General features: G+C 42.1%; 4 protein-coding genes and 2 non-coding genes across 6 annotated transcripts in view; 3 read left to right on the top strand and 3 right to left on the bottom strand.

Moving 5' to 3' along the window:
* Positions 1-5021, top strand: part of LOC131260425 (uncharacterized) — a 10617-nt gene extending 5596 nt beyond the window's left edge. Inside the window, exon 3 of the mRNA XM_058262139.1 lies at positions 1-5021. This exon is cut by the window's left edge and continues 1961 nt beyond it. Within this exon, the coding sequence (XP_058118122.1) occupies positions 1-1869 (1869 nt within the window). The 3' untranslated portion in view covers positions 1870-5021.
* A 2990-nt stretch (positions 5022-8011) lies between these two features.
* Positions 8012-9166, bottom strand: LOC131267976 (caspase-3-like). Its single transcript, XM_058270785.1, has 4 exons — positions 8944-9166; positions 8575-8877; positions 8186-8321; positions 8012-8114 (listed from the first exon to the last, which is right to left on the bottom strand). The coding sequence occupies exons 1-4, from the start codon at positions 9164-9166 to the stop codon at positions 8012-8014; spliced, it is 765 nt and encodes a 254-aa protein (XP_058126768.1).
* A 21764-nt stretch (positions 9167-30930) lies between these two features.
* On the bottom strand, positions 30931-31002 carry Trnah-gug (transfer RNA histidin (anticodon GUG)). Its single transcript has one exon. It is a non-coding gene; the product is annotated as a tRNA-His (tRNA).
* Positions 31003-31466: 464 nt separating this feature from the next.
* On the bottom strand, positions 31467-31539 carry Trnav-aac (transfer RNA valine (anticodon AAC)). The gene has a single exon. It is a non-coding gene; the product is annotated as a tRNA-Val (tRNA).
* Positions 31540-38567: 7028 nt separating this feature from the next.
* LOC131267959 (zinc finger protein 501-like) lies at positions 38568-48439 on the top strand. The gene is made up of 4 exons (XM_058270784.1): positions 38568-38587; positions 39512-39709; positions 47286-47376; positions 47453-48439. The coding sequence occupies exons 1-4, from the start codon at positions 38568-38570 to the stop codon at positions 48437-48439; spliced, it is 1296 nt and encodes a 431-aa protein (XP_058126767.1).
* A 7551-nt stretch (positions 48440-55990) lies between these two features.
* LOC131267943 (polyamine-transporting ATPase 13A3) lies at positions 55991-71676 on the top strand. The gene is made up of 3 exons (XM_058270783.1): positions 55991-55996; positions 56038-56429; positions 65455-71676. The coding sequence occupies exons 1-3, from the start codon at positions 55991-55993 to the stop codon at positions 68948-68950; spliced, it is 3894 nt and encodes a 1297-aa protein (XP_058126766.1). The 3' UTR covers positions 68951-71676.
* The last annotated feature ends 413 nt before the right edge of the window (positions 71677-72089 follow it).

The raw sequence follows: 72089 nt of genomic DNA, 5'->3' as shown, positions 1-72089 counted from the left end.
TCGGCCAAGAAGACGCTCTGGGCGTCCCATATCGAGATCGATTGGTTCCAGTGGGGCTACCAGTTCAGTTTGCGGTTCATCGAGATCGTCATCATCGCGCTACTGTCGTGGGTGACTGGTTTGAAGACGGGTCCGTCGAAGGTGATCCAGCGGGAGAAGGATATGGAGCAACCGAACGCCAGTGGGTTCGCGCTGTTCCCGTGCACCTCGTCGTCGAGCCAGGAGAACTTCGAAACGGACTATCCGGCCGTGTGCAATACCAACCGTAACCTCCACACCTACACGATGCGCACTGGGAAACCGATCTACGATGATAACTTTGCGCTGAATTCGCTCAACCTCGAGCAGAACAGCCAGCAGGATCTGCAACTCGGTGGCGTTGGTGGACCGCCGGGTGTCGTAGGGGTCGGTGGGGTGGTCGGTGGAAACGACTTCCAACGATCGCTCGAAACGAACAGTATGCGCTCATCGTCGCACAACTACAGCAACAACTACAACGGTAGCAACAACGACCACATGCCGGAACAGGGTGACGATTTCCTCAACGACACGGAAACGATGCCGGATCACTACGAGAATCCGAACTTTGAGCTGAAACACCACAACAACCAGCCGCATCATCATCATCAGCAGCAACAGCAGCTCAGTGGCAGTGGTAGTGCGAACCAGTACCACGACATCATGGACAACTGCTACTCGGAGCCGATCAATGCGCCGCAGTACGATACGAAGTCACTTCGCGGGCAACCAGGCCACCCGATGGCACAGCATCGTAACTACGACTTCCAGAACTTCGAGCGACCCAACTTTGACCCGACGGGACATCCAACCCAGCAGCAGCAGCAGCAGCATGGGCTACCCGGTGCGATTCCGCCGGCCGCCGCAGCCTCGATATCGCGCGGTGAATTCCGGGCGTCGAAAAACCTCAAAACCCTCAAGAGCGGCCAGATGCAGAACGATCTCGGCGGTGGTGCGAACACGATGGGCCACCATCACTACAACCACCACAACAACATGGGCGGCCCGGTGCCACCCGGTGGCGGCAACTACGGTGATTCGTTCGATCGACGGATTGGCGTGCGGAAGAGCGGCACACTGAACAACATCGGTGCGATGCACTTCAACCAGCACGTCGGTGGTGGCAGTGGACGCGGTAATAACAACTCCAACTCGTCCGCCTCGTCGTCGGCCTCGTCGAACAATCGGGCCGCATTGCAGCAGCAGCAGCAACAGCAGCAACGTGGCCGTGGTCCCATGTCCGGTGCGCAAACGTTAAGCTCGTCGCGCTCGTCGAACGATCACCATCACCACCATCACCACCATCATCAACCGCCACCACCGCCTCAGCCACCGGCTGGCCATAACTTTGCCATCCCGGGAAGCTTCAACGATCGGCTACTGAACGGTGGCGGTGTCGGAGGTGGTGATTCGCTCGAACGAAACCCACATCCACATCAACAGGCACTTTCCTCGCAGGACAACGTGAGCGGCAACAACTTCGACGAGGGACTGCCGAATGGACCGAGTGCGTACTACCACAGCAAGAAGCGATCGCGGGAGTCGTCCAGCTCGAGCTACACCGGTGGCGGTGGGCCGGGTGGAGCCGTGCCATACCCGGGCAACGGTAGCAACGATCATCAGACGGAATCGTCCTCATCGCCGACGGCCAGCATCGGTGGTAGCATCGGAACGCCGACGACGGGTGTGCTGCCGGGTAAGCTAGGTGGTCCGCAGCAACAGGAAAATGGTAGCATGCTGGTGGCGGAGCAAGGCTTCGTCCGGTTCCGGGCACTCGAGGAACCGACGCTCGGTTCGCGGACAAACCTCCGCAACCCGGAGAACAAGGGCAAGCTGTTCATGAACTCGTAAATAAGCCCCCCGGAGCGACACGAACGGACAGGGAATGTGGTGAACAAGCGCGCGTGTGTGTGAGTGTGTTGTGACGGGCAAACGTGTGAGACAAACTGCACCAGGATGAACGTTCTCGGAAAAAGTGGACAGATTTCATGTCATCCTGGTCGATGTTTACCCCGGGAACGAAAATGATCACGTCTCTCGGGAAAAAATGTCATCAGTTATCTTTTACATCGTTCCAACAGGAACGCAACAGCTTGCGTGATGTTGTGTGCTGCGCATGTAAATAGTTTAGTAGGTCAAAACAAATATAAAGCAAGGACTGATCCTGTAGCGGCACACCATCATCACCACCGGAACAAAATACATTTAATCGGAGGAATGTGAGGTTTATTTCACCTTTCCTTCGCTTTTCCTCTACAGATTGCTGCATGGGATGATGCAAACATTTACACTGTGATGATCTTAATTTCAACTTCAACGGTTGCAAAGTGTTCTACGATCTGTTGGTTCTGGGTTTATGCATGGTTTTTAGTTTTATCAAAGTGACACTTGATTTTTTGGTCACTCCATTGCGGTAGACGAAACATTATGAAGGTCATTTAAAAGGTCGCCAATATTTTTTTATTTTATTTTTCACAAAAATTGTGTTTTGGGGAATCATGTTCGATGGTCCAATAGTTATCAGTAGTAAGATTTAAAGTTGACGACTAGTTTTTATTTATTTTTAAAAGAAATGTTCCATATTTCAAGCGTTTCACACACCGTATTGTTTTTCGTGAAGCATAAACCGTGTTTAACCCACCATTGAACCTCTAGACCTTACACTGTCGAAACCGTTGGAAAAAAGCACAAAACGAACACGTCAAAAATGCAGAAAACATGCACACTCGGTGCAACCGAACCGCTGTAGAAAGTTAAAGAAACCGTTAACTCATTGTGATGATTTAATCCGTCGTCTACGAAAAACATAAGCATATTTCAATTGAAATAGAAAGCATATAGAACACCACGGTCCCTTTACACAACCCCGAACAGTTATTTAATGTAAAGCTAGATCCTTGTACATTATCATCGATAGGAATCATGAGATTTTGGGGGGTAACTCCATGCCGGCAGTGCATTTGTCAGCAACATTGGTGGGTACTTGCCAGCTGGTGTTTTGTGTTTTCCCAGCCTTTATTCATTTTTCTTTTCCGCTGAAATCCGAAAGGATCCTGCACGCGCTTCCCTTCGGTCGTTCAGAACCCCAAACAGGGAGTTGGAAAGTTGGCCAAATGTCAAGCACCAAGTGTTAAAACCGATAGAAAGTTTTATGTTGAGAACAGAAAAATGTAAAGAAAAATTACTACTTTGTCTGCACGTGCGCGCACACACACACACGAATAGCCCCTGGAAATTCCCACTCCGCCTGTTCTTTCCGCCCGTGCTCCGTTCGTTAGAGAAGAGGGAAATGTGTTGTGGAAACAAGAAAAACGCTAGTCTGTTTTATAAATCTATATATGTAAATGGAAAACTGTATCTATATGTGAATATCGTTTTTTTAATTATTATTATTATTATTAAACTTAGCCGGTTGATAGTGCGGTTTACTTTTTTTTAACTATAATCTAAGCTAAGTTAAACGGTACGAAAATTTTTATTCGATCTTAATTTTTATCACCGTGTGCATCGTCCAGGAGGAAGAAGTCGCATCGAGAGTGGCTGCGCGTGTAAGAAAACTGAAAGTGCAACAAAGTAGAAAGCGAGAGTAAGGCAGAACGAAAGTAGGAAAGAAAAATGCATTTAACAGCATACAACTTTTAACGAGCTGAACAGAAAAATTAATAGAAAATAAAAATACGTTCCCACACTCACGAGTTGCGGGTTTGTGGATGCTTGGGTTTTGAATTTTCCACCCCAAAATGCGGTTTGTTTTTACAGTTGAAGCATTTTCCACGTTGCATGTGTGATAGTTCGGGTGCACCGAAGGCACTCGTCCAATGCTACTTAACAATTGGCCACGGAAGTGGATGGAAATATAACAAAACACGAAATGCCACGGAAAATTGCTCGATTGCCAAACTACTGATTTTATGTCGGATGTTTGGTCTGTGTTGTTTCATCTTTTATTTTCCAATTTGTTGCGGAGAATTCGTAGTTCAACCAAACTAAAGCATGGTGCATAGAACAACCCGTGGACAGGAAACTGGAAAGTATAAAATCGTGTGATCGCACAGAACATAAAAAAGAACACATTTAAATTATAACACTTACGAAACACAGACTAACAGATAAAAACAGATTTCCCGTTTCCCGGTGTGCTGCGGTACGATTGTGACTGTTTTATGTTGAAACGTGCTTTATTTCCGAATTCAAAGCTGTGCATATAGTCGTTAAAATAGACGGAAAACCCATGCTAAACACGAATAGAATAATAAAAGAAATCAAGAAAAAAATAAAGTACACTCAAAAAAACAAACACACGAATAAATCCCCAACAAATGTGTTAACTGTTCATCCACTCACGTAAACTACAAAACGAAAGTAGAAATGTGAGTTTAACAGAAAACACACACACACGAAAACCCGAATGAAAACACACTTTTCTTCTAGCTGGTAAGGTGATACTGATGGAAATAGTTGCCCATAGCCAGTATCGCAGTCATGAACCGCACACGCAATGGGTTTTTGAAATACATGTTGATGCAAAAAAGAAAGAAAGAGAAAACTGAAGAACAAACGCAAATTCCGGCAGAAGAATATATATATAAATATATAAATATAAATATAATTCATTAGATCGTGGTTAGGGAGTGTATTACGATAGATCGTAAAACGGGAAAAGAAGATAAAAGAGGAAAGGAGAGAAAATAAAAATGATATGTCGGACGGAAGTGAAAAAAAGGGAAGAAAACGAAAATGGAAAGCGAAACGAAAAGCGCCAGCCTGATGGACGAGTAAAGAAAATTATGAATATTTAAAGTAATTGAATTCAGTAAATTAAGTATTACGTAAAATAAAGATGCAAAATTCAACAAAAATTGAAAAATCCGACGTTTTGACTTATTCTGCTGTAAAAAGTTTATTGGGAAATGTAAAAAAAACTGTTGAATGAAAAGTACGCAAATGGTTCTGCTCAAAATCAACAGATTTGCGCACGCCGGAAGTAAAAGGCACATACAGCATGCAAGTGGTGATCTGCAGCAGGTAAAATATTTTCCGATGTTGTGTCCCTGCGTCCTGTCCCTCTGTGAAACGAAACAGTCCGATGGTGGATGGTATTGTGAAAGTGGAGGAATAAAATGGACGATTCAAATGAAGTAATTTTCTGTAAAAAGTAATAGATCTAAAATGTAGGAGAAACGGAAAGAAATGAACATACAATTCAATTTAAAATTTGAGATAACACATAGAACAACTGATTTCAACAGTTGCAGCAAAGGAACAGAAGAACAATACAAACAGGAAACGAATATAGAACGCAGCTTGCCCAATGCATATGTTGTTGTACTGTCCTTTCTCTATAAGCCGCATTAGCTAATGAAACTACATTCTTCATCCACCGTCTTTTCATACCCAAACACAAACAACACACTCGCATACAAATACACACAAACACAACCAAACAATCAACCATCCCATAGCACATTCAAGACGAATTGTGGAGTTGTTTGATTTATTTCATACAATTTTTCTGTTAACTTCTGAAATATAGCGACCGTGAGCACCCATGTTCTTGTTCATAAAAAATAAAACGCAACAAGAAAGAAAGTTATAAGATAATAGGAAAATTGTGATGATCGTACATAAATGACAAACAAAAGGAACCCTTAGAAAATCATATGACTCAAAGTGAAAAGTAAACGATGCAAAAAACATAAAAAAGAAGAGAGAAATCAGCAAAAAAGTAAACCACATGGAAACATTGAAACGCTGAACAGGAATGTAATAAATGGTGTGTCGCTCGCGAAAGCAAAATGCAAGCAAAATGCGTACCCGAAGCAACACGAAACATTATTGCAACAACTCTATATACTCAGTCCAGAGCAGAAAAATAAAGCGAGCGGAAGGAAGGTCGTGAAAAAATGTCAAAATATAACAAAAAAATCTAAGTTTGTTTACATCGACTTTTACTTCATTTTGAAAGAAACCAATGTACGACTTTTACCACCGTTACGTTTTCAGTATAAATTAGTTGCGATATAACACGCTACTGCATCATTTTATTGTGGTGAAAGATATTCCATGTTACTGCAACTTTTTGTCTGTTTTAGTTTTGTTTACTTTTTGTTATCTACTACATATTTTTGCTTTTTTTATGTATGGAGTTCTGTGTACACTAAAAACTCGACCAATGAACCGTCGCTTCTGAAACTTTTCACACATTAAGTTTAAGTACTGCAGATGTTGTTGAAGGTTTGTTTGATCACTATTTTTTTATAAAATCATCTAAATTTTACTATTTTAACTCAGATTTGCTAATACAAACAAAACAAGCATGAAGTCAAATGTCAAAGTGTATCCTACATAGTTACCCTAAGGTTTATACATTACGATGAAATATCAAACATTTTAAATATGTCGTTATTGTTGCTATTAAATTCAAACATATCTTTCAAGTATTAGCTAAAACCATAATTCTTTTCCCAATCCCTTCGTCACCGAGCAACGCCGGGGCGTCAAGCTAGTATTTTATATTCATACTCGATGATTCAACGAACCATTCTGCAAACTCCAACGAACATCTTATAATATGTTTTAATCGCCTTCAACACGTTTCACTTCCACTGTTTGTTGAATTGCATTACTCCAAACGCAGATGGGCAAGTATCAAGGGTTTTGTTAGAGTCTCTATTACCGAAGGGACCGAAGTGTGCCTGAAAGAGAAGATGAATCTGTGGTTCGATCTTTTCGTTTTTTATCGTTTGTTTTATTTCCGCATTTTCAAGATGATATCAGGAAAAATTATTACCCTTCATCCTTGGCACGCTTAATGAGCAGTCTGTTTAATTCGGGCACATCAAATGAGTCGTTTTCGCGCAGCACATCGAAAAACGAGGTTAGGAAGAAGTTTCCTTGCGGGTTGGCTTCTGGAATAGTTGATAGCAGATTTAGGATAGGTAAAGAACTTTTAAAAATGTATCCATTATTGATTGAATGGAACTTTGTGCCCTCTTTACCGTCAAACAATGTGCCAAAAATGTCCATTTGTTCTTGACCTACCTTCGTAGCCGCTCTGGAAAATGACAGTATCAACCTTGTTGCTTGCGTACGTTGGATAGCATGAGTCTGTTTCAATCGTATCCTGGTTGGCGGTGTCCACGATGAATATCTTCGGTTTGCCTTTCAGCGTCTTGTTTGCGGTCACGTTTTCCACTACAGTTTTGCGGAGCGAATAGTGTTTTCCGTCGTACGCCATGATAGAATCCTTCTCGCCGTCGGCGCTGATGATAATGAACATAAGGCAGCTGTACGCGCTATAATCTGCCTGGCGCACTTTGGGGGTCGAAAGCAAAGAACAAATTTATTCACATTAGCTAACGATTGAGAATGTTGACGGTGGGTAGGAAACATTGCAAGAGATAACTTACGGTCGTTCATGGACTTATTTAAGTTTTCATACGTAACTTTGCCCTCCACCACGGCGTTTGTTCGATACGAGTTGAGAAATTGTTCAACCAGCTCCATCTTCCTTGCTCCGGGACGAACGTTCTCTGGTTCAAGGACCTTGCGGTGATCCAGCACATAGACATAGGCTGGCTTAGATAAATCATAACTATCCTGTTGCTCCATATTGGCACATGCACTTAACTTCTCAACACAAAACAAGTTAATTCTTGGTCACTCTCTAAACGGCACTGCGCCGGTCGCTCAACCATTTCACTTAGCTGCACTCACGAACACGCACCAAGCTCACAAAAAGGTCCGCTTTTGATAAGATATGACGCACATGGGCTGCGTACTATAATCGGCAGTTTTCGAAGAAAAATTGTTTTAATCTGTTGGTCACTTAGCGCCGGCTTCCTAATTTTATTTGATTCAATTCATGCTGAATGTTGTGCAATGCTATTTAAAACACTTCAAAGTGCACCTAGCTCACTGAAAAACCTTTAATGAATGTTTAATAATAAAAAATCATGATAATAATTGCTAGCACGCGTCCTCTTTACAATTATTAATCGGAAAGTAAATCATAATCAGGTAGATTCTGCTTCCGTAGATCCGCAAATATCAGACGTTTCGTCAGAGTATTGCTCATCGTGGGATTCTGTATGTAACTAAAAGTTAAAAAAAAAAACATGGAGTTATAAAGGCAAGTGGACATTTTACTTTGTAACCAAATGATTACTTTTTTTTGCCGGTCTGTGATGCGTTGAGCTTTCTGTTAAGATCATAAATATCAAGATTTTCGTTCTTCCGAAGCTCCTCAAAAAACCGTTTCACAAAAAAGGAACCAGTGTCCGTATTGCGGTACGAAACGTGACCTGAGGAATGATACGAAGTGTAGTAGAGAAATGTTGCTCCAATTTGAAAACATTTGATTAACTCCTTCACAGTGTTGCCCACGATTCTAAGTACACCTGCTTCAAAAACTTGTCATTACATGTTTGTGCATTTTAACTCATTTATGCGATACTAATCGATGAAATTGAATAATATTTAACACAGTGCTGATCAAAATCACAAAAAATAAAAAAATAAACACTGAGACTGTGAAGGGGTTAAACATGTGAGTACCTTCGAAGGTGCTTTGGAAACGGATGATATCGCTGTTATTATATCTATCTCTCCTAACAGCCGAGTCTACCTCCACCCGGTCATTGCCCCGGCAAGCGTTGACGATGAATATCTTCGGTTTGCCGTCCAGCGTCCGATTCATGGCCACCTTTTCCACCACATCCTCGTCCAAAAAGTAGACGTCTCTCACAAGCTCATTTTTGCTGTTGTAGTAGATGTCCGCCTGAATGGTGTCGTTCTCTGCGCCGTGACTCATGATGATGACGATCAGGCAACTGTAGGCGCTAAAATCTTTCTGATATACTGTTGCAAAGATGCATATCAACCGGTCTGATGACAACTACTCTTCTATAATTGTGGAATACCTACTACCATCCATCAGCAACCGAACCTTGAGCAGCGAAAGGTTCTCGTGTATATCCAGGCCGTCAGGTTCGGTTCGGTAGGCACGAAAGAAGTCTTTGATTACTTCCAGATCTACCGTACTGCCCTTGCGATCCGCCAAGGAATGGGTGTACTGATGATGGTGAAGCACAAGGACGTAGGCTTTTTTAGAAAGATCGTACTTTTCAGCAGCACTACTAGCAGCCATGGTAACCGAGCAATGTGGATCAATACTTGACCGGGTGCGAAATTGTACTGCCCGTGCTGGCGGTTTTAAAGTAAATCTAATTTTGCCAGGTATCACATCTTTTGTTTTGCGATAAGATATGGGTTAAAATCGCCACAAGTCGATAACCCAGTTTTTGATTGGGAATATTCGGCGAAAAATCACCAAACAGCATTTGCTATCTTATCTGGCAGTTATCATTCCTGTTAGATCATACTCGCGAATGATCCCCCTTGAAATGAAACTTCGACATCCATTTATATAACACGGTGTCCAATACAATCAAACAAGAAAGTATCCGTACAGTCACCAATTTAAGCTTTAAGTCTGGGTATCTCAGGGAGTACATAACCTAGGGCAAGACATTAAATATTAGGTCTGCAACTAAGTTCTCGGTGTTTGTCAAAAAGTATCGCTTGTAATGACAGTTGGCCGATTTTGACGTATCTGAATCGTCATAAGTTTAGCTTAGACATATAGTAAACAAACTTTATCGTCAGATTGGTGATTTCATTGTTGCATAATATAGTTATATTATGTGGGAAATGTCGAATTCTGAACCGAATTATCACCATTTGCGGGAAGTTCTTCTTTTCTTCTTCAATTCGAAGAAAACAGCTGTTGCAGCGTTTCGGGAGCTTCAACAAGTTTACGGAGACGATACTCTCAGTTAAATTACGTGCGGTGGTTGGTTTGGGTGCATTAAAAATGGCGCTTTCGATGTCAACGACCGTACGCGTCAAGGAAGATCGCCAAGCATCAGTGACGATCAATTGGTGGCATTAATCGACGAGGATGGAAAGCCAAACACAAGAAGGGCTTAGTTCAGAGTTAACAGTTACCCTCCAGGCTATTTATAAGCGCCTACATACGTTTTGGATGAGCACAATACGCGGAGAGGCACGACAAGGCCATTCTCCTGCACGACAACGCTCGGCGTCACGTTGCGAGATCAATGAAAACTTATCTGGAAACGCTGAAATGGGATGTTTGACTCCATCCGTTGTATTCACAAGACCTTTCCCCATCAAATTTTCACCAGTTCCGGTCCATGGCACTTGATCTGAGTGAACAAGAATTCAGATCACGCGAGGCAACTCAAAAATGACTCGATACCCGGATAGTATCCAAGGAGCAACAGTTATTTTGGGACGGTATTCAAGCTCTGCCCAAAAGATGGGCAAAAGATTTGGCAACTTTGAATTTTGCTTCAAAGAAATTTACTTTGAATGAGTAATCTTTTACAATTATTTTTTAAATAAACAAACATTTTTATAAAAAAAACAGCGAGAACTTAGTTGCAGACCTAATAGATACACTGCTATTCTATGCAATTGGTGATCAACATTTCAAAAAAGTTACTTGAAGGTCACTTTGATTTGAAGAAACCCACAAAAACGATAAAAACCTAGGTAAATCAAAATATCCATACATGATTAATATTTTGCTACTCAATGTGCCAAAATAATGCATTCAATGGCCAAAATCCAATGGCTAATGCATCCAAAATAGGCCTATTAAGGTCTACTAAAATCAAGATAATGTCCCGTTGATGGCAATTCTAAGCATCTCTCAACAAACGTGGTATACGGTTCGATTCTGGAGACTTTGGGAGTATCGTCAAAATTTGTACGGCCTCATACAGTGGCTACTCTTGGACAATGTGTGACCTACTCTTGGGATCGTTATTTTACTCAGAGAGATTATTATTGAACAGCTAAAGTTTTACCTAGGCATGGCTTGTCCAAGTAATAAAATTGGTCAAGTAGGCCATCGGAACAATGTTGTCCGTGTTGATGATTGAGTTTGATTTCTGAACTATATTGTTTGTCGGCTTTTGGGCCACAATTGTTTAGTTTTGCCTCAACAATGTATAGAAAACAGTACCAACACTAATTGGTATCCAAATACAGTGATTTAAAATTTCCCATTCTCATTTGGTATATTCACGACTTTCGAAAAATCCTACAGCTATCAATAATTTTTAATAACTTTAGGGTACTGAATTCACCAAATTTATTGAAGAAAAATATGAAGATTGGAGAATTTTGTGTAAAGTAGCATCATTCACGAGAGAATTAACATTTTAACAACATTTTTTACCGTTCAAAAAACATTCAGTAATGAATAGCATAATCCACGAGGAGGGCTTAAACAAAGCAGCACATTTGCCAATCATGATCGTGAACCTTATAGCCTCTATAGATTCTCATTCGTTGGCATAAGTTAACCACAAACTCAGAATCTGCCAGATGTATGCCAGCATTCCGTGAGCACTTCAGCTATTAAAGGATCAAGAGGCCGAGCTGACCTTTCCTCACATCCAAGGATAAAAGAAAAAAAGAACTCCCAACGGTCAGGAACGAGTTCCTGTTGGCCCGTAATTGAATATCTTTTTGGGGTTGCCAGGACTGCGGCGCGAATTGCACCGGAAACAAACGCTCCGAGCGACGATTGCGTTTTATGACATGGACTTTTTTCCTCTATTCTCAAGCTTTTATTTTCTTTACCAACGCAACGTTCTTCGTTCCAGTCAACCTCACGTGGCGTCGGTCAAAGCGTGTGTCCCTTTAGGTTGAGGCCCTTTGGCGAACGGATCACCTCACCTATCCACCGGTCACCTGCGACGAGTGTGGAAAAATGATGTCCCGAAACGTTGCCATCCGGAACGCAACGTCTGCTTCGAATCGAGCGAGCTGATTTGATTTGGTGTTCGGAGTCCGGAGCCTTTGAACGTGCCCGAGCTAACGCCGGCATAGGCCGCGCCGTTTGCCAGTCAGTTGCAGAGTGAGATAAATTAGTTGAAATAAGCCAACCCCGCCGCACAGTGGAACAAGCCGTAAAAAATGGTTCGGAATCAAATCTAAATAGTATCACAGTTTTGGATCTCTCTGAATCTCAAAAAATCTCAACAAATCATCAATCTAACAAAAGCACTAACTAGTTCAATATGTTTTTTATGTTTTTTGTTATTTCACTGCCATGAATATTTTATTTTACCACTTTGTGAGACTATGAATGAATAGTAAATCTCAAACATTATTCAAATAAAATTGACATTGAATATCTTAACTGGCTTGGAGAATATTAATGAATTTTTATGTTGTTGTTTAATAGAGCTTGTTTCTCATTATTTCGTACTTGTGTCCTTTATAGTTTTCTTAATATCTATCTTTCATCAACTTTAAAAGCTATCACCTCATTTCATTATTTTCTTTTCTTAGCAACTGTAAAGATTGTACTTATACGTCATCATGCTGTTTTTTTATGATAACATATAAATAATGGTTACATTTAGCACCTTTTTCACGAAATACGGTTTGTAAATGTATGCTAGATTTGTTCGAACTTTTTTCTTGTTTCCTTGGAAACTTTTGTTCAATTAAGTGTATTCTTGCAATGAATTTTGTTTTTTATTTATTTTACTTCACAATAAATAGCTGTACTTTGTTTATTACTCTGCATTTTTTCCATTTTATGAGGAATTTATTTATTGTTTTGTTGTACTTCGAAACACATACTTTCTCATTTTTAATCCCACTGTGTGGCCGGCCTGTTTGTTCTTTCCTCCAGAAGCCAGCCGTTTCGCAGCGGCACATGTTCACTTTTTATTCCATGTTCGATTCCGTTGCCCCGCTTCGTCACGCGGGTTTGAATGTTGCCATCGTTGAGCTTTTCCCGCCCCAGGTTCCCGGTCCATTTGATTCAATTGGTTTCACCCACTTTCACGCACCGACAACGAGCCGTCGGTTGTTTGTCGCGGAGGCGGTTCGTGCTTTGTTTTTTAGCCTTCAGCTTTTCATCCGGTACCTGCACCAATATTGTTTTAAGGCGTCGCGGCGGCCGGCCCTACACCGGTGCACCTTGCAATCGGGGAAAATCGGTACGTTTATCCACGGCTCGGCTTCTGGAAAGCCGTCATCTATCGTTTTTTTCCAAAACAACGCCGCTAAAACACCGGACCACCTTTCGCGTCGTGAAGGGAGCGAGGAAAAAAATGTGGCCTCATCTAATCGCGATCGTTCTACCGAATACCGGTGGCAAACACACACGCAGACATACGTGCTTTACCCGGAAGGACACCTTTTATGGTACCACTTCCGCACTTCTTCGCACGCTTCGCAGGAGTTTTCCACCTTGTGTGACGTGGTGTTCCAATCGAATTAGTTTACCAATCTGCTGTCCCCAATTAGTCCCCCTCTATCTCCGGACCTCCCATGGACCTCCGTCGAAGGCGTTCGCTTGCATTCCTCCCCTTGCGCGAAAAGGACGAAACCGAAAACTGGTTTGAAATACATTTGACGGTTCATTAGCTCGGTCCTGGCCATCCTGGCTTCCGGTCCCGGTTCGGTCTGGGCGTGCATTAGAGGGCCAAAAGTCGGCGATATTTCGGTTTCAATAATTCCTCAACCGTTCCACTCGAGCCCATGGCGTCTGGTGGCCAAATCGACCGGATGGAAACCGCCATCGAATCGAATGATGCGGGCTGCGGTTGCAGAGGCAGGGAGACAGCGAGAGGGAGGAAGCGGGTGGGTAGAGTGGGAAGCTAATTAATTTGTGCCGGGACCGGGCGATGTATTCCGGTCCGCCCCCGTTCCCGGGAGTTCGGGAGGAACGCCAAAGCCGACGGTCGGGAAAAGCTGCCGGCTGAAAATGTTCGATGCCCGGGGATGGCGCATGTGGAAAAGGTATCAATTTTCACATTGACTTGATTTTCCCCAGTCATTGTTTTCATTGGCAGCGTTCGGCATTTGTAATTAAATGTTCGACTTCGAGGGCTGGCCCATTCGTACCGGCGTTTTGATCAACACATTGTGCCCGGTCTTGATCAAGCTGGTCTTATTTGAAGTGAGTCAAATTTCGCCTAAAATGCTTATTACGAATGTGGATGGTAAATAAAATTAATTCGGAAAACTTTACATGCAGCTTTGAGAGTAAATAATAAAATAACTTTCGTTCGGAAAGTGTTTTTAAATACAATCAATTGTAAATTTAATGAGCACAACATGACAGTTGTAAATGTAGTAAATAAATATGAGCAAGAATGGAATGAACGTGAACTTGTAGACAACATATGTATGACAAAGTACAGTTTGTGTTTTTATTCGACTGAATCAATTAATAATAATCAATTTGAGTAAATTAAAGATTACAGCTATGGTTAGCTAGGAAGTAATGCCAAGCTACAATTAGTTTTAAGCAATAGGTTAAGAAAACTGTAACATTTTGGTACATCAAATACACTACGGTCTGGCCGTCCAAATGTATATATAGAAAAAAATTGAGTAAATTTCATAACAAAAGTTTTCTTAAACATAAATGTTGAAATACGCACTGAAATATTGCAATAACTGTCAGGTTTGGTATAAATGTAAAATTTTATTTTATTTCATTCAAAGATTGCATCTGTCTATGAGCAGATTTAGAAAAGATTTTTTCAGGAATAGAATTTTAATTTGAATTTAATGGTACAATTTTCTAGGGATTTAAATGAAAAACTGTTAAAGTGGAAACTTTTGCACCAATTATTCACAGAAGGCTGGAAAATATGCACAAGTATTACATAAAAACACAAAATTGCAATTTGTAATATAGGAAAAGTAGACAATGTTTTTGTGTGTAATAAAAATTATCAAAGACCTTTCTTTAGAAAAACTATCAAATAAGAGAGAAGATTAAGCGTCAATTCTATTTAACTTTCCACGCTACAAAGATCAGTAATGGTATTGATCCGAATTGAAAGCTGAACGATAGTTCGGGCTCCCCTTTCAACCTTGTGCCCAAGAATATCCGAACAGATCACTTTCGAAAAGGTACAAAAATTGAAACATTCCATCAAACTTCACCGAGTGTGAAGCTTGATTTTTGTTTTTTCCCTTCAAAGTGGATACAGACGAAATTCATCCTTCATCTCATCTTCCTCTCGGCGCCGACAGTGATCGATGACTCGATGGCGGGCATTCGTCAGAATCGCTTTCGCGTGCGCTCGTTCCGGGATCAGTTGCCTCCGGGCGCACACCGATGCGATGCACTGCGATGATTGAGCAGAAATTATCAAATTTTACGCGAAATCGGTCCTTATTTTTGCAACCTTACCTCGCCCCTTCTTTCCCCTTGGTTTGCGTCCCACGGCCAATTCGGTACAGAATGTGTTCCACTTTCATCGACACGAAATGGATCATCCGAGGGCGTTTCCAGGAAAACAGTTCGCTAATTAAATGATGCCGATGCGTTGCGTTCGTTGGGTTTTCACTTTTTCTTACTTGTGTTCGTTTACCCTTCACCTGCTAGGCGTCCGATCTCCGTGAAGGGATGCACTTTTATCCTTTGTTCACATGAACCACGGTTGTTTCAATGTGTTCGGTTGTATTGGTAAATATTTTCAATAATTTGTGTAAGCAAACCATGCTTTGGTATCCAAGGTAACATGAACTGACGAAAGTAATTAATTATCCAAGGTAGCATGAACTGACGAAAGTTCAATTATTTTGAATTTAGTTTTAATTTATGAAAGTTATTTGATTTTAAATTTAATGTCATTTATTTTGAATTATTTTGAGTGCAACGAAAAGATTGAAACCTAGTGTTAACTAGATTCATATTTAACTTTTCTTAAGAACCACAAAGTCCACTTGATTTTGTACATTTTTAAATGTGAATGAATCTTTTGTAATGGGTTTATGTTAAAATTACAGTATGAATTCTATACAAAGGATCCTAAATATTGTGTCTTGGAGAGAGCCATCCTTTTTGTTTTTTTGAATTGGTTTTTCGCCCTTCTTATCCAAATTTGGGAACGAAATTTCTCAACAGTTACTGTGCCGTTTTCCAAGGTTAGACGATTCAAAAGATTCCATCGTCTAGGTGTCGAAGGAATCCGAAGGAACAAAGTGGTACGCCCCGTTTCGCTCAATCGAGACGGAAACTTCCCATCGTTTCGAAGGGGGTACGCTTTTTCCCCCTAATTTACCCGCCGATTTACCGTCCTTCAGCTTCAGACGCATCGATGCACACGACTCCATCATAATAATCCCATCAGATGTTGGTCTGGTCTGATGGACGTCGGTAGGAAAACCACCGATAAAGCGGACCGTGAACTCATCCGAAACCCCCAAAAACGCACCGGTTTGGAAGCGTTGCATCCGACATTCCTGAAATTACTTCCGCACGGTGCGCTTCACCCGAAGGCCGATAGTGAGTCGCTCCTAATCATCGACGGAACGTCAACTGTCGCCGGCAGACCGATGGGAAAGTAATCGACCCCACCGGGGGAAGGTCATCCACACTCGAGAGGTTCCTTTGTCCACTGCTCCAGGGGTTACGAGTTCTAGAAGGCCGGAGAGCCATACGGGAATGCCTTAATAGGTTCAGAGAATGTCGGGAACCGGGCAAGAGATACCCGAGACGATGGTATGGTCGAAATTCGTCACACCCGTCGAGCGGTCGCTCGGAGTCTGGACCGAACCGAAGGTTACGTTTTGTCGCCCGGCGACGAGAGATGCCGTTTCTTTCCAGTCCATTAAAAAATTACCACTTATTAGCCGCAACGGTCCGCTTTTCGCCACATGGCGCTTGAGGCCGTTCCTCTCGACAGTCCTTCCGCGTGCTGTGGTCTTGCTCATCCTTTCGGGGGTTTATTTTTTCCCTCGGCATGCGGACAAGGCCACCACCGAGCCTAGGACACAAGTAATGCCGCCGACTTACTCGATGGTGGTGGAAGCGCTGCTTCCCTTGCGCTGTCCATCGCATTGATTAATGAAGCCGAGGATCGAGTAGAACTTCGCTGAGCTTCTAGCTACCGACCGATGACGGTGTGGATATGGACGCTCCTCTTAAATGGTAGGCGTTCTACGACGGGCCGGATGAAGGTAGTCGGAACGGGCGGCATTTTCTTTATGGTTGTGTCGGTTGTGGCCGAAACGGGTGAGAGTGAAGGTAATTTTTCAAAATGCTGTTTCCACAGGTTTACTCCTCTCCAACGTAAGGACAATATTTCAATCGTTTGGGAGTGAGCTTAAGAGAACTAATGGAAGTGTAACTTGTTCTTGTAAATATTGTTACCAACTTTTATATTTTTATGTTGTCAAAATGGCAAGAAATATTAGTTCAACATACTAATAAAAATGGAAAAAAAACTGAGGAGAAAATATACGAGAATCAATTAAATGTATGAAACCCGTTAATATGAAGAGATACTATAAAACAAACTAGAATTTTTGCTTCGACTTCTTTCGGTGACTAAATTGAAAAGACTTTTTCTTATTTTCAGCAAGTATCAAAACTGCTATATTCATCAGAATGCATGCAATGCCCCGAATTCTTTATCCCTTTCATGTCCCGAATTTCTTATATTTAACATGTGATTAATGGAACTATGAAGTATTGTATCAACAATATTTTTAAGAAATGAGGTTCAACAAGATTAGAACAAATTTGGTTGAAGAGATATCCTTGAAGTCATTTTGGAGTTTTTAAACACTACAATTTCCATGATACCGACAACGCATAATTCTTATTTATAACACAAACTAACTGATTTACTCAATTTCATCCGGGAAGAAAATATATTTAGTGGAACATGAGTAGAAAAACAGGAAGTTTACTATCCTTTTGCCAAATTTGTTGCGAGTTGGGACGGTAGGTTTAGTGTGATCAGCTTTCAATTTTAATGAGCTGACGTTTTCAGATCATCCCGCAATCGAAATTGTAAATTTAGTGACAATCCTATCAATTTATTGTCAATAACAATTACGGAAATAATAAACTCATTTTTTTTCTTCCGTAATTGTCGAGGTTTCAATTACTTCATGTGGGATGAAATACTATCAACCAACGCGTTTGTCTTAAGCAAAATTAGCTTCAAGTTTAATTAATTTCCTTTTGTTGGTCACTGAGAAATGATATGATTTCTGGATTGCGGAAGTGGTACGAAGTTAGCTGATATCAGGGGAAAGGGTCCAATAATTTTATATATATTATTAAAGTCAAATTTAAGTAGAAGAGATAGTCTGCTGCTAGTGAATACCTCGTTAAATGGATTCATGGTTTTTAGTTTTAGGAAAAGAACAATTGTAGCATCGTGAACAAATCAGAACAAAATTGAGATATTTTTGTGTTTTTTGTATGTAACACTACCATTTTCGTACGGACCGAATCAAATTAAATGGCGGGTTGGACCTTGGGCGACCTCTGCGAGCACATACAAATATACATACAGACAACATTGACTTTTATTAATATAGAAGATGTTACGTATTAAAACTTAATTTATTACCAAAGATATTTATATTCTCAAAAGCGTGGTTTATTCTTTCGCATCAAATTTTAAAGTTTCTCACAATATTAAATAAATGACCACTCTACATTTCACCACAAAAGGATAATTTTGTATTCTGTTCACAAACATTTTCAACGAAAAATTATCTCTCAAATTGAGATATACATGTAGTTCGGGTGTAGCTTCACGAATTAGCAAATCAATGTGGCCTAGGAATAGAGGTCGTTGTGAAACGGCCGAGAAGCAGTTCGTCCATTAGAATCCCTCCTCCGCCCGATAAACGCCTGATAAAACAGGGCCGCTTGCGGTTAAACAAAAGTCCACCGCGAAAAAGACATTCGTAACCGAGCCTTCCGGTGCGATAGTTTTGATATTTCATCCGAGCGAGCCTCTAATGAATCTTCTAATTTATCTTATCGCACCAGAGTGGCCGCGAAGCGGAACATTATATTCCTTTTGCTTCCTCGTCGCTGGCGACCCCGTCGGAGAGGCGGTCCGCCGATGTGACGGGAAAGAAAGTGACTCGCGATGGATTACCCCCCGATAACCGGATGGACGGAAGATGATGGAGGGTGCCCGGGACTGGGATGGGAAAACATTCTTCCCTGGGCGGGTTCGAGGCCGCGGCGACAAGTGGATATGCAGCTGAAAAATGAGCGATCAATCAACCGCAATTAGGCCGGCGTTCTGCCGCGTGTAGCCGTGGCTCCATTTGGCGAATGACTTGCCACAACGCTCGCTGGACGGCGAGGCGGCTCCGGGCGGCCAACCGTACTGCGGGGACAATGTTGCAAACATAATGAGCTGAAGCGCTTTAAATTGATTACATCAGAGAGTGGGCTCGCGGAACATTTTCCGTTCGGTTCCGGCCGGCGGACTTTTATGATGGACAGGTCAGTCCCTTTCGACGTGGGAAGTCGGTCATCGATGGTTTCGTGATTTGATGGATAGATGAGCGTGCGTTCTTGTGCTGCAGCCCGCGGTCAGTTTGCAAATGAAGTGCAGCTGATGCATTGGAAGAGAGCCGCTTACATCCTTACTGAGAAAATTGCTATTCGCTGACATCAAATAAGACCTAGGAAGGTAATCGATTGAACTTATTTAAAAATATAAAATTGTATTTAAGTTTGAAAAGATTTTTGGCATCTTTTACCACTTTAGCTAAAGCCCATTAGTTGTAGGCATATGGTCAGCGGGTCAAAACTCAGTCAATTAAATAAATATCTTCAGTGAAAGCCAAGATCCGCATTGACTTGTCGTTTGCTGGCTGACATGCAACGTTGTTCACTTGGTGGTTGAACAAGTTTGGTTTTTCTCGGCAAACGGCCTCTGTTGAGGCTTGACCCCTTGAACCTCACAAAATTGTAAACTCAGTCTACTAAGCCAAATGTTATTGCCAACAGTACGTACGAATTAACTTAAATTAATATACTAAAACATCGCACACTTAATTTAATTTATACAAATTTTTGCCACCCTCTTATAGTTTGTAAACTGTTATGTTATTTTAAACATAACATATTTTAAACATATTTTTTTTTTTAAACATATTTAAACATATTTTAAACATATTTTTCGGTTACCCGAAGGATTCCACATAATGACGATAGAGAGAGCTTTATATGGCTTATCAGCGACATCTGTTGGATTAATCTAGAAAAATGACTACCTACACCTTGGTTTAGATAGCACATCTCTGCACTGGCGATCGTGCTTTAGCACACCTTGGTCGGTGCGGCATATCTTTCTGCAACACCTTGGTCGTCAGCCTCAAACGGAGTGCCGTGATTACATCGAACGAAACGAAAAATTTGATATTGGTATTTCATTGGAGTTTGCGATAGAGATCATCAAAACGGTGTACGATTGACCGATTGTCATGTTTCGAAGTAGCTGAAATTAGAATTTTAAATCAAATGTTTCGATTTAGTTTAACGGTTTCCTTTGTTTCGTATTGTTTGCGACTTCCCGATTGAGATGAATTTAAATTTCAAAAAAGCGAAATTCTAATTTCAGACAGACTGTATCAATGACCGGCACAATAAATTTCTTCAAATTTTTTGTTAAAGTCGAAGCAAATGCGATGCGCTAATTTTTCGTATCTTATTTTGCATGTTTTTTATAAGACTCTACTACATGAGAATCAGTGTTAAAAAAAAGTTTTAAAAATAGTTCTACATTAACCGTCCGATCACTAACCAAAGTTTCACCCTTCGTCTCATAACCGGGTACCCGGGTACCCACCAGATGCGCGCTACAAAGTTGAGCGATTTTTGTGTAAACATCGTCGAATTTCAACCGGAAATCGAATTTGGTATTGAATGCTAAGAATGCTATAGTACTAGATAGTTTCACATGACTAAATTTGTTTACTATATCCACTTTGATTTCTCATTCCGTAATTTGTAATGCAAGAACAGAAAGGTGGGAAAAATAAGACTTCACTGATCTACTTCACTGGTTCTATGTCAAACGGGAACAAAAAGGTGGGAAAAAATAAGAGTTTAATAAATTTGTAGTCCATCAAAACGTTAAACAAGTATTTTTTGAGTAATGGCTAAGAACTAAAGCACAACAGATTGTTGGTTCTACCCTACTATATAATACATCACATAGCTGCAAACGGTAAGGCGTTATTGCCTAGCTGTTTTCGAGGAAGGCATCTACTCATCCCAAAAGTTGAAAAAGATGATCAATTATTAATAAAAAATAACATTTTACAACAGAATCACCCGTTCACAAAGAGTGCATGTGAATGAAGAATTTGTTTTTGATTCAGAACAATCTGATGAGTGTCGCAAAAAAGTAGACCTTCGAAGATTACGGAAATGCTATCAATTCTCGATACCTTCAAATTATTTTTCACTCCACAAATGATCGATATCATAATACGACACTCACTTGATTTGGAAGAAATGTATGCTTTCCTGGCTATTCTTCTAGAATAAGAAATGTATGGTTTCCTGGCCCTCCCCCCCCCCCCCCCCCCCCCCCCCCCCACGGAAGCCGTGGTCATATCCAACAAATCGTGCAGTAATATGCATCAATCAGTTTACTAACATAATGCGTTTTATGCGATTCGATGATGAAAATACTCATGCCCAGCGCATTGAAGATGGCAAAGCTGCTCCGATACGCGATATATGGGGTATGCTAAATAGTAATTTGGCAAAAAATTATAAACCATCGGAGTACTTAGCAGTCGGCGAGCAGCTTTTCCCGTACCGTGAACGAACCAGGTTTACACAATACATACTTTACAAACCAGCCAAATATGGGATTAAAGTCTGGTGGAATTCGTATCTTCTCACTGACTAGATTTACACTGGGAAATCGAAAGCTGGCCGTGGGAAGAACGTTGGGAAGATAATCGTTAAGGATTTAGTCGCTTCTTATAAAGGATCTGGCAGAAACGTAACAATGGATTTTTTTTCACTTCGTTGCCATTAACCAAATGTTTATTGTCCTGGACCTTAACAATTGTTGGTACTTAAACACATAAAAAAAATAAACCATTTATACCACCTGCAATGATAGGTTTGAAACAACGTGAAGAATTATCTAGATTGTTCGGCTTAGTATGAAAAATTAACCATGTGCAGCTATCTTCAATGCATCTGGAAGCGAAAATTGGTGCGAACCAGCGCTTAACTGGTCAAAAGCTGGATTGGACACCATGGACAGTATGCTTGGTAGATATACTACAAAAAGATCTACTCGAAGATGGCCTTTATCATTTTTTTTTTAATCTCTTAGATGTCGCTTGTCTGGCATCTTATATGTTATATTATATTATTAAAACTACAAATCAACAAAGCAGTACATATGAGCAGTGCACAATTTTATTTGCGAATACGTATATGTGGAATAAAATGTTTTATAGTATAAAAAATATATTCTATCTACTTCTGCATTGTTTATAATTAAAATTACTAAAAGTCCTGAAAAACAATACAATGTATTATATTTGATGTATTCAGAAGACAAATTACAGGGATTCCTGGATAAACGGTATATTATTGTCCATAAACCTAGCATTCATACCTAAGTGATGTAATGGGTACCCGGGTACCCGGTTATTGTATGAAGGAAGTTTTGTTTAATCACTTATAACTTTTATTGAGTTATTAAATGCTATGCACGTAGAAGCAAATTTGGTGCAAAAAGCCTTCATTTCTGGGGATCTAAAGTGGCGTAAAACGATTCGGAAGAAAAGTTGCAAAATTCTGCCGTGGAAACTGAAATGGGTACCCGGGTACCCGGTTATTGATCGGACGGTTAAAGACCAAAGTTGGACTTACTTATTTTATTAGAGCTTGTAATCCATTGTACATGTTTATAGTTCTATCTAATTATTTTTGCTATCTCGGATACATGTTTTATAACAAATGTGAATGGTTCTACATGGCAAACATCAGGACAAGAATTAAAAAAAAAGTACCGTTTTAAGTCGCTTGCTTGATGATTTCGTTTATTCTTTTTTCCAAAATTGTACTGTTTCTTATCTCCTAGTTCAAAAGTGATTCTATTAAAGAAAAATACGAAAAATAATCACAATCCATTCCACAGTCCATTTTCTTGGAATTGCATAACAATATTGAGCAAAAATGAAAAATATTCTAGGTAGGCACTTTGTCATGTAGGTCATTGTAGAAATTATTTCTTAAATTACCCGGTTAACAAAAATTCAAATATTTTGCAGCTGTCATGTAGTTATAGCAAGTTTTTCCATGGCACATTGCTGGGACTCTTGCTGGAACTACATAATACCAGCAACATTTTAATTTCTGTCATCCGGGTAAAATAATGAATCAGTAATATTTTAAGAAAAGTTTTTTTCTTTTATTGTTAAGAGAGAGCAAATTGTGTGCCAGTTTTGACAAAAACTAATTATATCGAAATTATTAAACTAATCACACACTTTCTTGGTATTACAACATCCGTTTAATTTAAATTTGGTCCATATTTGCGTAAATAAACAGGAAGTAATCTCTGAGATCATTCCTAAGATGTACTCACGCTGTAGGGAAAATGAATCCATAGTGGGGTAAGAAATCTTTAACGCTCCCCAAATGTCTTCCTCATGGACAGCTTTACGGTCTTCGCGAATACTCTACCCACGAAGAACGATGTAATGGACCGGAAAGCGGCTCATGCATACCCAAAATGGACGTGTAAACATTTTAATAACTTAACTACCCTCGAAAGACTCCAACCGAGTGTCTTTCCGCACATTTAATGCAATGCAACCTATTTTGCTTTCTTCGCTGCTAAACAGAATATTGAAAAAGGATCTTGGAAAATCCTCCCCCTTGGGCGGACTCCCCAAGTCCCGCGGGGGTTATAAATATGAAATTCTAACAACGTCTTTCAGGGCGTTTGTGAAAATCTACGAAAGAGGCAAAAAAAGGTTTGTAAAATAGGCTTATTCTTGGTGCAAAAAAGAAAAGGTTTTTACGTTCGGCGGGCGACGCGGTTTATTTCGCTTTTCTTTTTTTGTGATTTTCCGTCCCTTCGGCCAACGCTGATGTGAATATCGCTTAGAATAGCAAGCCAAAAATAAAAAAAGAAAAACTCACAACATTATGCATGCAAAGTGATCCATTGCGGAAATGTTTTCATAGGATGTGGTCGGAAGCATGGGCGAGGTTTGTAACATGATACTCAAATGGGATGTTGGTTTTTTTTCTCAAACATCTTCTTTTCCATCTTTTTTCCGTTTATACCAACATAAAAATGGCTATGGATTTGAGATAAAAATAAATGGTCAGATTATGGTACTTAGTGTGTGTAGACTACATTTATCAGCGAATTTATGTTTTCAGATTATTGATTCTGATCGAGTCGGTCAACGAACAAGAAATGTTTAAAATTATAATCGAAATCCCAATGAAAGAAATTCATCTGGAATAGAAATAAACTAATTTACATAGCGCACTGATTTTCTTGGAAATAGCTCTGAAATCTTGTAATTATACCAAATGTAATATACCAAATTAGGTACATTAAAATTTCTACATATTTTTGTTATCTAATCACTTGTCAATCAATCAATCAAACGATATTACACAAAAGGATTACTTTACATGTGCCCAATCCTACCATTCAAAGCCCATCTCTAAATCCTTTTTTTTCTACACCCAGCAAAGCCAACATTAGATCCGTCCATTTTTATTTTTCCACGATGCCTCATCAAACAGCGATCCGATATTTCGTCGCCATTTGCAATCGTTTGATATTAGGTACGGTCGAGTGACGTGAATATTTGACAGAGAGAAAAGGTAAAGAAAGAGGGGGGGAAAACCGTGTCAAATATTCCCCCGTACCATAACGGATTGGCAGAAATTTTAATATTTTCTGCAGGCATCAGCGACAAAACAGGGAAAACCATGTCAAACGCGCTTACGTGCAGCCGGGCGTGGCATATTATCTCTTCCGGTCGCCTAGCATTCAAAAGAGATTGTAGTCACCGCTGCGATGAGACAGGAATCTGTTCCCCGTTGCCGTCCCGGAGTACCATGCAAGATGGCCCTTGGGCCGAGAAATTGCAACATGTAAATAGCGGCCGCTTTTCCAAGCTCATAGCAGGCATGTTTCGTTTACCGCATGGAATAGGGGAAGCTGGTTGGAAGTGGTTAATTAATTTCATCGCTCCCATAGGCTCGGTCGCTTCGGGTGGGTTCATTACTTTTGGACCCCGAAAGCGATACCGAATAATTGAGGCGCTGCCGGTGCATACGATGGAAAGTATTACCATTTTAATTATAATTGACATTTTAAGCGGTGCCTCTTTGAAGTTTCCCGGATGGCCAATTTTTGTGTAGGATTTATTGGCAATTTTGATGGAGAATGAAAGGAAATCAAACGCTGTGAAGATTGTGGACAATGAATGGGAATTCGAAAATTAAATCCTTTTTTTAAATGGATGCTGGATAATTGTTTAAAGTTTTTTTTTTTTGCTACTGGAAATCGTTTACTTTTATGTCCTTAAAATGTCATTAAAAACATTGTGGCCTGTACTGCCCATACTCGCATATCAGTCCCATTTGACTTTTCATCACTTTTGAGTTAGCCCCATGATTAATGTTCATTTTCAATATATTTTCAAAAAAAAGTCTCAAAGTGGCCATTTAGTGCATGCTAATGTGAAAAAAATACCCAATTGACTGCGTTCCATATTGAAAGTACCCGCATAACAGTCCCATATATGATTACTTTGCTTCAATTAAAGAAAAGTCCTAGTTATTGAAACTTCAACAATTTTGTAATATGAAATAATTAAAATAATCAACAAATGGTTGTAATTCCAGTGTTTTTAACGAATTATACACTGTTAAAGTGCAAATATCCGTATGGAATAAAATCCCGAACATCGACGTTTTGACGAGCAAGGTAAACAAAGTATGCTATAGGATGGGACTGATATGCGAGTACTTTTGCTTTCGCCTTCCAAAGCACCCAGCGAAATGTTTATGTTACAATACAATAGTTGTGATCATCCAATCATGTATTTTGTATCACTAATAACAGCAAAACAATATCTAATGTAAAAATGTTCAATCGTTATTTTCTCAAAATGGTGATTTTGCAAATGGGACTCATATGTGAGTATGGGCAGTGTAGCCATTGAAAACACATTAAAAATATTACATAAGGGGGCTTTTTGAACAATATCTTGCAAATAATCTTATCATTTGCTAACGTAGGCCTGGTTCAAGATTACATTATGAACAGGTACGTTTAAATTGAACGTTTAATAGAACACATTCGTATTTCCTACACTTTTAATGTGGAAAATTTCCAGTGGAAAATAATAATAAAACACATCTACTTTAACGTACGCATAAATGGAAGAGCCTGGCGACTCATCTTCATTGTGTGTGATTTACATTAAACAAGAACCTTTTATTATATTTAATTTAAGTGTGCAGGCAATTTGCAAAGCATATGACAAACACTGAATCAACAAAAAGATTTTGTTGATCCATGTGGAACATTGAAAACTTATTTTCCTCAATGTTGTATTGTTTGTAGACACAAAGCAAGCATTAGGTTATGTATCAATAAACCTTTCAAAAATTAAATCTAAACACTATACGTAACAGGAAAGTAAACAACTAAAAAACAATTACAATGTTCAATAAGTTATTTTACTTCACTTTGAGAGCTCTTGTTCAAACAACGATGAGGAAGCCTTACTGAGTAGTAGTCTGCTCCAAATCGCAGAAAGAGAATCAAACAGTACAACACTCCACTTACTGATTATTCTAAATTAACTCTATTTTCCCTAGATTATTGTTTCTTTTGTCCCAGTTCATTGACTTCACTCGCAGCCTTCTCAAGAGTAATTGAAATTAATACCGTACCGATTGCTCATCGTGTGCATCTGACAGAAGTCATTTTCCCGCGCACGATTCTCAACAACTCCTTCCCACTCGACTCCGACTCGCGTGAGAAGCGTGCTGACGTGCACTCGAAAAACCGACGGGTTTGTGGGAAACACCAACTCGTACACCCTCACGATAGCTTCTATATATAAGAGCTATAAATACTGATCCTTGCCAACTCCTGCTCGCCACAGAACCCCCCAACAAATCAGTTTCTGATGCGGCGTTGAGCCGTTTGAGTGGGTTTTTTAATTTATTTCCGTGACGCCCATAGCGATCAACGGTGCTCCTTATCCTTGAAAAGTGCGGTGGGTGGAAGCGCTTATCAATGAACAGGATCATAAACTGGCGATTTTCAACCTACACGTCGGACCTAATGTCATTGTTTACCGGCTCATAAGCCACAGGTTGTAGGAAGACGACCGCTACGACCAGACCGCCCGACTTACCGCCGGTGGTCACGTGCATCGGGGTGATTACTCCGACACTGGAGGTGTGTGTAGATGGTTATGGTTTTGTCACTTGGAGATTTAGCATTACGGCGAGAGAGCTTACCGGTTCCGGTGATACCGAGGGATGCCCGTGGGCTACGTTTTCCCATTTCGTGACAGTTCCGTGCACAGAGCAGGTACTTAGCGGCTTTCGGAAAACAAATCCCTCTGGGGTTCGTGAGAAAATACGGGGGGGGGGAAGTGAGAAGTTCCTTAATGCCATTCTAATTAAGAGATAGAAACCTTCAAAAGAGCTTGAGCTCACAGCATCCAGTTTGCATATGTTTTTAAAGTTGCATATTTCATCACAATATTTATTTATTTGGCAAATTGTCATTTACGTTACATTTTGCTACATTTTCTCTGCTATACTAGTTCGTCAGACCATACAAACCATTAATAAAATTAAAAACAGGAAGATGGATTGCTCTACGTAATGTTTTAAGTGTGGCTCTTGGGAGAGCTTATGCTTTCCTGGAACTATTTTCTTTTCTCCTTTACAGTTCATGGATTAACTATTTGTGGATGTTTATTCCGTACCCTATTGCATCGTTTGTACAGAGTACCAGAATCTCTTCGTGCAATTGAAAAAGTATATCTTTCTGTAAGACATACTAACATAATTTTCATTGAGGCCTTCATGAATGATGAAATTAATTATTAAAAAAAATAAAAGATCAAGCAAAAGCTTGCGCTTCTACAATTTAATTCTGGAAACAATGCTTAACTGGATCATTTAATAAAAGCGTATCACTTCTGCCCGCTGAACGCTTCAGAAATCTAAAGCATTTCTAAATGCTACACCTCATTGCCCGAAACGAACAAATCTCATCCAAAGGAGAATGAGCCAGTTTAAAACTATACACTTAATAATTGTGTAATGATAAAACTCCATCAACTTAAAATTTTACTATTCAAATCGTTTATCAAATACAATTATGCTCTCTCTGGTGCCTTTTATTTGCCATTTTGCGTCCGCTCACCCCCGAAAACAGAACTGAAGAGAAAACTGAACAAGCCTTGATTCACGGTAAGCCCCGAACAGCCCATCAAGTTCACCGTTTCGGGACTTCTGCCACAGCCTACTCAAACATTCCCATGCCCGTATTACATTTCCACACTATTTACACACCAATTAATTCGTATAATGACTTCTTCCGATTTGCTCAACTACCCTAAGGGCGCTCTAGAGCACCGAAAAGGTTTTCCAGGGCCCTGTCCCTATTTCCCTCCGCACTGCAGGAGTGCCTGGCGCTGTAACGGAAGGCACATCGTACCCATCAAATGAACAACAGCTGAATCAACTCTTGCCTGAAGTGGTTCCCGAAAATGGATAGTGCTCGTAATGTCGTGAACGTGAAACCCGGGAGGTAGAAGGCAAGCAGTGATCTTCCCGAGCGGTAAACTTTCTTTCACATTTTGTCGCTCCCTCAAGTGGTACACCTATTGCACATCGGTTCATAATTGCATGCTTGTGGTTTCACACAGAAGGAAAAAGAGGCACAAAAAACCTGGCCGTACAATGGTGCTCGTTGAGTTGATTGCTAAATTGGTAAAGGCCAGCCGGCATGCTGCTTTTTTAAACTTTGCAGTTTTGTATCGTATTTGTAATGGATTTATGGCATTTACCGCAGCTTATGTGCTCGGGTTCGATTGTTCCATTGCATGGCCCATGAAATTGGGTTTTCGGGATTGAATATTCGTTACGGATCATCTGCTTAGGTGCTTACGAAAAAAACAAAACGAATGGCTTCGCAAACGGATCGAATCAGGCTGAAATCGAAGCCGTCACCTTGAAAAAAATTAGCAACTGTTGCCAGACGAGACATTGTAGGTAACTATACAGTAATTACATCATTTATTAGTATTCATTTGAAATGTGTGTTCGTTAAGTCAAAACAACAAATTTTAATCATTGATTCTTGATACCTGTTTTGTTAGTATATTTACTCGCCTTAAACAATGGATAGGGTATCTCTTTTAAAATGTGTTATTACATTACATACATTTTTGTAGCGTTTGTAGTTTTACGTTACGACAGTAGGTTAAATTTTCTTTTTACTATTTTTTTGCCTTACTGTTTATATCCATCATCATGTCTCATTTCGAAATACATCATTATCGGCATGTAAATCGACTATTCCTTTAAATTTAATTAGTATCTTAGAGTGTCCTTCCAATTTAATCTATCAATCATTAAATTTGGAGTGCTAGTTAATAACACCCTTGCATCGTACACAATCGGAGTTTAACAAACAAATGATTGTTTTGCTAAGAGGACACCTAGGTGACGCATTGCTTTGATGTTTACCCCGGAAAATCGTCGACTTGAAACGATATAATACTCGCTCGAGGCAATTTGACAGTCAACACTTCTCTTGCGTGTCCGTGATGACACCTTCGATGACAATTCCTACGATAGTTCCTAAACGGAAAATATCATTCACTTCCGGTTGTAGGGAAATCCGTCCCCCGTATAATTTCCCCAGAAAAAAGCAATACATTAGCCAAATTAGACGCTTATTTGTGACATATTTTCCGCCCCTAAGCTACACCTCCTTCTCTCAGCACTACACCGAGGCAGTGTTTGGCCTGCGGGAAATGGATTTTTATTTCACCGGAAAATTTCCCCGGCTAGGATGAAGGATGTTATGATTTTCTCTTTCGAACGTAACGGTCCCTTTGCCCGTTGCCATGGTCTTGGCCCATCTCGATTAGGGTTGGAAAATCGTCGTCGAAAGATCGTAGGAGGCACTGGTAAGCTGAGCACCTATCTCTTGCCACCTTTCGTGCCGTGAAAATCCTCGTCAGTTTGTCGCTGGCGGCTGTTTTGTGAGCACCGAACGTTCATTTCCATTTGCACATCCTTTATCATAGCACCAGCTCGGGAGAGGGCTCGGTTGCAAAGTCCATGCAAAGCGTTCCGCCCCGAGGCGGTAACGCAAGAGCACCCACCATGTTGTCGTTGCTGGCCAACGGTGTGAGGAAAACAAAGGTAGCTAAGCCAGTATCCGATAGGCACGACTTCCTTTTCCGAGTATGCAAACACAGCCCAGTGTGTGTTTGGGAGTGTGGGTGTGCGACGGTGGCATAATAAACACGAGATTTTTCCGGAAGCGAAACAGTAATACAGCTTCCAGGAGATGGCTTCCGCCAGATGAGCTGAGTATCTGAGCTGCGTAAATAAGATCATGGATTCGAGTGGGTAAAACGAAAAGAATAATCTTAAGCAAAATTTTGAAGACCAAGGCTTTGACGTTTTATACATAACAATTCTATCCATTTTGAATTTATAGATAGGTTTCAAATTTGGCTAAACTTTTCTTTATATTTTAGCTATCAGTTATAACGTTTGAAGAGAACCTTCATTCAAAGAACGTGCATAAGTTTTTATAGCAATTTGTGTTAGTTTTAAAAGAAGCTTCATCAAAAGTACCATCATTTCATATCTTGATCTTGAAAATTTGAAATGAAATAAAAATATTTGAATTGCTACTCATCTTCCGTGACAGTGTTTGAACGGTTGAAGGAGGGGGAGACTTCGAGAGATTCTCATTAACTCTAATCCACCCCCACACCTTCCGTTTACACTGCCGTGACCAGGATTCGAACCTGGGTTACTACGGCCACAACGTAGGGTCCTAACCACTAGACGATCACGGCTACAGATGGTAGCTTGTAGTCCTCAGGTGAAATCAGCTCCACTTGCCAAGAAACAAGTGTAAAACTGCAGTCCAAAAACGTTAAGCCAACGTTTCACACGACGGGTACGCTCTACTTGGCCCGAGTCCAAGATATGGGGAAAGTAGAGCAAAATCGAAGTGAAAGGAAAATAAACCCCACCACAAGCTCTTACCGTTGAAACGAAGGCGATTTATTTGGTAAACAGATGGAAAAGAGAAAGACTCGCTCACACACGGCAAGACCGCGGTGAACGTAAAAATAGATGTTCATTTCGCATGGTGGGGAGCCTTTCAAGATAAAGACTTCAGAAACATTTGATAAGATTTGCCAGCAAAGATAATTAGCACCAAAACCTCGTGGCTAGCAGCTGCGTTTAAAAATATATCGCAACCGTCATCATTCATAATAAATTTTATGCAAAATCGTAGCAAAAAATGAATCCATGTTTCCGCCCGGGATCGAACCGGGGGCCTTCCGCGTGTTAGGCGGATGTGATAACCACTACACCACGGAAACACATGGCTATTGTGACTCAGGTTATTGTATGAAATCAATGCGCATGGCATTAAATTTTACTTTTATTTCTTCAACAATCTCCTGACAGATATATTGCGATATTTTCGTTTAATTGCATGGCACAAGCAGATCACCTAGCAATAAGCGATAATCCTATACATTTGGAAACTGACACATTGATTTGAAGACGGCTGACGATACATGGAGCCATTGTTGTGGTTTTTTCACACGTCGAACAATGAAACAGAGAAGTATAAATGGTAGAAATACATTTACAGATAAAGGAAATAAAATTTAAATCTCAAATTGAAATTATAAGCACTTCTAATAATGTCTAGAAGAATCTTCCAAAAAGCATGTCCCGGCAGCACGATGACTTCTTTTCCACACTCTACTGCCCAACCGCTAAATCATGCAGCAAATTCTAAGAAACTAGTTATTTATCCAACCCTGTACCATATGCTGATGTATTCCTCAGAACCCATGGATGAGTTTTCCCGCCATTGCTTTGCCTCGCTGTGCACACAATCGATCTGGCGAGGACATACAATACTTCCTGTAGATTACGCTACAAACTTCACCGACCAGGACAACGGCGGCGATGACGATGTCGACAACATCGACGACGTTCGCCTCGAGAAGGGGATGATTTTCCATGTTTTTCCGAGGGCGTGGTTTGTGCAATGGTAGGTAAACATCCTCGTAGCTTAGACGAGCGGCCCGCTCGATTGCACCGTGATTCTTGCATTCTCGGTTTGGAGCAGGAGAAATCCATCCCATTTTCACGACATTTGCATTCTGCATTTGTGCAGTGTGCGCTTTTCCTGGATGACGGTCCCCCACCCTGGGGAAAATGCAAATTCGAGCGTACAAATTGCAGCCCGGAGAAACGCTGCAAAGGATGCGACGACTCTCGCTTGGTTCGGTACGTGCCGTTCCATCGGAACTCGTTGCCGAATGCAAATGGGACACGAAATGAAAACATAAATAAATCAGCAGAATATTCGATAATTCCTTTAGCCGTGCAGCGAACGGTGAACGCAAACGGTGCATGATCCTCGGGCAGCCCGATAGGACGGTTGAATGATTATTGATTACTTTCATGACTCATTAGGATAATTGATTTTGCTCATTCCGGAGAGAATTTTTCAGTTAGTTTTACAGACTATAACGTGAAAACGGTACAGCTGATAAAACTACTTCCACTGAAAACTGTTTGCATGTGTTTCATTTCACACAAACGCTTTCCACGGAAATCATCAATTTTGACGTTCCTGAATATAAATTTATAGAAAATATACTCAATTTCTGTTGACTAAAATGAGCATTGTTAGTGTCCATGGATTCAATTTTACAAATAATTGGATATTTTAAAATTAATCCTCTATAATTTTAAACCATATTTCGAAGCCAAACATCAAATGTACATACATTTGTTATACATAAACACATGTTTCTTTTGTAAGTCACCACTTTACGAACTCAGGAAGCTCTGAATCTTGAAGCGCAAATCAATCAAGATGATTTATCCAAACAAAAAACGTTACACAGGGTGGGGCTGACCAACTTGATGATTTAAAATGGCCGCCAATTTGTCATAAATGAGACGGGCATACTCTTATTTAATAGATGAGTTTCCGAAATTATGTTATCACACTAATCGCATGTCGTCTAGCGCTTGACAAACGGGCAGTGGACTTTACCCGTCAAACTTACATTTACACCAGCACCGATTTTCGTTTAGGGATGGTATGCTCTGGAAAATGCTCCACCGACTTTTTTATGAGGCTATCTCAAACCTGTCGTCCAAAAAGACAAACTTCGGACCCCGGAAGAGATGAAAAGCAGCACAAGCCACGCCATCCAGAGGATATAGTCGGAAGAGTGTAGTAAAATTTAAAAAAAAGCTATACCTTGTTTGGTTTATGATGGGTGTAATTTATACAGTATTGATTTAAAAGTGACATGAAGTAATATGATATGATATTTTTTTATAAAAATCTTTTGTTGCAAATCATATTTGTATTTAAAATCAAGAGAATCAAAATATTAATAATCTTAACAGTTCAGTTTGCGTTGAGTATTTCGAACATTAGATGATAATATTGATTGTTAAAAAATTATAATGGAATTAATTAATCTGCTAAGACTAAAACACAACGAGAAACGTGAACGTTTCTATTTGCTCAATCTCTCATCGGCTCCGCTAACAACCAATCCGATCTAAATTCGTACCTAATTGCAAACACACCGACAAGCCCTCGAGGGTCATTCGATATTCTTTCACTCACAATCACCATCGAGATGTAGGTGGCCAACGAACACCACCTACATAGACCATTTTCCACCCATTCACTTGTTCGGTGGTGATCGGTGGAAAAACTCTCATCACCCTTCCACGCCGATATCAAACCTGCAACGAACGAGGGAATTTTGTAGATAAAAAATTATATTGAGTAAGCCATGGCCGACAAATAGTAAACGAAGAAAAAATACAAAACAAAAAAACGAGCACCTTCTGCGGGCCCAAAAACAAACAACTTTCCAAATTAATTGTAAATATAATGTTGCATTCTAGCCCGGTGCGAGTTTTTCCGTCGGTTGCGATGATTGACGTGTGGGTTGCGCTAGGAACAACCGACGAGCTCAACACGTTCCTCGTGCCTTGTGCGTCCATTGGATAGTGAACCAATATGGTGATTGAGAGTTTGGTAGGGAAAAAATCCGTGAATCCTGTTAACTGGAAAATTCAACCAGGTTACGGCGACGTGGAATGGTGCCTGTTCTGCGGATTTCGATTTTTTGTTTTTATTTCCTATTCCGTACCTCGAGCGGTGTTCCATCCTCGCATCAGCACTCGAGCCGGATAGGCGAAGGAAAATAACTGCGAGGCAGTTAAAATTTAATTATAAACTGTTGTTTTTCTTCGCCCTGCCGTGCTACCGTGAAGGTGCACGCGCAGGATTCTGACACGGAAACCAGGAACCATCTCCGACGGATGGGAAAACCGGATTGATGCGATACGCCGGAACGCGCCTTACGGCGTACTGCGAAAAGGCCTCTGCTGCCAAACAACATCCCACTGCAGCAGGCCTATGTTGATGTTTGTCTTAATCTTTTACGGTACCATGCGGAGACGTGTGGGTTTTTCTTCTAACTCTGTAGAGGGTGCAAGTTGGTAGGGAGTGAGAAAAACAACATGTGGATCCAGCAGTGATCGGCATTTTACTTATACTGATCAGATAACTTTTCGTATGTTTTAGATGAGAGGCTTTTGAGTACGATCTTGGAATCTATACCAGTAATCTTATTATTGTTACTTTAAACCTATAGCTTAACAGTAGTCTCCCATAAAAAGTGAATCAACTTAGAGAATTGTTTTTCTTTATTACTGGATCATGCACTGCCTATTCATCAGAGCTTCTGAAGGAGAAAACTTATTCATGATTTGAATAACTTTCTCCAACATAAACAATCAAAACAAATAATAAACATTCAAACGAATCGTATAATGTATAAAGTCAATGTTTGCATCTTTAAACATGAACAATAGTTTCCATTGACATATCTTTCCTTCATTAAATAAATCAAAAATAAATGAGGTAATAAATGATAAAGATAAATGAGATGAATATGACTTTAATTTTGAATATGGAACCCAATACTATTTAAAAGTAGAAAGTAAGCAGAATAACACTTTTTGTACAAATTCACTGTTAATCTGGCCGCATAAGTTTGTTCCATACAAAAAATGAATAAACATATTTTCAATGCAAGTCGCGCGGCTGTTTTTATACCACAACATTTATACTCTTCCAACAAGAATAAGAAGGCTTAGAAAGGCAGTACAGAAGATGTTTTGATACATTTATCTATGAAAGTAATTTTTGCATAAATTATTCATACTCTGCGCTTGGAACTCTTGCTTCTATATTTGTATGAAAAATAATAAATGCACTGTTTCACCTATCCAAGTGAAACAAGAAGTGTAGAATACGACTTTTCACCTTAAAATCCTTATAAAATTATAATGCTAATAATAAGCTATAAAAGAGAAAAGCTATTCAAATAGAAAATGGTAGTGTGTCGGTGCAGTTTGAATTTGAAATTGGAAATGCTTGTTTGCTCTGAAAGAACGAAAATTAAAATCTCTCCATCCATCCTTCTCGATTGATATTTCCCTTGTATTGCCGTCGAGCAGCGCTATCCGATTTTGCGAGCATTAATGAAGCTGAAGTAAAATAAATATTGACAATATTTTCGGCCTGACGGAAAATATCTGCCAGAACCAACCAGCTCCAAACCTTTGGTCCCCGGCACGACGCGTGGGATGGAAAAATCGATTAAGCCCTTAGTTTCCCCCGCTAAAGTATCGATCGCCTTATAGCAAATCAGTTCATACGATTTACCCCCGACCATTCGGACTTCCCACGGCGTGGCGCCCATCATTCTTTCCAGCCGATGGATGGTGGAGGTCCAATTTGAATCGACAAGGCGGGAAAGAGAAAGGTGAAGGACGAAAAATGGGTGAAAAAAATCCCATCTCTCGGAACCATCGCAAGCGGATCGAATCGGATCCTCCTCCAGCATCCGGGGGTAGGTTCGCTAATCGGTTAATAAGGTTTTGCCAAGTACATAAACCGTCCGAGGACGCGCCGGGCGAACCGGAGGGAGCTGATGGCGGGTTTGGGTCCATGTCCTTGCGATGGATCTTCACCGATTGACGTGCTCTCTAATACAACGGGAAGGATAAATATATTATCTAACGACCAAGACCACCTCCCATGTGAATCTATATGTGCCCGATATGTATGTGTGTGTGTCAGTGTGGGTTTGCAGGTGTGCTCCTTTCTGCTCCCCGATTCCTATCCCCAGCGAGCGGAAGATCGGAAAATCGGGGATTAGAGTGTTTTTCTTGGCATTTAGCCAATCGCTTTTCCGATAAATATGATCTCGCCCATTTCTGTTACACCATGAAACTCTCCCTCTCTTGCTCTCGGTCTCTCACACATTGAGGATCTCCTTCCCTGTCCCTGTCTCTCCCTCTGTCACCAGACGTTCTCGACCGCTCCATCGAACTAATGCGCATGGCATCATTCACTTTCGGGCGAGCGGAAAAGGATGCGCTTCCTTTTCGCGTGCGCGGAACATTATCTTCCTCAACCATTTCTATGCTTGTTGTCTCGTTCGGCGCCGGGCAAACATTCTCCCATCCTGCCATCACCGTCGTCGCAGGGCTTTGGGTCTAGAGTTTCTCAAGACAGTGCCAGGTTTCGCGCGGATGGAAAGGGTGGAAAACAAAACATGCGCCAGAGCGAGATCGAGTGAGTGTGCCTAAGGATCTGCTTCTATGCTGTGGGTCTTCCTGGGACCTTCCCCCGGCAGTAATCGGTGACGGAAGCGATAAATACATAATCCTTCTAATTTTTCCTAAATCGCTCGACTCTAGCTGAAATTAGAACCTATTGCGTCATGAGAGAAACGCAACGGTGGGCAGATAAGATATGATTTCGTAAGCAAATTTTACAGTCGAATTTAGCATTTATTTATCCAGCTTTTATTTATCTGTTTGTTATTTCTTTTTTCACGAAAGTGTGTTAATTTAGTAAAGCGATTAGATTTATGGAAAAAAGCAACTGTGAATCAGTGAAAACTTGTCCGTTACACGATGGAATATATTCGATGAAATAATAAATCACATCCCGCCTGCTAGATGGGAAAACCGGTGGCACCAGTGCAAACACCTTCCCCTGCCAAATGTTTAAATCAGATTTGAAAAATAAATAATCGCTTATGTGCCGCGTCCGGACGAACTGCTCACTCTCACCGAACCGGGAGTGAGTGAGTGAGCCGTTGAACAAGGCAAGCTTTCACTTCCGAATGGGAAAAAGGGACAGTGGCTAACTAGGGAAAATGGAAAATAGGAGTAAAAAAAGTATATCATGTGGATTTGTAGGTACTTCCGTGTGGCTTTTTTCCCATCCATCCGATGTGTGAGTGAGTGAGCCAGGACGAACGCCCGTGTTGCCTCCCTAACCTCTCCACAACTCCGAAGGTCCGCGGATTATGTGCGGATCAGTGTCGTGTGTCCTGTCCGGGGCAGCGCAGTTGACAGAAAGAGACGCTGAGCGGCTGTGAGGGGAGTGCAATAGGGGTGTCGGACGCCCCTCGGAGAGCTTCAGTCAATTTTCCATTCAGCCTCGGCAAGCATCAGCATTAAATTTGTTTACACTACAGCGTCCTCGGCGATATTCCGCTATGTGTACATCTTCAGTTTGAGGTAAGTGGAACGCAGCAGGAGTAAGGGATCGGAACATCCCTTCGACCGGACCACAGACCAGGTCACGAGTCGTCGGTGGTTCGTTGTGAGCCTCACTCTCGTACGGGCCGTCGGTTCGTCTGGTTGACGTGTTACTTATCCGAGTCGTTCTGACATGAAAGAAAAGTGATACAGAATCGTTACAAGGAAGATTTTATGAGTGACACAAATAGAAGAAAATTAAAAAACTGTTCAGAAAAGATCTTGAGATTGTTCGACCTTTGAGTGTTCAGCTTCACAGTTTAAGCCCCCTAATAGATTGCTTTGTCAACCCGGAAGTGTCCCGAAGGGAATTAAGAGCAATAACAATCAAAGTCCACGGGATTCCATCCTCTCGAGGAACTCTTGCAAGTGAATCGAAACGCCGTTCACCGTATCCTGTCGAGCTGTAGCGTAAAAGTGTGCCGTTGTGAACCATTTATTCGTTTTGAAAAAAAAAACCGTCGATCCAAGAAGGCTCAGTTTTTGCCGTTGTTCGTGTGTGTCAGTGTTGTGCGTGATTCCTTTGGCCTCCTCGACGCACCGTATGTGGTACGATACCGGGGAAAACTCATAAACAAACCCACTGAACAAAAGCGATCGAATCCTTACACGAGCAACACGGGCCCGAAATATCGTACCGCGGAGTTACGCTTTGGACGCTTGCGGCGCTTTCCGATCTCATTCTGAACCTCAACGCAAACGTCCGCAAATGCCGGAAAGCCTCGCGATGGACTGGGACATTGACATGTAAGTAGATTACTGTTTATTTTTCCTACCACGCCATTGTGTCAACTAATTGTCGAGAGTTTGATGACTTCCGGGTGCTAGGCGATGGTATTTGCCCTGTCGTACGTCCGAGGCATTTTCGGTTGAGGGAGAACCAATTCGTTCCCATTCACCCCTCGAGATCGGTCAATTTGGTCCTTCCTTTTTCCGAGGACGTCTGTAAGATGATATCCTGGCACTGATTCGATTACGGAGTGGCGAATGCTGTGATTTGGCGTTGCGTCCTTCCGTGGAACAGATGGATTCCTATAAAGTGAGAATAGAGATGTGTCGCTCGGTAATATGTTTGCATTGAAGCTTGACACAGAGGGTTTTATTGAACCGGAAAATAGAGACCTTCTGCCATGGTCATATCTATCGCGTCTATTTTATGAAAAAAAGGAAAACAAAACCTCACGTAACTAGAAAAACTATGAGGTTAAAAAAACAGAATAGGACGAACTCAATGTGGTCCTAAAAGGGTTATGAAGAACATTAAGCTTTGCGCTATAAACGCATCTGTTATTTTAAAAATAACGAGCCCCAGTTTAAATTTTTAAATACATAAAAGATAATAATATATTATGTCTATGATACACATTACTGCATATTTTAACTAAACAAGAAAAACAAATTTTAGTTGTTTCGAAACTATCTCCTGGAAACTTCATTACTTTTTTTTGTTCACACTTAACTGTTCTGTAAATAAATCTTCATAAAACACTCCATGAAAAAAGAATACGTCAAATTGAAATGACTTGTGATTTGTTGGTAGCAACATCACCAAGAGATGATAAAAGATCAATGAAAACGTCAAAGGAATGCTATTGTACCTCTGTATTAGACAGAATATTATCCCTTCCCACACCAATCTCTATGACCTCAAGAAATACTTTTCTCATACAGCTTCAACTTTGACATCGATGAACGAGAGCTGGACATCAGCATTCGTTCAATCCTCCTCAACGAGTCCAGCTGCAGCACAATGCTGCTCTCATCGCACGAACCAGCCATGGTGGACCATTCGCTAAATTTGCCCCAAACGAACCTACTAGGTGCGATGGAATCAGCAGTTCTACCATACCGGAAACCATCCAAATGCACGTAAGTACGCTCCGCATGCTCCATCCAACGATTGTAGCTCCTTTTCATCCAAAAATTCTGAGCTTCTTATGCCAAGGACCGGGGGATCCAGCGCTGGAGTTTTCGGTGGATCCCCCTACGGAAAGGATTAAAACATTACGTTCGAACAATTTGTGGTTGATAAATAAAACGCAAGCGTTGACAAAGCCCACCAGCCTTTAACCCGCTGGCATGAGCAAATCTTTTCGGCAACAGTAAACTACTTATTTGCGGCCAACACTGGCAGGCAAACAGAGTGCGGATTAGTAGTAGTTGGAAGTAGTTGGGGTTCCTGTTCTGAAACTCACGTAACAGATCTCGTTTCAGTCGGAAATGGGGTTATAAATCCCAAACGTTTTCAACATCGATGGGAAAGGGAACGATCCAATGGTAAACGTTTTCCCAATCGCTTCGAAAAGCGTTTGAAAGGTTTCCGCAAGGTAAACATCTCAATCAGCACACAAATAGACAAACCATGCGAAGCTGATTGATGTTATATTATTCGAATTCAAGTGAATGGATCTTCTTCTCTGAATACATAAAGCAAAAAAAACCCTCTGGCACAGCGGAGGATGTGAATTTCAATCTATCTCCATTGGCTTCCCAGTTAAGCATATGAATACGTAATGAAGCACCTCGCAATAAAAATATCGTAATGGAAACAATCCCTTAGTTCGGATAGTGAAAAAATAACACATGAATCCATAAATACGCGGGCATGTAATTTTGTTTTTTCGCATTACATTCAAGCACACGTAATAAGGCACAACAAATTGAAAACTACGAAAAACTTATGGGTAATGTGAGCATTTTGTGTCTACGATTCAAAGGCTTCGCGATATTTTTATTGTTCTACCTTGTGAAACCAGTATCGTGCACTTATGTGATTTTTTTTTCTGGAATCAATTTTTCACATCCTCACTCTTCATCACTTTTTTCTATCAGATTACTAATAGATCGATGCAAATGAAAATTTAATATATGATTGATCGGTCTTTGACTTTATTACTAGAATGTTTAAACTGGTTGTCTGTTTTATGATAAACAAATAATCTTTAACATTCAGAAATTCAGTTTTAGGACTTCTACATATTGTTTAAAATGTTGTTTTAGCTAATATTGTTGTGGTAGTTAACTCGTAGGGATGATATAAAAAAAGCTTCATGTTCCTGCCATACAATCGAAACATCGATAATGTAAAAAATGTTTAGTTCTATCTTGTTTTTCAGTTAATTGATGTCTCTAGATGTAAGAAGATAAAAAATCTTTGAAATTTAGAACGGAAAAACGAGCATTTCATAGGAATCTAAACGATTCATCGCGTTATTGCTACATAAGTGAAAAACTGCTAATCTTTAAAGCTTATTACTCGCATGGTTCATTAAGCCGGCGAAACCGATCTGAGTGTAAAAGAGCAATTTAACGGCCACATTCTTCTTTCGTTGCCCTTTGCGAACCCGTACGAGACCTCTGGCTTCCATTGTGAGTGTTTTTGTTCCAAAATTTTCCGCTTATGCGTGAATTCGGGGGAGCGAGTATGAAAAACAAGCACCATTGGTAGCAGTTTGAATGTTCTGAAATGTCCTGCTGATACCCAATGGTTTCAGGTCTTAACCGTTCTGGTGCTGTTGCATCGCTCTAATTTTTCATGCAACGAAAGACTTGTTCTGCTTGGATCGTAATCCTTACTCTGCTCGAGTCCTCGCTCCTCACGACGGTCACGTTTATGAAACATTCATCCTTCGCTGGCCTTCCGGCTGCGGGCCACTCGTGCGCTTTTGTTCGGAACACTTTTCAGAACTTCCCTCCCGAAACCCCTTCGCCCAGCGGATGGACAATTGCCCAAGGACCGGGAGAAGCCAATACCGGCAAGCAAAACGGGTACATTATAAACAAAACTTTCCAACAAACTCAATCACGGCTTTCCCGAGCGAACTGGGGGAAAGGAAAATGGCCCAACCAGCGACCAACCGACGGTGAGACAATCGAGGGAATGTTTGCTCGAATATCGGAAACAATCGAATCGAGTGTATGGGAGAGTTTCGTTGCTCGTTACATTTTTAATGACCTCGAAGACGGAGCCGAAGAAAGTTTGCACAATTTGCGGAGTGAATTGTCTTAACTCAATCCATTGCTTTCTTGTTTCAAGCTGTTTGCTTTAGGGACAACATATTTGACCAGTTTTAAAAAGTTTGTTTAGGAGCAGTATGCGTGGCTAAAGGAAAACATTAGCAGATTTAATTTGAAAACTTAAGATTGATCGAAGGTATTTCATTTCAAACGTAAATAAAATCGATTGAATTATGTTGTAAACAATTGCATTATGTTTGCAAACAATTTTGTATATAGAAGCTACACTTTTGTACATAGAACATAAAAGCTTCTGAAGCTTAAAGTTGTTGTCAAAAGAACGTATTATGTAAAGAATGTTAAAACAGATTGAAACTTAGTGATATTAATAAGAGGAAAGAGCAATTCTACAATCAGTGTAAAATCGAAATATAATAAAAAAAAATCGTTTGACAAAATCCTTTTAAATTATTAGCCAGAAACATTCTTTCATCATTTTGTTGTTGTTAATTACGATAAGAAAATAATAACTCCTTGGAGCATACACTTTTATAATATTTTTTTTAGTTCATGCAAAGGAATGGAATATAATCCACAAATTTTTCTCACCCTCGTAAGAAAAATCGTGTTAACTAGAAGTTAATTAGAAGGCTTACCAATTCGTTCGTTCACACTTAAAAAAATATGAATTGTTACAGATTGCCAATAATCTGATCGTTTGTAGGCTTCTTCCGTTGCGAGCAACACCATGAACTTATTTAATTAGCCGCCAAAAGTCTCATGAAAATGATTAACCTTTCACCTACTTATATTTGCCTATTACTTTATACAAAAAACAAACTCTTGAAAATTACGTAGAAAATCGAAAAAAAATAATATCCCGTCGTATCTGCTTCCTTCGATAAAATTTCTTCCATCTTACCGCATCCGTTGTTATCCCTCTTTTGCCTTTTGCATTTCAGGAAACATCGAAAATTTATTAAAATTTGAAACCCCTCAAATACAAACCCAATGAGGGGGGAAGAATAATCGAACTCAACGTTACACGGTTCAAGATTCGAACCGTTGTGAAAATATTTTGCGATAACACATAAAACATGTGTAAATACATAAATTATACCACTATTTTATGAAGTAAATTATTGCAACTCAAATCAAACTGTCTCGATTCGGTTAATTAAAAGATGATGTAAATACACACACAAAAAATACCCCGTTTCCATTGTGTGTCTATAAAGAAGAAACTTGTTACGGCCAATCTAATGACGATGCCACAAACACAAATCCCTTCTTCAGCCCCGACGTGACCTTCTCCTGGGCTCGTCGAGAAAGTTCGGTGTCTGCATATTTAATGAGTTGCGCAACCGTGGAATTGCTCGAACAATAATAGCGGAAGCGAGGCAAGAAAAACAATCGCTATTTCCGAACCAACCCGCGGTCGCACCGCTAATTATCACTATTTGCGTAGGCACGGTTCCGGAAGAAACCTTGGATCTGTGCGAACCGCTCCGGCTTCAGCTGGAAACGGTGCAACTCGAAACCGTGTCCACGCGGTGCATTATGGATAACATAATTTTATTCCGAGTGGGGGACCTCCCGGTCGAAAAGGACAATGCCGCCGCGTGTAATGCCAGTATTTACTCCGGTTCCGCGGATCCGGAAATGTACCGCAACGAAAAGTTTCTGTACCGTATAAACATCGGTCCGCTTTTTACGGTCGCACTCCCAGAATCGCGAATGCGTTTTGCTGGTGAATCGTGGGTAATTCATGTTTAATTATGAATGTTCGCAAGGCCGACGGATGAAATTCTAATCAGCTGCGAAAAAGGGTAGACGAAAGGTTAGTTTACTTTTTGTTTTGGAAAACACTTATTTTGTTATATTAAATTTCATTCTATACATTCATAAAAGTAAAAATACTGAAAAGTAAAAATAGCATTAGGAAAAACGTGAGTATGCGTTTTTTATCTATCTTACTCAACAACAACTGTTCAAAAATATGTTATTTTGGCCCTTTTCATTTTCATTTCAACTTTTTACAAAGAAAACAACAACAAATACGAAAGTTTCTCATACTAAAAAAAATCATTCTTAATAGTCAGTCATAAAAGGCTTTAAAACGTGACATGATGGAAATCGTTTCGTAAAAGGAATTTTCCGCAATAGCTTTATAATAGTTCATAAACGTTTGTACAAAGCTTCGTCACAAAAATTAAACTTTGAAGGTTATTATTGTTTTTAAAATAACTTGTGTTGTGTAGGAAATGTTGAATGGATAAAAAAGTTCAAAACTGACTGAAATGTTTTTCAGGAAACTTCTCAGCGTTATATCAGCCAAAGTCATTTGTTTCGTATAGCAAGAGATCAAGCTCAATTCGAGTTTTCCCAGGTGAAACAGTTTATCATTCTCTTTGTTTGTATAACTGTTTTCTAAATATTATTAAACTGTTTTCAATTCTCCAGATCTTAGTTGTAAAACAAAATATATTATCGACGAAGGGAACGCTGCCACAAAGTATTCTTCAATTTACCAAATGTCGACGTGCTTCAACGTGCTTCAAACCATACCCTTCAATCCGTGTACACTTTTCATGTTTTCGTTGCAGAAAAATCGTCGAAATGGGCTGGTCTCATACGGCTTCCCGTATTTGCACTGGAAATCCGTGCCGACGGTAATCAAATTAAAAACCAACATCACAAAGATCCTTATCGGTACCGTTTGGGTTTGGAAAATAAAAAACGATGTTGCTGGTAATCCCTCCAGTCAGTGGGAGAATTCCCCAACATGGTTTGGAAACCACTGCATCAAACGCTCACGATCCTTGCCGTTGCTCGGCAACCAAATTTCGGGCACGTTAAAAATAGAACCGTCCGAAAGAAACAAGGCACCCTAAAAGGGGCGTTACCGTTCCGTTTTTCCGCCATCGACTATCATCGGCGCGCCGAGTTATCGACCAATCGGAACTAACGGACGCTCGGATGGGGTGGAAGGGAATAGAACAAAATAAAAAAGAAATGGGCCAACATGGTGGCGTAGATATGTATCTCCTTTTCACGGCGCATCATCCTCGCCGACAGTGCCAAGGATAATTCGGTTTTGCTCAGTTTGCTGCGGTGTTGGCCACGGAAGCCACTGATACGGTTGTTAGTCGAAGTGATTATGCGTCCGTTGGGCGCTTGACTTGATTTTCTGTCCGGGCATCTTGTGAGTAGAGAATATAGCAAAGAAACTCGTCCCGTCGGCATTGGAGTGTATTGAAGTGCACGCTCGGATAAAATTATGTTTTAGTAGATTAAGAATAAGTGAACTCAAAGGAATCTATTCTTTACAGTTATTATACAGTTTACAGTATAATATACAGTTTACAGTTACCGTTTTAATGGAAATGCGTAAAATCAGTCATGTATAAATTTATCGCATTTCAAGATCATGTTCATGTGTTCTAAATGTTTGACTGGTTCTCTTTTCATTCATTACTAACAAGTTTTACATGAAAATAGTTTAATTAGAATAAAAAAATCCAGTTCCTAATTTATAGTGTCCATAAAGGTGTAAACTAATCGTTTATGGTTTATAGTGTAAAGTGTATGACGTTTATGTTTCAGTACAAGCATTTTGCAGACACATGATTGTCGGAAGCTCAAAGTCGAACATCCGAACCTGTGAATACAACTCCCAATAGTTTTTAGTCAAAATTAAGTGTAATATTGCCGATATCTTCAATTTTCACCTAATCAATAGAATGATTTGTTTTCTCATTTGAATGAGAAGTTTTTCCGAATAGATTATAAAAGGTTGAAACTACATTTTCAACAACATGTTATTTTCCAACATGTTGTGTTGTCGTCGGAAGTGTTTTCTTGAGCTTTTGAAAGAAATAATTTATTTCTACTGTTTTCGTTTTTCTACATTTGGTAAGACCTTACGGTTTTTTTTTTTGGTTGGCTTTGTTTTAACGAAACAATCCAAATATTGGTTAATTCGGGAATGGAACAGAGCACATAATTTAAAAGAAACTATGGTAAATTGGGGAATTTGCAACTTTGTGGGCAATATGTGGCGTCAATGTCTATCGTAAAATTATGAACCTATTTTTAAATGTGTTTTTATGTGTACACCCTCTAGCACATTCTTTATCATTCATTCGGTTTTTAGCGTAAGCAAGCGTAGTGATGGAGACGTACATTTAAAAACCAAAAACATATAAAACCAAATTTTACTAAGTAGTAGGGTAAGTGATCCCATAGTAGTACTAGTACCAATAGTGATTTTAGTGGAATAAAATCTTAGCTCTTCAACGAAATTAATACAATAACGTCACTTGTCCTAGTATGAACTGTTGTTTAATCTTGTACGGAGTGTTCACTATATAAACCTTCGCTCTCCGTAATATAGAGGCTCCAAAATTCATGTTTTCCAAATTCCAAATAGGTTGTGCTAGTATGCTGGGGTTCGAATCCCAACCGAGACCGGACCCTTCCCTGTACGAGAGGACTGAGTATCCACGTACAACAGGGAAACAAGTCTCGTAAGCCCTTAACGGCCAGGCATGACCAAGAGGTCGTTACGCCAAGAAGAAGAAGAAGAAGAAGAAGAAGAAGAAGAAGTATGCTGGATTCTTTAAGAATTTATGAGAGACCAATGCATTGGTCTAGCATCAAGACAATGAATTGGTCATTGAGTAATTTAGCCGTTCTGTAATATATTGGATTGGAAAATACATTACAGTCTATATTTCGACTTCAGTCTTTTCAATGTTTTGGTCCGGCTAGGAAAAAATAAATGCTTTGTTATCATGTATTTTTATGATTTCGGTGAATATACTACATACTTTTCAGAAGAATAATCGTGCTTCAATCGTAATCTGTATAAGTATAGAAATATAATGTTTTTGAAAACTATAAATTATATTATATTGTTAGTTACATGATTAAATGCGCCACCATTGGTGCCAGTACCCTAGTCGTTTGCAGATCAAACAAGCTTAAAAAAGCTCGGAAAAGAGCGGCTAGCTTTACTGCACTGCTGTATTATATATTTCATTTGTTTCTGCATTACAGATAAATATTACATTAATGTGTTTCTAATCGACACAAAAACATATGAGATGAACCTTGAGGCAACCTCATTATTTTAGAACCGCTACAATGTCCTAACCATATTTGGTATGACTAGCGTTGTTTGTATAGTTTATATTACAGACAATTATATAAAATCAAGTTTGTGGAATATTTGTTGTATAGTTTCAACCAGAACTCAAGGTTCAATGCAAAAGAAGTCAAACAACACGTGTTGGGGCTTTACTTTGCAATATTAGTACTTTGTGTGCCTGCAGTTCAAATATAGGACCCCAACGAGGTAGTTTAAAATGAATGTTTCCTAAAAGTGAATGCCTTCCTCTCTAGAAATCTAAAATATCAAAAACTTTTAAACCCTAATTCCTTATGCATCGGCCTTTTCATTATCTTTTGTTACTTTGTTTTTCAGAACCCCTTCGTCAGAGCTCGATGCAAGTGACCAGGACTCGGGACATGCCAGCGAAGTTAGTCATACATTCTCGGACATCTCATTGTTTGAGGTAAGGCCTGGAAAATCACATCAACACCCAAAACCAAATAAAATGATGGATCACATTTATCTCTACCTTGAAACAGGAAATGGCGATAAGCCATCAACTACCGGCCGACGGAAGTGACGTGGAAAATGATGCCCCTATTCTCTTTTCCTTTGCCGAAGGCGATTCTTTTGGGAACCCATACCAAAGGCCACCAACACGGGACCGAACAGAAGTGTGTGAACTGTGTGGAAAACTGTTTTCGCCCCGAGTAAACCCCCGGAAGCCATCGTCGTCGCCGGCAGAAGATGACATTCGGTGTCCGGAAAGGTGTGAGTCGTGTAGTGCAGAGATAGTTGACACCAATCATAATCATCTCGAAGCAAATGCCACTAAACGTCGCCACAGTGATCCCTCGGCAGCCGTCCTGCGTTGTCAACACTGTGGCAAGCAATTCTCACGGAAACTCGCCCTCAAGTGTCACCTGCGGGTGCATACCGGTGAAAAGCCGTTCCGGTGTGAAGTTTGCTCGAAGACGTTCGGTCTCTCGTCGACACTGTCCGCGCACCGGAAGTTACACGATCGCACCGGACCCGGTCTGAAATGTGAGACGTGCGGTCGTGTTTTCACGCAACCTAGTGCCCTCTCGAGTCACCGACATCTGCACGCCGCGGTCCGGCCGCACTCCTGTGGCCTGTGCGGGAAACAGTTCGTACGGCTGCACGCCCTGAAGACGCACGTTCGCAGCCACTCGAACGAGCGACCTTTTGGGTGCGATCAGTGCGGAAAAACGTTCGCCGAGAAACACGTGCTCATTCGCCACCGGAAGACGCACAGCGACGAGCGGCCGCATCGGTGCGCTGCCTGTCCCAAGACGTTTAAGGAAAGGTACGATCTGCTGCGTCATTCGCTCATTCACAGCGGTCTGCGGCCGCACAAGTGCACCGAATGTCCGAAAACCTTTGTCCAGTCGAATGCCCTTGCGAAGCACCGGAAATGTCACGAGCGGGAGCGGAAGCTCTCTAGGCAGAACGAGTTCGGTGCAGTATCATTCATCCTTGCAAGGGAAGAAACATTATGTTGCTAAGGGATACTTTGCATTCGAAGGAAGGTGTGGAAGTGACGGTAGACGTTCAAAACCGTTCAATCGGAAAGGTCGCCAACTTTGTCAACAGTCACGTGGCTCCTTTCGACCATTGTTACATGTTTCTCCAGATGTACATGACGCAACAGGCAGTAGATACGGTACGGTGTAGAGCTGTGAATAAAATAAATAGTTGAGCGTTTAAACAAACGTTGTTCGTTACGAGGAAACTCCTCCGAAACTTTCCGACGAGCTGTGAGAAAGGTCAGTTGAATCCGAAAGCCTATAAGGTGAGGTGCATTATAAGATTAGACCATGGGGGTGTCAGATGACTCTGACGTGTGAAGGGTATAAGTTCTGCTGCTTATAGAAACTCGTCGCCAGGCAAAATTATGTCCATGAAAGTTTTCTTGACTCTTCAGCACGTAAGCCGTAGATATAGCATGCTTTCAAAAGGTCAGTGATTATATGTTTTTCCTGAAAAGTTGATATTGTATTCTAGCATCAAACAAAATTATCGATTATTCATCAATTACTATCAATTTGGGTTAAAATGTGGCGTTTGATTAAAGTTATTCAATGCATTTTTGTATCGCTCATTGCGACAAAGTTTAAACTACGTCCGTTAGGTAGTGGAACAGGATTTTTTAATCAAGATAAGAGACAAATAGGATAGGATTTAAGTCGCGATAGTGCATCAACTTGAAATCAAACTCGTTGTATTAATCATAAATCGGTAAGCATAGTATAAAACTGTAGAGTAGCTTTTAGAGCATGCTTATTTCATATTTTTCACTGCACTCCTCGAGTACTTATGGAAGTTTTACAAAGTAGCCTGCGCCATGCTTTTCTCTTGTGTTCGATTTCTTCTCGTAATGTTGTTCTCTAAATTTTATTTAGCATATTACTTTCGATGGTAGTAGCTAACAGTCATCAATGGTTGTAGCTAACAGAGTAGTCAACCGTAGAGTCACATGGTAATCGATCATTTCACTTTTGTTTGCCGATGGTGTTTTTTGAATTGAATAATGGAATCGATCACGTACAATTTGCACGAAATATACAACTTTTATCAGATTTCCAAAATGTGGAACTGCTTTGTTTTTAAAGTACTAACATAGTGCCTTTCATTTAAGGGGTCTGGCGCTAAAATTGGCCAAGCCACTAAAAAGTTATTGAGAAATTAGTTACTTTAGCCATTATTTCCAGTTGTGACCAAGGTTTTTGAAGCTTGTTGATGCCAGTTTGGCGCGCAGCTTCGTTTGTAGTGGTGGGTAAACCGAATCCCCAAATCCGAATCCCAATCCAATAAATGCTCGGAACAGTCCAAGCAGCGGATAGTGTTCCTTTGGAACTGTGGTCTTTGTGTACAAAACTTTGAAAGGCCAGGTACCAACGTATTTGGGGGAAAGGATAGTAGTTAGGACTCACACACGTAATGCCGGTGAGTTAAGATTTCCCGGCTCTCTGTCTGGAAACGCACGAAATTCGTTGTTTTTCAAAGGAGTACAATGGTACAACAGGATGGTGAGAGAGATTAAACAAGCGTAAAATCTTAGAGAGTTCAAACGCCTATGCGCCGTATTCGTGACGCGGACAGTCTGACGCTGTGCTTGCAATGTCTTTAGTAAATGTTGTAGTTTTTGAGTCCGTAGTATTACATTTGTCAACATGGTCTTTGATTATGATGATGATAAGTGAAAAAATGAACAGGGACTTTTATTTTTATTATCTAATTTAACTTAATAGAATGAATGAGTCTACATAGTTTTGAGACACGCGCGCGTAAATGAGGACAACTGGTGGACATGGCTGTACGAAAAGAACTAATAGTATCTACACATCGCGCTGTAGATGGGTCCCTTTCTGTTCTGGATAGTGGCACCACATTATCAACCAATGGTAATTGGCGGTGGGAAGTACAAACAGAGCAGAAATATAGAGCGGTAAAAGAGTAAATGAGGCCCCGGGCTAGATTCTCCTCTTCCTGCTGGTTCACATTAAGCGCCTGAAGCTATGCAAAGCGCGACACATGCATTCGTTTCGAATTTTTGAACGCTAACGGTTCGCTTAAAAGAACATAACGGTTTAAATTAATCACCCAGTGGAGGTTGAATGCGGATTAATATACTTTTACATGTTAAGTTACTAACAAGTAAACTATACCACAGATGGTGGACAGCATGAAACAATGAGTTTAGCTGAAGAAATGATTTGGAAACGGCGGCGCGCCCGCAGCGAGCGAAGCGAGCGGACTGCGCTAGGTCTACCGAAAAAGAGAGTTTGTTATAGTTTTGAGAAATAAGGGGGGCCCGTGGGCCCCCCTCATACCGCACCCCTAGGTTGATTGCGTAGCCGAAATTAACGGTACACACTACGGTTCAAATACTCGTAGGTTGAATTTAACGAATTATTGTATCACCAATTGCATACATTCAGTTTAAACGTCCACAAGAGGTGTAGCCACGATCGAAAACATGGCGGCCGGGGCCTCATTTACTCTTTTACCCCCAATCCTTCTCCGATATCCCCCCTCAAAACCCACATGAATACCCCAAAAGTGTTATGTCAAGTCATGATATGTCATTTTACACTGGACGACTTCACCTTCTAATTTATACACATTGATCTAAATCGTTAGAATCTGTCAGATTGGATTGAAATCTTTAGAATCCGTCAAATGGGATTCGAGTCTTTAGAATCCGTCTAGGGATCGAATCTTCGAATCTTCCGAATCTCGATTCTGCCAACACTATGACACTTCTTGACAGCTGCGCCGTGCGCGATTCTGCCGTGGTTGAAGTGTGAGATTTTTCGCGTGTTTTCCGACGGCCATCGCAACATTCAACGTTGGTTTGCACTTGGCGGTGTAATATTGTGAAGCCAGCACGTCCAAACCGCTACCAATTTCACCGTATGGTGTGTCGTGTAGTGTTGCAGATGAGGTGTTGTCCACTTCCAGTGCTGCAGTGCAGTTAAATGTGCCATCCCGTAAAGGAAAATCAATCGATTGATCCTAGATAGCAGGGAAAAGTTTTTCTTCGCTGTCCACGGTGGCGTGAAGTTTATCAGTCAGTGGCGCTAGCAACAGCACACACGGAAGTTGGCAAAAGTGGCGCTTCTTCTAGCGCTAGTGCTCCTCGTTTCGGATTCGGAGTGAAGAAAAGGCAGCGGGCCGAGGGGAATAACGCGTGAAAACGTCAGCCGCGCAAACCGCCCTACCCACTCACCCATCCTCTAGACGTGTCAATTTGCACGACGAGTAAAATCAGCATCTTTTCTTAGTCGTAGCTAGAAGAATTGTGCGGTCGTGTGGTTGAGTTGCGCTTCGTTCACCGATGCCGTTCGCCGAAAAAGTGTCAAGGTTTAGCGAAAAAAGCAGCACTAGGAAGAAAATTACGCCACCGGGAAAAGTGTGCTTCAGACCACGTGTGTGTATGTGGATCCGGTGGCCGACCCTGTTGTGACTAGTGCAAACCAAATGAAGCTGTAACAACAGCTGCCCACGATTTGTCATCTGTAATCTTCTTCGGCGAACCGCATGACCGTAGTCGGACTGGAGAAGTGAACAAAATTCCTTTTATGATAGTAAGCCGACGCTCGTTGGATGAAGGTAACCCGGTTCGCAATTGAACCGACCGTGCGTATGTGCCTGTGAGTGTAACAGTGCTCGTGGCGGGGACCACTACACCCTCCCTGTCAACCCGGAACACCCTGAGGAGATGTAGTGACTAATCGTTGAAGAATTTAGCATCTTTATTTGCGACGTGTCATAAAAAAACTACCATACTGCATGCCGCAATCCCTTGAAATCATGCAAAATACCTGCTTCCCGCGTACGGTTTTTGTGTGATTGACAAGAGTTGATAAAAGCGGCAGAAATTCATCACAGAAACCAGAAACAGGATCCACGGGCATACCGACTACTCGAAGCAAAACCATCGAAATACCTCATACTTGCATCAACAAAACACGATTTCCCTTAGCCGAACGAAACGGGAGCACCGGAAGTGTCGTCCGTCCACCATCCGTCGTCCGTCGTTTAACAGCCTCAACCTACAGGCGCGTGGCGACGATATCGATCGGAACCGGAAAAATCAGGACCAACCGAGCCAGCGGAAGACACATCCAGCGTGAGTGTGTGTGTATGTCTCAGGACCTAGTCATATCAAAGCGGCACTCCACCAACACACCACCGCGCACAATCGATCGATTGGGGTGAACAAATAGAGCAAATAGAAAAGCTGAAAAAGGTCACCCGCCGACCCTTCCCGAACACTACGAACAAGCACGCAACGCTGGTCGAGAAAGTGCGTCACCTTTTAGGCCTTCCCCGCGGACGAACGACCCACCGGAACCAACCGGTGGACCGGAAATCACCTTCCATTTGCTTGCCGGTGCGTTAGGTACATTTGATTTCTTCCCATTTTTCTACGCCATTTCGGTAGGTGCATTAATCATAATTCGTTGGCGTACTTGCGTCGGTTCGGTTTGCACTAGTCGAAGGTGGTGTGTACATGTTTACGAACGCGTTGAAAACGCAAATAATTTACGAAGGAGGAAACACATTTATGACCGATTTCCATATTCGATCGCGGGCCAGCGAGCTTTCCTCGCTAAAATTATTGTTTTATTTTCTCGCTTGCGTCATGCAGATTGTGATTTTTATCCCCCATACCATCACGACCAAAACTTATCGTCCCAACCATATGGATGAGTAATAGTCGGCCACATGGGTTTGGCAATAAGAGGGTTCAAAGAATATTTCAACTTTCATGACCAAAACAAGGAATGGCAAAATGATCAATTTCTTATGAATAACATCTGGCTATAGAAGCAGCAAAAAATTTCGCAGAACAGGTAAACCCTTATCAACGACAATCATAATGATATTAACCATTTTTTCCATTATAAGATAGAACGTAAAGTTGTGCAACAGTTTCTAGAAAGTGTCATTCAATTTCGTCCATCTGTAAGAAGATAGGAAAAAAAAACTCTGGAAGGTTATCTTTTCCGATAAGAATATTATTGGCCAATTACGGTTACGTATGCTCTCACGATCGTCCTTTCATTTCACCCCTCGCCAACCGCTCGTGTAACACACGTTGCATAATGGGGATTTCAAGATGTAATCGATCGCCTCAATATCTGTTGGGACGACCGAAAGCCGATCGTTTGGCTTGTTCGTGTACCGAAAATGTGTTCGACAAATTGATGCAAATCGGTTTTGATTGTTCTTCCTTTTAACGATGATGACATACGTCAATCTGCGCCTTGGGAGATTATGCCGGTCAACCACGATGGTATAATCCGAGACTTGTGAGGAATGTACTCATAATTGTCTCGAAACTCAATACTTGGCAACATTTCAAACTGCATGCATCTATCTACTGCCCGATCGATGTGCAGCCAAATGGCCAAAGATGATCGTTTTTTACTGTGAGCCCGACGACAGCGGCCATGCACTCTATCTGTTGTGTATGCTCTCATTTCCGGTCAGCAGTGCAATTCGTTTCTACAACATTTTTAAAACTTTTTTTATTCTTATTTGGGTTTATTGTCCATTACTGATAGTGAGTATTGTTTATTGAATCATTTTTTACTAATTAATGATTGCATCTCTTCTGCAGCCTTTAAAAGAGAATTTATCGGTAAGAGGACGAGTGGAAAATATAACACAAGTGAATGGCTACTAATTATCGTTAGCATATTTTTACTCTTACGAAGACACCAGCCGAAAGGATTTAATTTTGAAACGTTGAAGAGCTTTGTTGATAAAGCCCTTAAAGTAACGGAAAATAATGCCTGTTTTCAATTCCAATTACCGATGGTTACTTTGGAATGTTGCTAATGCGTAAAGTAATTAAAATATTCCACGTTAGGCTGCATTATCCTTATTGTAATTTCCTATTCACCTTTAGCAAGTGTCTTCCAAACGTTGGGTGTGATGACCACTAGCTGTTCATTTACCTTTTCCATTATTTTCGTCTGTTTTGCTAATTTCAGGATCGGTTGCAGTACGGACAAGAGAAGGAAAGAAGCCAAAACTGATGACGAAACCTGCTGTCCTACAATAGGTCATACATCCAGCACGCATCGACAACTTGTTGTATTTTGGCAATCTAACTTCATCTTCACCAGCAAAACGCCCGGCCGAGGCCGGTAGCAACATCGTTAGACAACTTTCGAACGGGCAGCATCGACCACAAGGAAAACGAAAAGGAAGAAGAAAGAAACTCCACAACACCCATCGAGCGACCACGCGGGACAATGCGCGCGATCTGTACTGCCGTGCCGGAGAGCGACATCTTTGTCATGAGATAGCATAGATACCCGCACCGACCCACCGTTGCCGCACTGATAACAGGCGTGAAGGACGGCTCCCACCCGTTTCTGCACCTGTCCGCTCGTGAACCGTCAAAGCCGACGACCCGCAGCGAGTGCGGCGCGTTATCAACGTCGCGTCGCGATCGGCAGCAGCAGCATCTCCACCATCACCTCCATCATCATCATAATCGCCGTCATCGGTATCATTATTGGCAACAGTATTGCCACCAATATCAGCGCCGTTGGCACCAGATATAGCACCCTCCAGTCCTCCAGACAAAACCACCGACACTGTCTCACGTTCACACACACACACACGACACAGGAAAAAAGGGTGAAACAAAGCAAGCGAGAGGGAGAGGGGTGGGCAGGCAGCGATTGTAAACAATACACGTAGGGCCGCGGAATCCGATCACCAACACTAGCGATCACCATTAGCTCGGCGAAGGTGGTCGTGCCTCGTCGGCGTCTTGCGGCCGGCCGCGTGTCCGCGGTGTCGGCAGTCGTCGCAGGCATCGGTGGCGGCGTGTTCGGTATCTCGCGCTGCTGCTGCTGCTCCTGCTGCTGGAACCGCCTCTGTTGCGCCGAGCAGCAGCATCGTGATTCAGTCGGTTTGATCACCCGCCGGAGAGTCGCACGGGTGAAGCCTCCCTGACGGCCTGCGTGCCTTGCAGCCAGCCCATCTCTTGGCGGTGTCGTCGTCGCGAGTGTGTGTGTGTGTTTTTGTGTTAAAGCCGCGTCCCGCGGGGGTTATCCCGATCGGGGTTGATCGCGAGGCAGATCGATCGAGTGTGGTGATAGTGATCGGAGAAGGTTTTTTTTCTAGTAGAAAATTTTGGGCCCACTGTGGCGCTTGAAGGTTCAACGTCGTAATGCCACTGGAAGAGGATCGGCGTCGGTCGGGCTCGCCCACCGAATCGCGCCGATCGGCATCGGTGGGAGCAGCAGCAGGAGCAGCAGGCGAGGACGAACAGCTAGATATGCCTTTGACCAATGTGACGCCGTCGCTGGGAATCGCTGGGGGATGTCCTCGCTCTCCTGTCGCTGCCACCGATGTCGACGATGCGACGACCGGTATCGACGAAACCGATCGGCGGCCGATAGAAGTGTCCCAAGATGACGAAGTGCAGGTGGTGATCGGTACGGAAAATGACCATAGCAAGCAAGAGTATGAGCAGCAGAAGCAACCGAACGGAGATGCTCCAACGCCGGCAGTACAGATCAAGCATGCGCGTAAGTCCAAACCAACATCCCATTCGCAACCACATCGTCAGCAACAACAACAACGACGCCGATCCTTTCGGTCCGATCTGGAGCATGAGAAAGCCCATCCTGATGGTATGTCCACTTTAGTTGAGCTGTTGCAGGAGTCCGGTCTGCAGGCGTCCGTCCACGACATCCTGAACGATGGCGAAGAGGACCAGATGTTCATCACCGGGTACGAGCGGTGCCTGCGCAAGACGTTCCTGTGCTACGTCGGCTTCATCCTGACCTTCGGCATCTTGCGGCTGGTGATGCACTGGCGGCGCCACTGGCTCCTGTTGGCCACGCACCGGGAGTGTTCACTCGAGCACGCCGAAAAGGTGCTTATTCACGAGGCGTACCAGCGGAAGCACGATCTGTTCTACGTCAAGGACGTCATAACGCTCAGTGATGATGTTATCAGGTTAGTACAAAGGGGGGTCGTTAGGCGTCTGGCCTTCAGGTGCTCTACTAACTTAGTTCATTATGCGATAATGATGCAATAATTGTGCTTCATGTGAAGGCTGTGCTGTAGCTTGGCTGGAAAATTCGATCGGATGGAAAGTGAAAAGCAAAAAGGCATTGTGGGGTAGGCATATCATCCCACCCTACGATAACCTTTCACCCGTGTCCCAGCATGCCCCATTGTTACGTCTGTGGGAATGTTTTTACTATGTTCGTGCGATCGAATGCATAATGCCCCTTGAGGATGATCCCCTTGTAAGGTCGTTTCGTTATGATTTCCTCAACGCCAGTTAACTCAACTGAGGCGGGCGCTCAAGGTTGCAGTTGAGTTCTTTATTACCTTCCGGTTGTTATGATTTTGTTTCGTATGAATACAGTCGAATTGAACTGTTAAAAACAAATTTTATCGTTCTTTAGCCAGAGTTCCACTGAAAAACCTTTAAAAGTTGGTCCTTCTCAAGTAAGGCGTTGTTGCGCACAGGCGTCGTTTTACCACCTGAGTAAACAACCTGTATGTGGCATCTAGGAGGCTAAGAACATCATTCATTAAGAAGCAGCCTCAGCGCCATGTTTCCTGAAGAACAAGTAGTAAGCGTGGATGTTACGCCATACACATTTGAAATAAAAAATGTCCACACTTTGTTTTACTGCACGCAGCTAGTTGAGGTTATCATGAGAAAATGAAATATCGACGTCTACGCGGATACAAAACGGCTCGGTTTGAGTTCTTGTTTACTTTTTGAATGGGAATTTGACGGATCACATCAAGAAAATTCACAGATCCCGTCGTTATCTCATGCCAACCTCAAGTGTTTAACGTTGTTAACCACCAATTAAAACCGGTAAGACTAACGAGGTTGTGAAAAAAGAAAAAAAATATTTAAGCTTAGTTGAAAACAAAATCTCGCTTACCTATTGCGATTTTGCAAAAACATATTGGAAGAAAGGAAAAAAAAGGCAAAAAAAGCCCGAACAGCAGCACCAAGTTGTGATGAAATACGAAAACCGGTTCATTATATCCTATAAACCCCCCTCTAGGGCATTCGAGGGTTGCAGCAAAAAGAGAGATAGAGAGAGGTGTAACCATTGGCAACAGCAAGTTAACCGACAGGATTGAACATGTCTTGCATACCAAACCCAAAAACAAAAACCCGATTCATGCTGGTGGAGTTGATTATGGTTGCCGAAAACAAAACAAAAAAAACGCAACTCCATCCCAATCATTCTTCATTCCGGGAATCAACGTGCAAGCCATGCCGGTGTTTCCCCGACGACATTAAAATTCCACACCATTGGCTGCATGGACTCAACTAGATCCGTCGGGGAGTTTGAAGTTAGTTCGCCCGCGAAGATGTCTGCTAAAATCCGAGTCGGCGCCTGAGGGGTTTTTTAAAATTTGAAACGTTGTCTAGCGAGAGAACCACGTTCGTTATATTAGATGTTGTCCAGCTGCTGACCAGCATCTATATACCGCTTGAATGATTGCGGTAAAAAGAAGGATTGCGTAACAAGTGCCCCTTAAAGTATGGAAAGGAAAGCGTGGAGGATGCGTTGTCTGGTCTGTAGATTGAAAAATTGTCGTCTAAAGGAAACCGGCAATGTCGCATCGATGTGCGATGCGTACGGGCACCACTGGAAGTCTCCTTTTCCTGTTCTGCCCTTTTCAGGACCGGTCGAGTATGGTCCCCGTCGACGCTGTTTGACTTGTCCTTCGACCGGTGTTCTTCGGCATTCGTGAACGGTTCACGGTCGCCGGTATATGACGTAAGTGTAACCGCGAAGGAAACAAACCAGGCTTGTGGAAAAAGAAAACGCCTGCAAGTGGACCAAATTGTGAAACATACATACTAGAACACCTACCTAGTCTTCGTCAGCTCGGGTGGTAAAAGGCTTCCTTTCACTTTTCTACAAGCCTCCTCTGATGATCTATTGAAGGGGTTGAAAATAATGAGGACCATCGAAATGAGCGTGCTAGTATGTTTATGCAGCACCAAAAATATGTTCTCTAGAGTCTTTTAAAGCGAGACAAGGTGTTAAATGAAATGTTTTAATTGAATTGTACCTATGGTAAATTTCTAAGACACACTGGTTTTATTTGATCATTAGTTTTAGTTTGGTCAAGATTGATGCATACATATTTTTGCAAACTTATGATTCGTTCACGATTCTTTCTTTGTAGCCGATGACTACTTACTTCCCTTGCAGCAGTGGTAAATCCCTCCCAATCTTATCGTTGATAGAAAAATGTGCCCGTGCGCGATTTCGTCTCATTTCCTATCGCGTTTCCCTGCTATTATCGTCCGGAGAAGATGTATTGTACCTAAACTCCCAAGTAATGACGCCTGGCAGAGGGTGGGTGAGATTAGAGAATCCCTCCGCCACCGTCGTACGCCAATCAATCATAACGTTGGCTCTATTATTGCGCACTTTAAAATACCTCCGAAAATCCGTGAACAACTGGCTGCGCTGCCTTTTTTCACGGTGGTTCCGAAGAGCGGTCCGCAGAATTAAGGCAGGCGAGGAGGGGTTAAGGCGTTTTTCAAATAATTCGCTGGATGGACATTAAATTGCGCCAATTGAGCCGCGTACCCCCACTATCGTTTGTCGGCGATTATGTAGTTATCACGCCAAGCGGGCGCGGCAAAAGGGCAAGAAGGTTGGATCAGGTACGAAAAAAGTATTACTATTCGCGGATACGGATAAAATCATTACTCGATAAGATGTATAGCAGTCGTAGGTGGCCATGGGGGTCCGGTTACGGTTCAGAACGTTTGTCTAGCACCGCGCAACCACTTCGTTCGCGCTAGTAACAGGTTGATTGCGAGCGCCGTTTGTTTGTAGCCGCTTTTCCTGTGCACAGCAACGCACGATTTGCGTGGACCACACGCGTACATGACGCAACAGATGATTGTAAATGATTAGCCGATCATTTACAGCGAACCGTAGCGTACAGTGATTGACAACAAAAAAGGCCTGTATTTATTTTTGCTGATTGAACCACATTAAGATCATAAACAACTGTTAAATTCTTCAATTTACAGTATCTGTAACGTCATATGATGAATTTGAATGTGTTATTTTGAGTTGTCAAATTAAATTAAGTTATTTTTTAATCCTTTAATCCGCTCGACGATCGGTCTATTCAATTGTTTTCGTAAGTCTGTAGAAACAAAGAATAAATATCATCGAAAGCCTAGAAGGAACAGCAAGGACACATCGTTTTTTATGTTTTAACACAAAACGCTTGACAAATTAAACTAAAATTCTGAAAGCATTGGCACTTATCTTACCAGCTTAATTCATCATGTTTAGCTTTTTATTACAATTTCCCCAAAAGACCCGAATAATTTAGATGGTTTAAAACCTCCTGAAGGAGCTTTACGGAGTAAATGCATTTGTTGTAACTATAAAAAAAGATGATATCTTAAATTGCTCGTTCTGCTTTTATTGGCTAGTTAGAATTTGTACAGATTCACTTTGAGTATAAACCACAAAAGGAGATCTCTTTTGCACTGCTTGTTATACCAGTTCCGTCAAATGTCAGGGAATTCCTCCGTTGAGTAGTCTCGTTGGCAACCTTCTTCCAGTGTAGGTGTAACGCATCATCCATAATCACCTTCCGAATGCATGTGGCACGCCGTTTAAAATGCATTCTAAAGACCTGCTACTCGGTTTGTTTGTTACTATTTCCGTTTCGTTCGTTCGTTTTAACAACGTCGGAAAAGAAGTCAATTCACCAAGTTACAATGGGGGCAAACGTTTACAGAGGCGACCGGTGTGGCGGAGATATGTGTGGGTGCGGGAATTGTGACATTCAGCGGCTCTAGAGTGACACACTCCGCTCGGTCAATGTGTCCTGTTATCTTTAGCACAGGACGGTCGCTAACGAGCATGTAAGTGCAGGTGTAGTTAAGGCGTTCAAAAAGTGATAAGTTAAGTAGGCTATTTAGGAAGGGACTGGTCCCTCGATTATCAGCGGCTGTGTGCCAAATTCATACCACATGCCGTTGTGGCCAACTTTTCATTCATGCACACGGACTGCGATGGCATTTGGTTCGCAGGCACTGTATGTGCATGCTATCAAGAGCAGTTGTAAGTGAATAGCCGGATTAAACATGTACTTGAACTCTTTCTATTATGTTTTCCACTATATAAGCTGTTTTGGATCACGTAGAATGTTTAATAACTAATTGTGGACATTTTGGTACAGCTCTGTAACGCGTTTTCTGTGTTCTCAAATTCTTCAGTACTCATCTCTTCTTCTTCTTCTTCTTTCGATATGCGAGTCGGGGTATATCCTCCTACGCTAAGTCGAACAATTTGTTCCCTTACACGTAATCAGAGGCGTACCAACTCTGTCCGAACTCCTATGAAGGGGCTCGTCCTTTAGGACCGGCTATAATAGCCATATGTCCACCCGCCGTCCACGGGAGGGATAATTCCTTCCGTTGTCAGGACACAAGAACTCGTGGTCCGCTTGATTGTCTCAAACGGCACGAGATGTGCGGCAGCTAGGATTTGTCTGACCTGAGCTCCAGCTCGGCGTCACCACGCGGTCGTGCCGTAACCTTACTTTTCCGCTAACCCTTTCAGGAAACTTATGCACTGCTAACATCCGCTCTGATGCACTACCGAACTAGAACTGCAGTACTCATCTCAGTCTTCAGTACTCATCTCAGATTTATAACCAACCCTGGATGAAAATCTTGTCCCTTTTCAATATCGCTTGAGAAGAAAATCAATATTTTCATATTTTGTTTATGATTATGGAAAAATTGGTTTCCCTTTCTTTTGAAGGTGTGGGTAACCCACCTTGAACCTTGTGGTTTGTTCCACCGGACTGAGTCGAATGAAGTACATGGACGGTGCTTTTTAGATGACCGTGAACGATCTACGATACGGAAAGTAGAAAAAAAAAATTAATTACCATACATGACGAAGCGAGTACTCTTGCGTTCGAAAATCAAGTGCAGGAAACAATTTCAATTGTTTCCGGTAGAACTAGTAGATCGCTGAAAAGGTGTTTTTTTCAATTCTTGCTCTTCCAAATGAATTGCTTTAGAGTTTTTATTCAGTCCTGGAAAACGCAATACTTTTTAAACGTAAAGATAATATTATAATATTTTAATAATAAGATAATATTTTTTGGGGGTGTGAATATTTTTTTAATCATGGAAATTAATTTACATGATTGGTCACAAGACTAGACGATCCCACTCTGTTTGACAACATTTCGTATCTCCAAAGGTTACGGTTCTTTTGCAGCTCTGATTGTTCGTCGTAAAAGTCTCCTTTTATCGTTCGGGGGTTCGTTTTGTCGTTATCCTAAGCCAGATGTATTTTCACCATCCAACCTTGGGAACAATTCGCCTTCAACAACCACACATTAACCGCCTCTACATGCCCGCCAGCCTCCCGACGGGCTAATCTAGTCAATAAACTTAGAGCGATTGATTAAGCCACCCCGTAATCGCCTTTCCTTCGGCCCTTATCGGCTAGGCGCGTAATCGTCAGTCACCAGAATGTAATCCATGCCACGTCCATTCAAGTCTTCCAGCTGGTCGGTCGGTTGGTATGAGCGCGCGCGTGTGTGTGTGTGTGTACTGGGTTTTGCATGTAACAATTTCTTTGTCGACCTAGTGCTACACGTGTCAATGATGCAAATTTGAATGCGTTTCTGTGCGAAGGATAGAAGATCCAGTGAGTAGTCCCCCTCTTGACTGACAGTAACCGATTTGCAGAGGAACCGTAATGCTCACATCCGGACGGATTCGCGGCACTGGACTTAGCTGGTGGACGCTGTACAGTGATTGTGGCCACCACCAAACACAATGAGTTTGTGCAAAACGTCACCGCGTGCGATTGCTGATTGTTTCGTTCCGCATGCGGCCATGCCCTTCCCGCCTCACTTTCCCTCCCACGTGCACGTGCTTGCCCTCTCTCGCGTGATCGACTCACCAGCAGCTTCAATGGGAATGACCATAATACCAGTCGGTGGTGGTGCATTGTTGTTGCGGGTGGTAGCCGGGTCAGCACTCTCCAAGGGTGCACGGGCAGGACTAGTGTGCGGTTCCGATGTATCGGCATGTGCTTCTCATGTCTATTGCCATCATCGCTGCTACCTTGAACGATCCCCATTCGACCGATGCGGGCACATCGTGTTGTAGATAATAAACCGTTGTGCACGAAATCGCTCCAAAAATGCATCGTAAAACCGGCCGAAGGACGGAGAGGTAGTACGCGAAAGCGTGCCTTTTTCAGCGAATTCTAAGCAGTAAAAGCCAGCACACCGTGCAAGGATACTCGTTCTTATCTTTAAATTCTCGGTGCATGCCGCGCACGCCGCCCTTCAGCGTTTATTTGAAAACATTCAACAGTCATCATGGGGCAGTAAACGAGTTTACGTACATCGACAATTGCTCTTTATTGGGTTTGAGATACACTTGTGCCGGGGGAAAACAAAGAATGTCTGTCATTTCATTCACCATGTTGTTGAGCAATGTTTATTGAGCTGACTAACCACATTCAACGAGCCCCATTCCGTATGACTTATATAGTAGTAAGAAACTTTCTTTAACAAGATTGTCAAATTAAAAGTTACTTGAATTAGTATTTGTATTTAAACATTATTATTTTTAAGGGACATCTAGAAAAAGGGACGAAATTAGTAAATTGGTTGGTGATTTTTGTTGTTGTCCACATAACTGATTTTTTCTTCAAGATCTTTATCATGTTAGAAATCTTTTATTCTACACAAAGAACTGTAGCTCGAATTGAAAATGTTGCACGTTGATTACAGCTACCCTAGTTATGGGCCGAAGTTTAAGTAAACGACAGCAATGATGTTGATGGGTTTAGTAAACCTTTGAGCAATGCTACGCCCAGTGTATCAACAAAACGGCGATTAGAAATCAATAGTATGCGAAGAAAGGTTTTTTGCATGCCAAACAAATCATAAAGCGGGTATTCGTTTAGCAGGAAACTAACGCTTTTGTAGAGCATTCAATTTAAACTTTGGATCTGTTTATTTAATATCGATATTAAAACATCATATAAATTGTCTCTACTTTTCAAACTTTTATATGTTTGCATAGCCTGAAGATTTCGTTTACTTTGGAACGATACATTATGGGCCATTTTAATGTCGCCAGATTTAATTGTTACAAATTGTTTACACAACACAGGCCATTATGTTGCACAAACGGATCCAACGTGATAAAATCAATGAATTTAATGACGCTTTTGGGATCCACGAAACCTTCGTTCGTTCGTATGCAATGTATGTGAACACCAATAATTAACTACTAAGCTATGGAATCTTCACCATGTGGCACAATACTTTAGGCACAAACGTGACAAAAAGGAATGAAGCATGCTTTGTATGTGTAATCAATTATGGCACCTTTGGAGAAAATAAAAAAGGCCTTGGCAGTGGTTGGAATCCATGATGAGGAGGAGCTGACTACTGTCGGCGTGTCATTAGAATGGATAAATATTGATGAACATTTCAAGCGCATAATGAAAGTTTGTCGAAACATTATTTTTATCCATTAAAACATGTGGTTCTGTGAGAGTTAAGAATGTTTTACTTACTTTAACTACACCATGCAACAGTCTTGTTATACAGCAGTCTTGAAGAGTAAAGCAACCATTTCATCGATATCATTACTCAAGGATCTCTGGGTATGATGAGAGTTTCATTGTGTTACGATCTCTACACGACATTGTGTAAAGAACGCGTGCAAATTCGTTCGCCCTCAACCAAGAAGGACACGAGTAGGCGAATATCAAGGCAAAACAGTTGCGTGTTCGATAGCCGTTTGGCCTTCCACGGGTATCTCCAGTCTCGCGAAGCCACTTCGCAATTCGATGAACCGGGAACGATGTGGAAGAGCTGGGAAATCACCGACACACTCTAACTTGATATTGATTCAGCTTATGGCCCGCATCTGGTCCGCCGTGTCGGTTCCGTTTGCCATAAGTGTTGATGCGGGCCTAGTAGCCTTTTTCTGTGTTGTTGATTATCCCCAAGATTCAGCAACGTGAGCGTCATCTTTCGTGGCGAGAAGGTACGGTTCCATGCTTTCGTCAGCGGTCGCGGAATTGATATCGAAAGAACGCCAACCAGTGCCGGGATGTACTACCAGCCCAATCGTGTTGTCGGCCGGTCGGTTTCCACTGGTTCAGTCTTAATTAGAGTTTATTTGTCTGACCGCCTCTCGGTGTCTGCCTGACGCCGCACAGATTCAATTTGCTTGCGAGCGATGTTTCATGAAGTGGCGGGAATGCGGACGGATTGAAATTCCTCATGCTAAAACACACTGATTGATAGACGCTATCCCGGGCGGCGCCCAGACGCTGCCGACCTCGATTCGTGCTTCCAGTAGGACAAAGCAATTAAAATAGGGGCTACAAAGGACGATCGGTTCAGTCAGGGATTATTGGAGGGTTCTTGAGCGCGTCCTTGTCCTTACGTGGACAAGGAAATTGGGTTAAGAAAATAGAATGAACGAAACGAAAAAGACTATGCCTAGCGAAGCTGTTTCAATTTGTTTGGATCAAGCCTAAAAGTACTCAAAAATTTGACTAAATATGTTCGAGATATCAGCGAAACAATTCTTTAAAGTAATCGACCAATGTGTTCATTATGTGGCCGCTCACTAAAACCATAAGCGTTGGAGCAATTTATCATTTCATTTTCTCATATCCAAAATATTCCCATGCTAGTTCAAACATCAATTATTTTATAGCACAAAGTCGGATTTTCTTGATAGATTTTTAATTGAATGTGAAATTACTGGATTTGTGTTGGAATTATGCCGCAATATATTTTTTTAAATTACATTTATTGAGAATATCCCAAAATGTTATCACCGTGTAGATACATTTATTTTAATGAATTTATGGACAGAACTGTCCCACCACAACTATGTTAATTTGAAGTTAACTAATTTTTCTTATATTTCCGCTTTCTTTCATTTTAGGGAAATTGTCGACGAAAAGAAAAAACCCACGTCCACCAACGCGCGCAATGTGATCCGGGAACTGACGCAAAATGGCATCACGGACTATGTTGCGTTTTTCCGCTCCCTCGTCCCGTTCCAGGTGGCGTACCATCGGAGCGGCGGCCGCTTCGAGCACGCTAGCACGATGCGTTACTTCTGCTGCAAGAAACTACGGTACATTTGGTGCGATGATAGCAAGAAGTTTACCAAGCTGCAGGGACTGGACGTGGAAGTACCGAGCGTGCTGATCCATCACGCCAAGGGCCTGTCGGTGTACGAGCAGAACATCCGGCGGTTGATCTACGGCAGCAACGAAATCTTTATCCCACTGCGTGGCGTTCTGACGCTGCTCTTCCTGGAGGTGCTCAATCCATTCTACGTGTTTCAGATTTTCTCGGTGGTTCTGTGGTTTTTTTACGAGTACTACTACTACGCGGTGGTGATCATACTGATGAGCGCGTTCGGTATAACCGTTTCGATCATCCAAACCCAGCGCAACCAGCGGGCACTCTATTCGACTGTCAAGAGCACCGACACGGCGATGGTGGTACGGGACGACCTGGAGTCGCACGTGATCGAGACACGGCTGCTGGTGCCGGGCGATGTGCTGGAGATACCGGCCACAGGTTGTACGATGCAGTGTGACGCCGTTCTGCTGTCCGGTAACTGTATCCTCGACGAGTCGATGCTTACGGGTGAGAGTGTCCCAGTAACGAAGACCCCTCTTCCGCTGCGGCGCGATTTGATCTACAACCGCAAAGAGCACGCCCGGCATACGCTGTTCTGCGGGACACGTGTCATCCAGACGCGCTACATCGGCAGCGAGAAGGTGCTGGTGAAGGTCCTAAACACGGGCAACATCACGGCAAAGGGTGGACTGATTCGGTCGATCCTCTACCCACCGCCGGTGGACTACAAGTTCGAAAAGGATTCGTACAAGTTCATCACCGTGCTGGGAATCGTAGCGTTCTGCGGGTTCGTTTACACACTGTACACCAAGATTAGCCGAAGCATCGGTGCGGTGAAGATTATTGTAGAGTCGCTAGATTTGATCACGATCGCCGTACCACCGGCCTTGCCGGCCGCGATGACTGTCGGCCGCATGTACGCGCAGAAGCGGCTGAAGCGCAGCAACATCTACTGCATCTCTCCGAGGGCCATCAACGTGTCGGGCAGTATCGATTGCGTGTGCTTCGACAAGACGGGTACGCTGACGGAGGATGGGTTGGATATGTGGGGTGTGCTGCCCAAGGATTCGACAAATAGCTTCCAGATTCCGCTGAAGGACGTAGCACGGTTGCCGATGAGTGATCACCTGCTGTTCGGCATGGTCACCTGCCACTCGATTACGTTCGTGAACGGTGAGATGCGGGGCGATCCGCTTGATCTGAAGATATTCGAGTCGACCGGCTGGATCCTGGAGGAGGCAAATGTGTCCGATGAGACGAAGTACGACATGCTGTTTCCGACGATCGTCAAGCCACCGCGCGGTGATTCGCGGGACGATTTGAACCTCGAACTGGACGTGGCGTACGATAATTCAAACGACATTGGTATCGTGCGCGAGTTTTCCTTTACCAGCGCCCTCCAGAGGATGTCCGTTATCACGCGAAAGGTGTCCGATAACCACTTCAACGTGTACGTCAAGGGTTCGCCGGAGATGATCAGTTCCCTGTGCCGGCCCGAGAGCATCCCGGAAGACTTCCAGTCCAAGCTCGGATTCTACGCCCAGCAGGGCTATCGGATCATTGCGATTGCGTACAAGCAGCTGGACAAGAAGCTGAACTACCCCAAGGTGCAGAAGATCGCTCGGGAGAAGGTGGAGTGCGAGCTAAAGTTTCTCGGGTTCGTCATCCTCGAGAACCGACTGAAGACGGACACGGAGGAAGTGATCGAAAGTCTCAACGCTGCAAACATCCGCTCGGTGATGGTGACGGGAGACAACCTGCTAACGGCCGCCAGTGTGGCGCATGATTGTGGAATGATTTTGCCGGGTCAAAGTCTGGTAACGTTGACGGCACACGTGGACAAAATCAATCCCGACCAGTACTTCCTGTCGTACGATATTACCGGCCAGACGCCGCTCACTAATTCGGACATTATTAACGACAATCGGGTCGCGTCGGAGGTGAAGGAGAACGGTGGTAACTACGCACTCATGACGGAGTCGAACAGTATCAGCAGCTCGATCGATACCTGCACCATTTCGACGCAACTAAGCGGTGGTGGTGTTATCGATAAAGATCACGTGCACCGTATCACGATCGACGATGGGCCGGACGACGATTGTAATTCAATGAAAAACGGCGATGGACTGCATGCGCTTGCCGGCAAGGGAGGTTCGTTCAGGTTCGCCCTTACCGGCAAAACGTGGGCCATCATAAATGAGCACTTCCCGGAGCTGGTGCAGACGGTAACCACGTTCGGTACGGTGTTTGCTCGCATGTCGCCAGATCAGAAGCAGCACTTGATCACGGGCCTACAGAACCTCGGTTACTATGTGGCCATGTGTGGTGACGGTGCGAACGACTGCGGAGCGTTGAAGGCGGCCCACACGGGTATTTCGTTGTCAGAGGCGGAATCGTCCGTGGCATCACCGTTCACCTCCAAGAACCCGACGATCGCGTGCGTGCCGAACGTGATCAAGGAGGGCCGGGCGGCACTGGTCACCTCGTTCGGTATCTTCAAGTTTATGGCCGCCTACTCGTTGGTCCAATTTGCCTCCGTTGTGATCCTTTACTCGATCGACTCGAACCTCACCGACTGGCAGTATCTGTACATCGATCTCTTCATCATCTCGATCGTGGCGTTCTTCTTCGGCAAAACATCTTCCTACGACGGTCCGCTGGTAAAGCAGACGCCTTCGAACTCACTGATTTCCCTCGCACCACTCCTTTCGCTCGCACTGCACATGATGGTCGCGATCGGCATCCAAATGGCCGGTTGGTACCACGTGCAGGCACAACCATGGTTCGAACCATTCAACTACACTTCCGACCGAGACCTGAATGATCACGGTTGCTTCGAAAACTACACCGTATTCTGCGTCTCCTGCTTCCAGTACTTGATCCTCGCGATCGTCTTCTCCAAGGGTGCACCCTACCGAAAGTCCATCTTCTCCAACTACGGCTTCATCATCAGCATCGTCGTCAATGCGGCGATTGCCGTCGTGCTCACCGTTTACCCTCCCACCTGGATAGCGGGACAGTTTGAGCTGGTGATGCCACCGGAGGGAGAGTTCCGCTTCCGCCTGTACCTGGTGGCGTACGGACTGATCAACTTTCTGCTCTCGCTCTTCATCGAAAAGGTGCTCGTGGACGAAATTGCATTCAAGCGGCTGCGCTATCGATGGCACAACGTCACTAAATCGCGCCGCAAGTACTTACTGATCGAGCAAAACTTCCACCGTGACATCCACTCGCCAAGCGACTTTAAAGCCGTGTTCGGGTGGTCGAACGAAAAGTACGATTACTGACGCCACCTTCCGTCGTCGGTGGCCACAGTCACGGCCGATGGTTCGGTATTGGTGGTGGTGGAGCGAGATCGACCACGCTGCTTGTTGGTCGATGGTGTGCAGCTGATGACCACAGTGCTGCTTGGCGTAACGCTGCTCATCGTTTGCCACTGGAAGGACGCCGGGTACTACAACAGAGAGGCCAAGCTTCGGTAGCACCCTCCTACCGGTGGTGGCATCGTAACGTTTTTATTTCCTTTTTTGCGTCTATGTACGCTTCCGATCAGAAACTATTCGGACAGACGATACAAACCTCGCCCTTAACGGGGAGATATACAACCAAATTGTTGATACTGTTTTGTGATACACGTCATTTTGCTTCCTGTACGATGTTGTTGTTTTCAGCACGGAGCGCGTGTGGCGGATGTTGTGATCCTTTCTCCGATTGTTTGTGGACATCCTGCATCATCATCCCTCTCCCGTTGTAGCATAAGAGTGTGGAGAAATTCGACGACCGCGAGGCAGTAATACGATGAAAGACAATAATGTGAAGAACTGTTCTTGTCTGGTTCACCAGAGTGAAGCGAGAAGAAAAGAGGAACACAAGCGTCGGCAGATGTGTTTATGTATTTAATACGTTTGTGTCGTTTTCATGCCACACACACACACACTTTCCGTTCTCAGTCGGACATGCGTATATATATAAAGATATTTGCATCCGGGGGATATTCCCCAGCAGCTAGTCGAAGGTGTCGCACAGGGACATACCATATATTGAGCGAAACACAAGTAATATTATACTGACACATCCGGTATATTGGATGGAAGACAGAATGTGCCCAGGGACGACAGTTATTACATAGGGTAACGAATAGGTAATACGTTTGACCGTACACACCAGGCAAGCAGGTGGCAACATTTGTATAGTTTTTTTTCTCTTGTATCGTTTTATAGTTTGTCTCGTTTGTTATTCAATAGTTGGAAGCCCTTTGGAAGGGCTCGTGTTCTACTCCTTAAACCGTGAACCGATTCTTGCGATGACGAAATGCGTTGATGCGTTAGAATAATCAAACTCAGACTGGAAAATCGTACACTACACCACAACTATACAACCCGACGCGTACTATTTTGGTAGATAGGTTTTTTGAAGATCAAATCCACGATGCAGGAGCACCCTATCCAAACGCAAACCATAGTTTAGTGTGAACAAAAATGATAATTATACAAGTGCTTGCAAGTGGCTTAAAGCTCCATGTGACACACGCAAAAAAAAACACATAAAAGAGTTCAAGTGCGTTCAGAAACGAGCAATTTTTCATTACTTCATTTTCCAAGTAAGGGGACTATTTGTTCATGCTTAATTTTTACGTGAATATTACTGCAACCGTTAAAACGATAGTAAGCACACCGGTACGCAAAGCTGACTTATTTGTGATGAAAATTATTAACCAAATCCGCATGAAATTACGTTGAAACACCGCTGTGGAGTATGTTCAACATCTTACATTGTATTATAACTTATTCCTAAATGCGTTGGTTTTACTTGAAAACTTTCTACTATCCAAATGTGTGCAATTAAATTGCGTGGGTCCTCTCACAAAGTTAGGAAATTACAGATTTTACAAGCTGAATGAACAATTGTTCGTTTCTGAACATTCTTTAGGAGGAGGGCATTAAGGGATTGAACTTCAATCGTTCTTTCAGCAAACTATTTACGAAACACACTCCCACACCGTACGTACTATTCTCCTGCAAAAGTTGCAGTTCGTGTGTTTTCACCTTTCTCGTGCAATGATAACGTTAGAAATTACATTCGCGGTCTCCTTAAACATTGTCTTTAGCTAAACAAATAGTGCAGACAAGAATTCACGCAGTTTACCGGGAAAAATAATACCAAATGAAAAACACATTGTTCATCTATATTTATCGGCAAAAAAGGAATGACTCCTTGGAGAGCCTTTTCTCCAGCAGAAGAGTTTCCAACAATTTCCATCCTGGAGAGAAGGAAAGGTCTGCAGAAGAAAAGGATATCTAGCTTAATCGGCACCCTATCACAAACGTCTTGCGATTGTACTACCATTCGTTCCGTTGTAATGTTAGTGGAAAGCAGTTGCATTGCCAATACTATTTATGATACTAGTTTGCTTTTCAAGCAGCTGCTTATTGGCTTCTTAGGTATTTTTTACTTAATAACATTTAAATAGATCACTGATTTAGTTTAAAACTAGACTTTACCAATTCAACCATATTAACCATATTTATATGATGGGTGTGTGTTGCAAACAGAGCACTAGAACTAGTTAAACTAAATTCAACTGTTTGTAACACACTATGGAACGCTAACGGCCCACGAACTTTTAGTTTTTAATAGCAGTTTATTTTGTGTTTTTTTTTTGTCCTCGATTCAGTTGGTCTAACACGGTATGGACGGTTTGATTCAAAATCAATCAAAATACTTGAAAGTTGTCTAGCATTTTGCTCCATTGAGAGTGTTTGATTAGGTATAGAGCCACATTCGAACGCTTTCAGGTCGTGTAGAGATGCTGCCTGCATGTATAACATGTATGAACAATTGCATTATAACGGAAAAAATTAATTGACGGTGCTAATCACCAGAAAATCAGTGTAAAAGGGTGCGTTTGCTGATTGGGAAGAGCAAAACAAGCATGAAACGGTTTTCTGTGTATGTATATACGTAGCATTATAACGTCAGGTAAAGTTTATCAAAATAAATCGATTCTACACCGTATTACGAATGGGATTTGTCGAGTTTTATTTTATCACAAACGTTTGAATATAATAAACTTTTTTTTTCATAAACAAAACATTACGTTTGAATCAGGCATTGACCATTCAAAAAACCTATCGACTTATTTCCGGTTTGAGAGAGATGCGGATTAGTGATGAGAATAACAACTCTTTTTAGAGATTTGAATCAGAGTGAATAATCATCACGATGATGCGAATCTTTAAGTCACTCTTTTGTGAACGTGTAAAATGATTTATTACCGGGCCGCTACACGAACCGAAAACTCCAACCGAGAACTCAAAAACCGTATAAGTTTACGTCAAAATCTTCTCGGTTCGTGTAGCCGCGTTTTGTGGTACCAATTCTGTGAGCCACGCTACACGAGCCGCAAACTCAAAACTTTGCGGCGCA

The sequence above is a fragment of the Anopheles coustani genome, chromosome 3, assembly GCF_943734705.1.
Source record: "Anopheles coustani chromosome 3, idAnoCousDA_361_x.2, whole genome shotgun sequence".
NCBI lineage: Eukaryota > Metazoa > Arthropoda > Insecta > Diptera > Culicidae > Anopheles > Anopheles coustani.
Note: the sequence above shows the minus strand (reverse complement) of the source record. Positions and strands in the feature narration are given on the sequence as shown.

Excerpts from the sequence above, each read along its gene's own strand:
- LOC131267976 (XM_058270785.1), bottom strand. The coding sequence starts at position 9,166 with ATGGCTGCTAGTAGTGCTGCTGAAAAGTACGATCTTTCTAAAAAAGCC. Across the intron at positions 8,322-8,574 it reads TTTCCAAAGCACCTTCGAAG|GTCACGTTTCGTACCGCAAT; the intron begins GTACTCACATGT and ends ATCATTCCTCAG. Across the intron at positions 8,115-8,185 it reads TCACAGACCGGCAAAAAAAA|TTACATACAGAATCCCACGA; the intron begins GTAATCATTTGG and ends TTTAACTTTTAG.
- LOC131267959 (XM_058270784.1), top strand. The coding sequence starts at position 38,568 with ATGGACTGGGACATTGACAT. Across the intron at positions 38,588-39,511 it reads ATGGACTGGGACATTGACAT|CTTCAACTTTGACATCGATG; the intron begins GTAAGTAGATTA and ends TTTCTCATACAG. Across the intron at positions 39,710-47,285 it reads CGGAAACCATCCAAATGCAC|AACCCCTTCGTCAGAGCTCG; the intron begins GTAAGTACGCTC and ends TTTGTTTTTCAG.
- LOC131267943 (XM_058270783.1), top strand. Across the intron at positions 56,430-65,454 it reads CTCAGTGATGATGTTATCAG|GGAAATTGTCGACGAAAAGA; the intron begins GTTAGTACAAAG and ends CTTTCATTTTAG.